The 72,089-nt window shown below is 41.4% G+C and overlaps 2 protein-coding genes across 3 annotated transcripts; both read left to right on the plus strand.

Annotated features, from left to right (window-relative positions):
- Positions 1 to 31,062: 31,062 nt before the first annotated feature.
- On the plus strand, positions 31,063 to 56,418 carry LOC147610400 (Major facilitator superfamily protein). 2 transcript variants are annotated; one of them, XM_086786269.1, is made up of 10 exons: positions 31,063 to 31,314; positions 31,588 to 31,751; positions 31,935 to 31,998; positions 32,082 to 32,195; positions 54,128 to 54,172; positions 54,374 to 54,615; positions 54,748 to 54,838; positions 55,528 to 55,640; positions 55,767 to 55,893; positions 56,066 to 56,418. In XM_086786269.1, exons 1-10 carry the CDS (start codon positions 31,150 to 31,152, stop codon positions 56,231 to 56,233), a joined length of 1,293 nt encoding a protein of 430 aa, XP_086642395.1. In that variant the 5' UTR covers positions 31,063 to 31,149; the 3' UTR covers positions 56,234 to 56,418. The 2 variants fall into 2 exon arrangements, with proteins under 2 accessions (XP_086642395.1, XP_086642396.1); XM_086786270.1 differs by having other exon boundaries at positions 31,064 to 31,314; positions 55,770 to 55,893.
- A 12,225-nt stretch (positions 56,419 to 68,643) lies between these two features.
- LOC147610401 (uncharacterized) lies at positions 68,644 to 69,864 on the plus strand. The gene is made up of 2 exons (XM_086786509.1): positions 68,644 to 69,413; positions 69,550 to 69,864. The coding sequence occupies exons 1-2, from the start codon at positions 69,113 to 69,115 to the stop codon at positions 69,690 to 69,692; spliced, it is 444 nt and encodes a 147-aa protein (XP_086642635.1). The 5' UTR covers positions 68,644 to 69,112; the 3' UTR covers positions 69,693 to 69,864.
- The last annotated feature ends 2,225 nt before the right edge of the window (positions 69,865 to 72,089 follow it).

Below are 72,089 nucleotides of genomic sequence, written 5' to 3' on the forward strand. Positions count from 1 at the left end.
TTAATTGAGCTTCTATCTTTAAAAGGAGAGTGGATCATGGATCTTTTTGCGGGGACAGGTAATCATGCAACCTTAACTTATTACATATTTTATATTGCTCATTTAAGTGAGCTTTACCATGTTGATTCTTTTTTTCTTAGGAACAACCACTATTAGTGCTCTTAAAAAAGGAAGGAATGTTGTTGCTATTGAGCTAGATCCAGTTCAAGTTCGTTTTATTCAACAACGAGTCACTGCAATGAAAGAATTGCCGAACGAGTTTCAAGAGGTTGGAATGAAAAACATGGCAACAAACCCAAGAGTGGTGGATGCGTCTGGAGAACCTCAGCCTCCCTTTGGACCTGATGATGAAATGCAGTTTGCAGATCTTGAGCCTTATGAAGATCCACATACTGTGGATATTGATATTCCTCTTACGGAGTCAACACCACTCATTGTAGGACGCGAGCAAACTGATGAAGAAGTTAGTCATGAAGAGGAGGAATTTCCTATGCTAGAATAGATTTAGACACTTGTAGTTTCAAACAATTTTTGGTATTTAAATCCTCATTGGGGGTGTTCAAGGATTTCTAGGTTTTGAGAGTGTTTTGAACAACATTTGTTTGTATTCAAAACTAGCATTACAAATCTTTTTGAGGAGCTTGCGTTTTGAGATTGGTTCAAAAAATTGGTCAAATGTTGTCTCTATTGAAGCATTTATAGGAATTGTCTCATAATAAGACTTGTTTTTTTAATCAATGAAGATTAATTTAATCATGACATTGAAGTTGTGCGATAAAAGTAGTTATATTTTGCTTTCTAGTAATGATAGCAATAATTTTGTATTCAAAGTGAAGCTCTTTGTTGTGAGTCTCTAATGCAACTTTTGTGTCATGTTTTTTTGTTTGAAATATTCTAAGATTTTGTAGGGATAGGCTTGTACTTAGACATCAAATAGTGGAAAATTTGGCAAATTTTTAATTTAGCGAATGAATCACTTGCAAGTATGTTTTAAGTTAAGCAAAAAAGTCTCTTTTTAAAGTTCTACTTTATTGGGCACGTCAAAGATTCTTTTGGTGCTAGATTTGGATTGTTTTTAAAGGATTTTTTTGGTCTCTCAAAACTACAACTCACGATCGGTTGTATTTTCAAATGGCTGGGTGTTTTAAGGTATAGGTACAACTTCTCCCTGCCTTGATGCTGCCCCATTCTTGTGTTTGTGTAGCCAGATGGCGGAGATGTTAGTAAGTCTCAGAGTCGGTCCATGGTATCCCTCATACCATTGGGAGAATGAGGTTCACCGATTGAGGTGAGTGATTGTGATGCTGTCTAGTTCTGAGGGTCTAACACCTAGTGCGGTGAAATAAGCCCACCCTAGTGCATAGACATCCCTTTAAAAGGGGCGGGAGGATTGAGTGACAGAGACTGAGGGGGTGACAGGCCGGCTTGAGTCCTCTTTGCTCGCGAGTGGCCAACGATGAGGTGTATGGTCCCGTAGGATTTTGCCCAGCATGTAGAGGCTGGAAGGCCGAATTCTAGATCATCGACAATATAAAGGAAAAGAATAAGAGAGCCGATTTGGCTTGTATGGAATTGATTCATGTAAAAACTTTTTTTATAAATCTTATCTTTGGCATTATTGTACTGTGGAAAAAGGCTGTTTTAACAAACCTTGTAACAAACCTTGTGAAAAAAGCCTTAATTAAGGAACATGTTTATTTATGTCAAACAATGTGGTAGGATTAATTAGAAAATAAATTGATGCGTGAGTAGGGTGGAAAGTGGGAGGATGGAATGCCCTGACCGCACCATCCTACGGACGGGTGGACCCGATTAGTCAGGTAGCTTTCCAACAGATTAAGTGAAAGTCCTACGCTAGATAAATAGGTTCTCGAGTAACTCTATTCTAGGAGTCTAGGCCAGTTGGCTGTGCCTTGCATGGATGAGAAAAAAAGCGGTCTCTAGGAATCAAGATTAGTAGTTGCCCAAATTATGATGAATTACCCTATGGGTAATTTGACTTTTAAAAGACCACGCTCCCCCTGCAGGATAGGACTAGCTCTCACTACCTACAAATCGTATCCTTGAATCTTTACATGGTCAAGGTTTTGACGAGTAGGAAATTTTGTCCAAGCTAAGACTTAGTAGACTATCTTAAGTGTTTTCCCTATTTTGGAAGGGGGGAACCTTACAAATGGTATCAGAGCCGATCTTAGTTCCTAGGATTTATTTTTCAAAGGTTAACTGTCAAGGGATTAAAACAAGTGATTGTTTATCATATGAGGACAAATCAATCATCTCCACTGGCCATAGAAGTGATTTGAATATCCTAATATGTTGAGACAATCATTCTATGAAATTGTGCTTGTATCTTGGGGGTGCACACGCAAGATATTTATATAATAAATTTGAGAAATAAGATTGGGGAGGAAACCTTTTGAGAAAAAACATAGGGTGATCAAATTAAGAAACTAGTGACAGACTAAATGATAGAAGGAAACCTTTTGAGAAAAAACATAGGGTAATCAAATTAAGAAACTAGTGAGAGACTGAATAACTAGAAGGATAGACCGAAACTTTGTTTAGAGAAATTTTTTGGATATATCTCATTAATTTGCATATTATAAATTATTAAGATTATAACTCCATTAAGGTTTAATAGTTGACGTCGTATGAATGCCATCAATTGGATGCTTTACACTAGGACGATCATCCAAGATCTTGAACTCATCTCAGACAAACATGGGTCTAACTTCGGATGTGTAATTCCCATAGGATCATGCTCTTAGATGTGTTGATCCCAAGATACTAGATGTGTAATTTTTAGAAAACTAATCATCTCAGACATGTTAATCCTGATAATCTTTGGATGTGTCAATCTGAAGGCACCAAATGTGTAATTCTCAAAAAATGAAGATCTCAGATGTATTAATCCTGAGTGCCTTCAGATGTGGTGCTATGATAAGTATTTGATAATTTTGAACTTTTCATGGATACAATGAAAGAAGCTAGTTCGCCCTTGCTCGTCTAAAAATCGTAAGAAATGTCGAATTAGTTGGAAGCACTGTTGTCAATCCAACCACTCAAACCAGAATCAGTTATGGGATGCCATGAAAGTACACCTTCGTGTGGAAGCTAAATAATAAAGGATTGAGGAGGTTGGCTAACTATTCGGATTGGTCTTAGGTGGGATAGAAGGAGTTAGGACAGTTGAAGGAAGAGTTTAAGCTCCAAGAAAGGAATTGCAATCAGTGATACATGTATTGGTGGAAGTGGAGAGGGGATGGGTATCCACTGCATTTGATAAGACTTGTTGGCTGAAAGATTGGGCATGGTTTAATGGAGTCAAGCTAGATAAGGGGGTAGCCAATGTTTTGTATAAAGAGATGAGCTGGACTGAAGTGATGTGTGGTATTGCCATAAAATCTGGAGGGTTAGTTGGAATTCTAGCATCTGAAAGCAGAGATGGAGGATGCTATGGGAAGTGGGTATGCCTATGAAGGCTTAGATTTTCTTGTGGAGAGTCTGTATGTGGGCTATGTCTATTGGGTATAAAATTTTACAAAAGAATTTCACCTCTGGATATTTTCTAGGTGTAGGTCAGCATTAGAGGATGGGAGACATGCTTTTTGGGACTGTCCAGCTATTAGAGGGGCTTGGGGCAAGATTGGGAAATGGATCTCAAGTAGTATAAGGCTATAAGGGTATTGGGAGGATTGGGTGTTGGGAAGATTGTCTGAAGCTGATGGGGCTTCTAATTTGGTTTTTAGTATTATTAGATATTGTTGTCTATGGGAGATATGTATTTCTAGGAATAGTATAATATTTCAAAAAGAGGCAAGCCAAGGGGAAGATGTGATAGAGTTGATGCATAGATGTGTATATAAGTGTTAGTCTGTATATTATGTTAATAAAATGAATGATGGTGTTGTGGTGCAGCTGATCTAGGCCCTACAGTCTGGGATTAGATGACCTGATCTCTGGCTGAGGAGATTCTTGTACATACTAGGTTTTTCTAACATATAATGTCATGCGGCAAGGTTGTACGTGGCTAGATTTGAAGGCAAAACTTCCCAAGTTTGGGCTAAAGACCAAGAGATGGTTTTTGAAGGAGAAGCAAGCATTTTACACATTTGTTGCCTTCATTGAGAACCCCTTATGTAGAAGACCAGTGGTAAAGATATGGACTAAAGGAGAGTATATGGAGAAGTGATCTATAGCTTCTCATCGAGGAGCTAAAAGAGATACAACCCCTCCCCTTTCTCCAAAGTCTACCTTTTCTTTTCCCTACTTAGGGTATCATAAAGAGATAAGGGAGATAGAGAGGTGGCTTACTACACAGTTCCACCTGAGAGAGAGAGAGAGAGAGAGAGAGAGAGAGAGAGAGAGAGAGAGAGAGCTCTTTGTGTTTGTGCAAGAGAGATATAGAGGCTCATAGCATTTTTGCATGGTTAATTTAAAGGTGCAGATGATGGTTTTACTTTGAGTGTGAAGAGAAGCTTTGAAGAGTTTTATGGACCCTTCAATTAAAGCTAAAGAGCACCATGATACCACACACTTAGTTTGGGAGATACGACCTCCCTCCAAACATGCCATTTTTGTGGAGTTATATAATAATTTAAATAAAAAAAGAGATGCAAATTTGACATATGGTTTTACCTACCTGACCTACCGTAAGAAGGTGCTTGTACCATCTTTTGTAAAATGATGCTAGAACATATTAAGTAGCCTTACCACCATGAGCTTAATGTCCAAAAAGGTGTTAAAATAGGTAATGCTAAGGACTTCATGTATATACTTACTTAAGACTAGTAATATTGGCCTAGTGTGAATATTAGTATAAGTTAATTTTGACAGTAAGCAATAGTCATTCATTCCCTTGGAATATAATAATTGTGAGATTCCCTTCTTATCTACTCTTTCTTACATGTGTTCTATTAGATTCTGATGTGCTAGGATGGTTTGCGTGCTTGAAGATGTCCCCCTTCCTAATGGGTGACCGCTTCCTTGCCTCACCCACATTGATGGTGGTGAAGTTGTTATCAAAAATGAAATGTACATCCAAGGTAATTCCATGAAGTTGGCATCCCGAGGTTAAGTGGTTGGAGAGGTGCTACGCCGTGAAGTTGGCATCTTGAGGTTAAGTGGTTGGATAGGTGCATCTAGGTTACGCCATGAAGTTGGACTGCAAGTTTAAGTGGTAGATTCGAGACCAATTTGCAGATGGATTCATGGCATATTTGGTGGTAGACTTTGGCTAACCCCAGTGGTAGTAGGCAGCTTGGGTATATGTGATGTAGAAGTTCTTCATGTGAGGCCTCCTCTTGGTGTCGAAGTTACTTGGGTCCTACCAATTCAAGTGAATTGGTAGAAGTGGCCCATGCCTTGTGATTGGTGGAATGAGCATCAAGACCACCACTGAATGATTTACATGGGTAGATTGTGGTTCGGACCATGCAATAGAATATTATGCCTAATTCTTACAACATAATGTTTAGAGATTAGGTGGGCTTCTCTGTGGCCAAACCTTACAGCATAATGCTTAGAGATTGGCTTCTTTGTGGCAAAATGTTAGCCAAGGCAAGGTGTGGTTATGTTGAACACTGGAGTTAAAGTTGAGGTTGCATTGACTGAATCTCTTTAAAGGTACTTGCAAGGTCAATGATTATCTAGGTGATGGGCAATACCATGGACTAGGCTTGCGTCTACCATGGTACCCCCATCCAGAGATGTTCGTGGAGGGTAGTCATTAATGAGGTTAGTTTTGCAAAAGCATGAGACCGTCTATGAGGTGAAATATGTTATTGAGCATTGGGGGGTATAGGCTATTTAGATCAATGATTGGTGTGGTTAAATCAAAGGCCACGGGAGGTTCCTGTTGATTTGAGGAGGGTTCAGGTGATGAGTTATACCATGGGCTAGGCTTGCACATGCCATGGTCCCCCTATCTAGAGATGTGTGTGGAGGGTAGTTGTTAATGATATTAGTTATATATAAGATATTATCGAGCATTAGGGGTATAGGATATTTAGATCAATGATTGGAGTGGTTGAAGAAGAGGCCATAGGAGGTTCCTAGTGATTTGAGGAGGGTTCAGGGGCGATGGGTCATAACATGGGCTAAGCATGCACCCACCCACCACGATTGTCGATGTGATAAGGCGGTGCCTATTCTTGCTAAACTTGTTTAATAAATGCAAAGCCCATGATGTGACATTTACACGTATTGTGCATGGGCATGGGATTAAGTGCATATTCTTGGGATCTTCAGTGCCTATTCTTGCTAAAAGTGTCAACTAAATACAAATCCTATGAGGTTTTGTTTATAGATATTGTGCATGGCGCATGGGACCAAAGTTGTGCCCATGTGGTGTAAGGTCCTCTTGGTGAGATCTCTAACACTCTACTTTCTTTGACACTTGTTTTTCTACTTTCTCTTACCATCTTGTATCCGATTTTTTGTGGCACCCCTTTGACTATTACTATGTATTCTATTGTTTTGTGGCACTCCTTCTACTCTTACTATGTATCCTGTTGTTTTATGGCACCCCTTCAACTCTTAGTATGTATCTGGTTGTTTTGTGGCACCCCTTTGACTCTTACTATGTGTTATATTGTTTTGTGGCACCCCTTCCACTCTTGCTATGTATCATATTGCTTTGCGGCACTCCTTCCACTCTTGCTATGTATCATATTGCTTTGCGGCACTCCTTCCACTCTGATTATGTATCATGTTGTTTTGAGACACCCCTAGATGAGGGTTTTGTATCAACTTTGGGCCCATAAAGTATTGGAAAGTAGTAGCGGGCTTGACATGCAGGTACTGTAGAATCAGCCAGACAATTTGTGAGCTTGAGAACATCAGACAGAAATAACTGGAGGGCAACTAAGATCAGGTTACAAATTACAAGGCTAAATCATTATGGAGTTTAAATGTTTATGAATATCAGAGGACTAAAAAATGGAAAGGCCTAATTCAGCTATGTCAGTTGAGTCAGCACAGTCAAGACTAAGTCAGATAGGAGTCAGCAGTATCAATTAAGTTAGCATAGTCATGACCGAGTCAGATAGGAGTCAGCTTGCAGTAACAGAATAGTGTTCACATGACTAGTAAGATTTTGGAGCAAGGGATTTGAGGATTGTAAGTTATGGAGGAAAATTTGAATCTGGAGGACAAGAATCTAACAGAGTTCAGTAACAATTAGCTGAATTAGATAATAGTCAACCCAGCAGATCAGTTGGGGGGTCAGCTAAATCTGGAGGACAAGAATCTGACAAAGTTAGTTGAATAAAATAACATTCAGCCAATAGATTAGAGGAGGTCAGCTGGGGTTAGATGTAGTTAACAGCATCAGATCAGAGGAGGTCAGCTAAGGAGTTAGGATTAAAGATCAAACTTATTTAGAATCGGATCTAACCTAGAAGGATATTTAGGTCGGTTAGCTGATTTAGATTGAGAGGGTTCAAGTGTGCAAATCAAGAGCTGGTAGGATCAAAAGGTGTCCAGAGCTGCATTAAAGCAAAGTCCATTGAGCTTAAGAGAGGCAAGACAAGACCTTTAGTTTGTGTGTTTGATTGTTTGGTGTTTGGGGGTGCCTTGTATACCTGATCTCATTCTGCCTTCCTATAGTGCTAACTAGTTGTAGCTAGTGTGAGAGCTGAAAAAGCTCTCATAGACTAGTGCCCCGATTGAGGAAGGCTCTGAATCAGCATTTGTAAAGGAGGAGGTATATGGATCACATATATATGCTTATGTATTTGGGGATACCCCACTAAGAAAGGCTTTGAAAATCAAGCATAGGTTTTGTGAAGAAGTAGGTATATGCCTACCTATTTGGGGATTCCTTTGTTCTTTGGAGAGGAAGGGGAAGATGGAAAAACATTTTTTAGAAAATGTGGCTACTTCATGCATTTTGAACAATAAGGAGACACCAACAGATAGGAGGACTACCTTGTTCTCGAGATTGACGATAGAAGCTAAGGAATGGTTTAATAGTTTGGATAGACAGGATCAGTAAGATCCTGACCAATTAGAAGCAACTTTCAAAACTCAATTTTACAGAGGAAGAGATGCAGCAACATTATGGCAAAAGATTCTTGGTCTGAAACAAAAGAAATTAGATAAATATGCTGACTAATAAAGCTAAATTTCTGAGGTTATGGGGAAGGTGGATTAGAGACTTAACCAATCCTAGTGGAGAGGTGGCATATTTTTTGAAAAAGAACAGATTCATTGTAGGATTTCATCCTCTGCTAAAAGCTAAAGTGGAAGAGGTTGAACCTGCTCACTTTTGTTTTTCTTCAAGAAAGGAACCTATTGACTTTGAAGAAGCAGAAGCCAAAGCCTTGTATAAGGAAAAGAAGTACAAGCACAAAAAATGTATGCAAGGAGAAAAGGAAGATGAAATATCATCACAATAGAGCAAAAGGAGGGGAAACAAAAATAGAGGGCAAGGAGGAGAAGACTATAACAAGGAGGATGATCTAAGGCATAAGATGAGATAAGCTGAGCATAGAGAAGTAGCTGGAGCAGATAGAGGTAGAGAAATGGAAGAAGCAAGAGGAAGGATCCCTAACTTTCAGTGCTCGAATTATGGGGAGTTTAGTCACGGTATGAATAATTGCCTGTGGTTTAGAATGGAGCTTGCTCAAAAGCCCCGGCATGTTAAGACTTTTTGCTTGTTTTCAATGAAGAATATAGTGTTTTGAGCTTGGGTTCTTTGTGAGTTAATGAGATTTTGTGTCATGGTGCCTTTTTTGAGTAGTTTGATTGAGATGATGGAGAAGGACTCCTTATGAGGACAAATTTGTGATGTACTGTGTCAGAATTTGAGTCAGCCAGAATCATATGATAGGCCAGAGTCAAAGACTGGGGCAGATAAGCATCAGGTCTTGTCAGCTGTGTTTAGAGAGGATAAATATTGGTCTATCTAAGTTTATTGGAGACTATTTGGAGCCTGGTCTAATAGTTAGAGTTGTCTGCTCTACAGCAGTCAGAAGGCTTTGTGGTCTGATGGGGTTTCTGTGTGGCATGTTTGGTTTGAGTGTCTGGAGGGTATAGAAGTGCTAGCTGACACAGAGGGGAGAGAACTTGCATCAACTGAGTCAATTTAGTAAGCTTTGAGAAGTCATTGATCAATTGTAGTCAGCAATGGGCTTGTAATGTGATATCCCTTCAAGTTAAGAGCTGCCTTAGGTCATGTGTGTGTCAAAGGACACTTGAGAAAAGGTTCTATTTCAATTGAGTGTTCTGAGAGAGTCAACAGATTTTGCATCAGATTGCTGAGGCAAAACTCAGATTATTTCAATCAGAGAGGGATCAGAAGAGGGTTGGCAGGGCATCCAAGGAGATCCTGGGGTTGTGGCAGTAAGGTCAGCTGATGCTAGAGGACAACATGAGGATTCGTAAGGCATAATTTGTCATATCTATGTCAACTGGAATGGCTTCTAGTCAGTTAGATGTCTAGAGAGCTGACTCAAGAGAGGCTTATACTCGGAAGATCAAAGCTTGTGGAGGTGAGAGCTGACTAAGAAGGATAGCTGGAGGAGGGAGTTGCATCAGATAGGGAGGTTGGGAGGCTTTTGAGGTGTCCCATTAAGTCATTTGAAGGGCTGGGGACAGCAGCTGAGTTGGTTGGTGCCCTTGGAGCTGGGATTCCAGTGTCCCCCAGTTTTGATCCCATAGTGTTTTCTTCTTGTGTGCCTGCTAGTGGTGTATAGAGGCCATCATCCAACTACCACACACCATTACAAAAAGACTTGTATAAGATGTTTGGACTCCAACAAGAGTTCCAACAAATTATTTCTAACATTGGGCGAGGAACCCCTAGCATCTTTAGAAACATCAACTTTGATGAAAGTAGTTAAGGATCATCCCGTAATGATGTACTTGCTCTTTGTACTCTCAAACTTAATGGAGCAACACTATTTGTGCTTTTATATTGTCATAGTAGGTTTTAAAATCAATATGAACATATATTAAACTCATATGTCTGGAGTTTTATGTTCTGATGTAAAGTGATTCCTTCTTTTTTGTAGGCATTGTTCAATTTCTTTATTATCTACCTCCAAATTCTCATATACTTCTTCTTGCATACTCATCATAAAAGAGGAACTGACATTTTCTAAATCCTCTTCTTTAACATCTCCATTTTCATCATCTGTGCATTCATTTATCCAAATATCTTGGAACATCTTCTTTGTAATCTTCACACTTCCATTGGCCGAGCTCGTAACCCTTGAGGTCTCCAAGCTCCACAACTCCTTGAGTAGCAATTCCACCCTACCTCTCGCCCCACGAGTGTTGTCACACGACCGCGTTGCACTACGTGTACTCATCCGTCCTCTCACCTTACTTCACTCACACACACTTATTAGCATGGATTAGAGAGAGATTGGCAAGAGGATTAGCAAGAGCAAGACTCTATTGCACAATGGGAGAGTTCTTTGTATTATGAGATATTTTCACTTATATACATGGCCATAATTGTTCACATTCACTTAAACTATGGCCGGTTGGGCACTTTAGGCTCATAAAAGACCTAATGCTAATACAATGACTACTCTCATAATATATCCACCATGAATTACATCACTTGGGACTTCATCCTAACTTGAAGTGGAAATTGCCATAAGTATTCCGTTGGACCATTACGGGCGCTCGTCCAAGTTGTGGATTTGGACACCATTGCTTCATATCTTGAATGTACGACCTTTGTTTGGTGTGTCTACCTTGACTCCTTGATGTAAGATAATAGCATTAGCTCTTGTTAACCCTAGAAATGGGTTAACATTCCCCCCTTCCTGATGCCAATCACGTCCTCGTGATCACGTTGAGACCTTTGTGTAGGGAGAATTGATAAGGTTTGTTGATAGCTTTTGATTTTGAGTGACGTTCAATGGTCCTTGTTCCTCTGGTAGGAATAAGAAAGGCTACTTAGTAAATGAAAAGATTAGTGGGAATTCCTAACGAGGTGGGGGTGGTGGGGATTTTTCGAGTGATTACATTTTTATATTTTTGTGAGAATTTTTTAAAGTATATTTTTTGCTCACTTTGTTTTTGGCAATCTCAAACGAAGCTACATGTTATTGATGTTAGTGTGGAATCTAAGAGATTTTGATAATGGGGGAGAAGAGAAGGAAGGATCCAGAGGAACGTAGAAAAAATCATCAGAGATTGTGATTCTCGGTTCCTCATCTGATTCATTGAAGCGACGTTCATCACTTGAAGAAAATGGCCTTCGATGATGTCCCTTTTGTGGCAAGATTCTTGTCGAATGTTGTTGAGTAGGACCTGTTCTTGCATGCTTCTTCCCTTGTGCTTTTTATTCCTTTATGTATATTTAAGTACTCTTTGAAGCAGATAAACATGTACATTAAATGAGTCAAATAGACTCTTATTGGTGGCGAGGCATGAAAGAATTACATCAACTTACAAGGCTAATGTTGAAGTAACTACTTATTGGTGGCAAGGCATGAAAGAATTACATCAACTTGCGAGGGTAGCATAGACATCTTCACTAAGGATTAGAGATCAATTTGTTGTGAAGATTCTAGATTCGTTTGGAGAGGTTTGCAATTTGAAGGAAAATTCCAGGCGATGGGTTGTACCATTGATTAGGCTTGTGCCCACCATGGCCCCCCCATCCAAAGATATACCTGGAAAATTGTCAATGATGAGGCTTTGGTGCTAATGTCCTCCACCCAGTGCATGAGTATGGATATGTACTCATGGAGCAGCTGCTACATTAATTTAGTTCCTTTTTAGAGATAGATGGTTACACTTGGGGGACTTCTTCAGGAATAGCTGTTGATTGCAAGGTTTTGGCATTGGACTTTTTTGGGTGAGGATGGAGTTGAAGGGTTAGATGCTTTATATCAAAGTTGGTCATTGACACACAAATGGTAGGTCTTTGTGTAGAGGGGCCTTCGAGGAAGAGGCTTGTATCTTTTTGCGTTCAGCATTATAAAAATCCTTAAGGGTTGGATCCTCTTCCTTGTACTACTACGGTATTGTCAACTTTGTGTTGTTGACCATCACAATGACGCTATTGGTAGCAAAGCATAGTGGTGCTTGGGCAGTAATAGTCCATTTATGCCCCAAAATCAAATATGCTTCCAACACATACTCAACCACAAAAAACTTACACGTAAGGGGGTTCGATTCTATATACATTGTTTGCTCAAAGTACCCCAAACATGGCATGTTGATGTCTTTTGTGAATGGAATTTTCTCAAGATGAGCATTGAGTGTTGATTGACCTAACAAATCCCATAACTCAAGGGTCATGAGATTGTGTTCTCAATGGATAAAGATGTGCTTGGAGTGTGTTGATTTTATTATAAAGTTCAAATCCAACTATAACTCTTGAGATATTCTAAGTAAGATATGTTAGAAGTTCTAGCTCCTCCAAGGTCTCTTCCTCCTATAAGAGCAATTTCACAATGCCTGCAGGAGTGTTCAAGGTGACTATTTTCATGGATTTGTCAATTGAATACCACGAGTCATTTACCCAAATGCCACCCAAGATGACATCATACTCAAGGGAATCTGGGGTAACATTGTTAAAACCCTAAGATCTCTCTGTTAATTGTTATGCATAAACATGCATAAATCAGGCATAAACTCAACCACCGAACCACCCCCGAGCCCAAGGGATGCACACATGAATTATAAATGAAATACATCATACCTCTACCTTGATGTCCCATACCATCAAGAGGTATAACTCCAATCCAATAGCATGTAGCTATAGTGTGAAATGGTAGATGAGTAGATATGGACCTCTACACAAGAGACCATAGCATAAGCCTCCAAGCCCCCAAGCCCCCTTGATGAGTGTGCCCCATGCCCCTATTATATAGGAGGGCCCTCAAGTGACTCTTGACTTTCCATTCCCCATGTGTGACCCTTGGATGCCTGACCCTAACCTTAATCCTTAAGGTTAGTCCTAACCCATGCTCCACTAGAGCTTGTTCCCATGCTCCCATGCTCACAAGCCTAATGTGGGTTAGCCTCCTAGTATATGCACACATAATGTGCATATAACATAGCACACATAATGTAAATATAACATACTTCCCCTCTCTCAAAACATTGCACTCTTGCAATGAAAAGAAGGAGAACTGCGCTGAACAATCTCAACCGACTCCCAAGTCGAATCCTCTATTTCCCTATCTTTCCACCTAATTTTAACCTCAGGGATAAGTCAACTAAAAAGTTTCCTTTCCCTGAATTCATGAACCTTATTAAGTTCATGTGGAACATAGGATAAATCTTCAACTTCAACGAGTTCTTGAGGAGTAACTGTGTTATCCTCACCTCCCAGTTTCCCTTTCAATCTATTGATATGAAAGACTGGATGAACTTTAACATGTGGAGGTAGTTTTAAGTTCAAACATAACCGTGCCAATCCGATGTATAACTCAAAAATGGACTACAATATCTAGGAGATAAATTCGAGCATTTTTCTATTGACAAAGTCTGAGAATCTTTAGGAACATTAAAATAAACCAACGCTCCTGGTTCAAAAGACCGAGATGAGCATCCCCTATCAGCATAAAACCATGCCCTATCTTGAGCACTCCTCCTGATGAAATCTCAAGCTTCGGTCAGCATTTCCTACATATCACGCAAGAAATCCATCGATGCATCAAGCTCGATGTCCTTATTAAGACCAACATCAATAGGTGCCCTGGGTTGATACCCATACATAAGTATGCACGGACCAAAAACCAATAGCCGTATATTTAAAACTGTTATAGGCAAATTCCATCATTGGAAGATATTTTTTCCAATATGATGATTTTCTAGAGACATATGCACGAAGCATATACACTATAATCTGATTCATACACTCTATTTGCCCATCAGACTGCGGATGATCAGAGCAATTCACATTCAAAGTAACTTCCTCGCTGTAAAACATTTGGAATAAAGTAGGAAAACATGGCATCATAACAGCAAAAACCAGGGATTCATCGGCGCCCCGACATACCCACATCTGCATATGGAATAATCGACGTCCCGAGTTACCCATATCAACATAGAGAGTCATCAGCGTCTCGATGAGTCACATATGTCCAGCCGTAAACAATCAGGTTGATTATATAAATCACCTAAAGTACGAAACTAGAGAAAGAAATGCCAACAAAGGAAGAATCCAAATTTCCTTATCCGAACACAACAAGATAAACTTGTTTGAACTCTAAAGAAAGAGATTTCAACAAGTGAAAATGCCGACGAGATTACCCTCATCAAAACATGCAGGCTATAGATAAAAGTAGTTTATCTAGAGAATGCCCACACTATAACTTCTAGTGAATTTAGAAAATAAGATTGTCTTTAAATGTTGAGGTCAACATGCTAAGTGATGTAAGCAAAGCAACAATCTTGAGCCCAAATTATCCTATAAGATAATATATGTGAGGGATCACTAGCATCCCATACCACCATGATACCACCCATACTACATACCTTAACAATTTGAAAACTCCCTAGTATGCTGTCTAAGAAATATGAATAAAATCCTGTATAAAAGGAATAAGATAGCCTTATCCAGACTTTCACATACTAAAACCTGTTTCTATATACTTGAGACTACATCAAGGAATAACACCTTCTGAGTACATCATTAGAAAAGAAATTGAGTTATTGGTACCTTTCTAATGATAACTATCCAAAACACAATAAAGTTAGGGTAGAAAAATAACTCACCTAGATATATAAGCAACTAGGTATCCGAGTTGGAATACGAACAGTCAAAAAATTTTCAAATTTTAACTGTTTTCCCAGAATACGAAAAGCCAAAAGTTTTGGGAAAATGAAAAGACAAAAAAAATCGGAATGTGAAAGGTCAAAAGTTTCCGGAATACGGAAAGTCAAAAGATTTTCCGGAATTCGGAAAGCCAAAAGGTTTCAGGAAAACGAAAAGCCAAAGTTTTTCCGGAAGATGAAAAGCCAAAAAAAGTTTCAAGAAGAAATTTTTAGAAATTTTTCAGAGATTTTTTCCTCAAATCCCATAATTTCTCACTATTTTTCAGGCTTTTTTCAAGCTTTTTTTGAAATATTATCAAAAACTTTTTTTTAATAATAAAAAACTCATTTTAAAAAAAATAAAAAAATAAAATAAGCTTTTATTAGCTTATAAAGGAATTTGATTTTTAAGGAGGGGGCGATTTTTCGCCGTGTGCAGCCCCCCGTCTACGCGCAGATGAGTCGCGCAGATGAGTGAGAGAGGGAGGGAGTAAGAAAACTCCCTCCTCCCCTTCTTCTCCCCTCTTTCCTCTCCTTCTTCTTCCTTCCATTCTCTTTCCTCCCCTCTCTGTTAATCAGAGAGATTAACTCTAATCTTTAATTAAAGTTTTTAATTAAATAATACTTAATCCTAATCATCAATTATGATTAATGTTTAAAAAATCATTTTTAAGAGAATTTCTCACGGAAAAAAGAAGAAAAAAATTAGATTTGAGAGGCAGAGAGAGTCCCACGCACACAGGAGAGCATTTCATGCATCAACACGCTGTCCCCTATACTGAATTTCAGTAGACACAAATTTGATCGCATACCCGCGGAAAAAACCCGCAAAAATGTATTAAAAATATATTTTTAATCATATAAATTCTCAAAAAAATTTCTAAAAATTCTAGAAATTCAGGGAATCCATTCTACTAAAAAATATCCACCATAAAATATGTGGAATTTTTGTAAAAAATCTCATTAATGCTTGATTTAAACCATAAAAATAGAGAAAAATAGCATTAAACTCACGAAATTCCCCCGCAACGTTGATTCGTCCATTGAATTGTAGTAACACGCATTCCAATCACCATATCAACGATCCACGTACAATTCACCAACACAAATCAATAAAATAATATTTTTATTAGTAAATATTAAAATTTACTTAAAAAAATTCAACAATAATTAAATAGAGATTGCTCTGATACCACTGTTAAGACCCTAAGATCTCTCTGTTAATTGTTATGCATAAATCTGCATAAAGTAGGCATAAAGTCAACCACCCAACCACCCCCGAGCCCAAGGGATGCACACATGAATTATAAATGAAATACATCATACCTCTACCTTGATGTCCCATACCATCAAGAGATATAACTCCAATCCAATAGCATGTAGCTATAGTGTGAAATGGTAGATGAGTAGATATGGACCTCTACACAAGAGACCATAGCATAAGCCTCCAAGCCCCTAAGCCCCATTGAGTGTGTCCCATGCCCCTATTATATAGGAGGGCCCTCCATTCCCCATGTGTGACCCTTGGATGCCTGACCCTAACCTTAATCCTTAAGGTTAGTCCTAACCCATGCTCCACTAGAGCTTGTTCCCATGCTCCCATGCTCACAAGCCTAATGTGGGTTAGCCTCCTAGTATATGCACACATAATGTGCATATAACATAGCACACATAATGTACATATAACAAACATGGAATCTAAATCCCACATTTCCACCGATTGTTTGAGTAGCATAGCTAAAGCAACCTGGAACTTCAATGTTTTGTCCATTCGCACCACTTGCAAGACCATTGTCTTTAGGGATGATTTAGGCTGACCTAATGACACCCAAGTGTTTATTGTCATGATGTAATTAATGACTAGCTCGAGGGCTAAGCAATGCACATTTGTGCTTAACATCATTGCCCATAGGGAAATCTAACCATACCATGATAGAATCCTCAAGCGAAACCATGGAAGTTTTAGTTTTTATTTCAACTTTAGTTCCCGTTTCGGTTTCATATTCCCATTCACTTTCATCCTCTTCTTGGCTCTCATCTTTTTCAAGAGTGCCCAATGTGTACAATGGTATTGTGGTTCTCTAATCACTTTAACTGAGGTCTGTTTGGAAACTTACGAATCCTTACAAGCCTGTTCTATGTAGCTCTTGAGATCGTGGTACAACTCATGGTGGTGAGCCTTTAAAGGTGCAAGGGCTGAAGCTATGCTAGCCTCACCACCATGAGAGAAGAGCACTCCTCACCACACAGGCTCCTTTCTCTTGTCCTTTATTTCAACCTTGGTTTTAACAATTTGTTGGCCCTTGTTTTTCTTGGTGTTTAGAAGGTCTTGCATCCTCTTTGGGTTTCTATTGTAAAACATGCTTTTCTACCCATTTCAAAGTGTGTTCTTTGTTGGAATTCATCTTCATACGCTGGCTGCCTGTGTCGTTGACCTCTCGTTGAATATCCCATAAGCGAATGCGGCCTCCTCCAAGCACAATATAAATAGAAATAAGGGGGCTCCTTCCCATTATCCCTCCACCTTTATGGTGGGTATAGGGATGAAGGGAGGGGGAGCCCCCGACCGGTTGGGCCTTACGCGTCATCGTGTGTTTATTGGGTTGCGCCTCTTTCAACATGGTATCAGAGCCTGTCGCCATCCTCTTCGCCGTCTGCTACTGTTTGCTGCCCCGTGTGTACAAGCCTGGCCATGGACAAGCCAAAAAGTGTGCACCTCTGAGCCTAAGCCCGCCGCCAGTAGAACCTCTGAGCCAAGCCGTGTGTAGTCATGGATCAAGCCGAAAAATTGTGAGCCTCTGAACCCTAAACTCCTCATGCCTCTGAGCCAAGTCCTGGTGTAGAGCCTCTGTCGTGATGGATGAGTGTCACCAGCATTCGATGACGGGAGGGTGTTGGAATTCATCTTCATACGCTAGCTGCCATGTGTCGTGTGAATATCCCATAAGCGAATGCGGCCTCCTCCAAGCACAATATAAATAGAAATAAGGGGGCTCCTTCCCATTATCCCTCCACCTTTATGGTGGGTATAGGGATGAAGGGAGGGGGAGCCCCCGGCCGGTTGGGCCTTACGTGTCATCGTGTGTTTATTGGGTTGCGCCTCTTTCAACATTCTTTTCCATTCTTTTTTATTGTTTCTTGTGCCTTGGCTTGTAAGCGTGTAAGCACATTCAAGGGTACGGTGGACAATCTCCCATTTTGCACACTCAAGATGTTAAGAGTTGTATTTTGCGAGACAGGTTGCATTGAAGTAACTTGCCCTGGGCAATCTTGGAATATGTGATCAATACCACACCATTCACATATGGGTTGCAAAGTGTTAGTGACTGTGGGCATGGAAGTATTCCAAACTGTGCAGTCTGCCACTTTGTGCTATCAACGACAATAGAAACAATGAAATGTTTTCTTAATTGCTTCTTGAGTAGTTTCTACCCTTTGGACTGTTTTTGTTTTGGGCACGAAAGATTGAGGTTTTTAGGTAATTGTAGGTGAATATAGACAGTGGGGTGTGTCATGACCAAATGCTTTACAATGTATGTAGTACAAAAAGATAGGCCTAGGGTACATGCATTGGGGATTGGGATGGACGTAGTGATGGCAATGAACATAAGGCATTTTGCACATCACTTTGAGAGGCATTAAGGATGTTTGGTTTTAAGGGAGCTCATCCTCTCTCTAACAATTTAGTTCAAGGCTTTGAAGCAAGGCTATGTAGAATTCAGGGAATGATAATTCTGAGATCAATTTCTCCTTAGCCATTGCTTCACTTGGTTTAGATGGGCAACATCTCATATCTGATCATCCTCCATCATGTTGTCATCTAAATGAATTACTTCTTTACAACATTGATTGAATGTTTTCGGATTGGATACAATGATCAAGTTGTAAGCTATTTTTCTTTATACCTATCATGAAACATCTCTTCATTTGAGCATCGTTTAGTTTCTCCCATGGCTCACATTGATAGTCCAAGATTTTTATTCGAAGGATAAAATCTCTAATGGTTTTCTTTTGTTTTTTCTCATTCGAATAGAGTTCTCTTGTTGCACTCCACCGATCACCTTGTCTTGAAAAGCCATGATGAAGGTTTTTTTTAAGGTCCTAAAGTTTGTCTTAATCGCAGGCATTAATGTGATGAACCATCCCCTAGCCTTTCCCCAATAAGCAACAGTTCAACGCATGTACCTTGGTGGGGAAATTTGGATTGCCAAAGGCTTCACATCTCTGTTCAAAAATTTGCATGAATTAAATAGGATCAAGCATTCCATCGTATTTGCCCATGATTTGGAAATCTGTACGGTCGTGTTTTTGGATAAGTCATTGAGGCCATGTGTGGGTGTTTTCATGGACCTCATTTAGTCCTTGAGCAACCCCCCAACCTAGATTAGTCAATATGTCCAAGGTTTGGGCATTTGTGGGTTACAAAAGGATTGGTACGTAGCCCTTTTAAAGGTTTACGACTTGGGGGTAGTGCTAGGTAAGGGACCAAATCCCAGAGGGATTGATGTGACACGGGATGTAAATCCCAATGACATGCTTGTTGTCGACAGTCAGAGAGAAGGTCTTGGCAGGAGAGACGACCTTGTTTATGTCAGCACACAGTATCAGGTAGCTGACATCTTTACCAAAGCATTGGGTATAGAGAAGCTCCGCAGATTTAGGGCTTCGCTTGGTGTACATGAGATGGATTTGAGCTCGAGGGGGAGTGTTGAGATATCGAGCTCATCTAGTGAGGCGGTGGACACTGATGACCCGCCTGGGGGATAGGCCCCACACTTACACCACTGGCATGGTTGGTGAGATCATGGGTGATATGCGGCCAGTGGGATGACAGGCTGTGTGACAGTCATTCTAGAGACTGGCATAGTTATAGCGCCAGCTCATTTAGTTGGGTTCACACTATAGAGAACCCTAGTATGTATTTAGTTGAGTACCTTTTCATATGTGTGTACTCTTATCTTTGTATATGGTGTGTTGAGTGTTGAGTGAAGAAGAAGAAGATTTTTAGCCTCTCACCTTGTGTGTTCTCTTTTAGGGTTTTGTGAGTGTGTGTGTGCTTGCAAGAGCTCAAGCTCTCTTCTCCCTTGTATCTTTTCATGTGTGCATGCCTAAATTAAAAGATACGGATGGAGGTAAGGGTGGGGTTGGTGAGGGAGGTGGGACAGGGTGGGACAGGGTGGGAAAATGAAGTAGTGGAGAAGATTGGGAGGGGAAGAGGGGGAGGGTTGAGGTGCGAGATGGGGGTGGGGGTGGGGGTGGGAGTGGGGGTGGCGGTGCTTGGGTGGGGGTGCTTGGGTGAGAGGGACTGGGGGGTGGAGGTTGATGTGGGGGAGATGAGGGTGGTGGGGGTGGAGGTGGTGGAGGTGGTTGTGCTCCTTGGTCATCGTCTCCTGTTGTCTCCTCCAAGATTTCTTGGTAGTGTTGGAAATTGAGTTGTGTCTTTCTAAGGTCCTCCTACATGGAAGTAGCTTGATGTTGGGATTCTCAAGCGACAGTTTAGGCTGAGGAGAGGTCATAGCGGGCCCTTTGTGCGGCTTCCTCTGCTTGTCGAACCTAGTGCTAAAGCTCTATGATGGTGGAGATTGCCTGCACAAGTTGCTACTCCTTCTGATCGATCATGTTCTGGAGTTGGAGGTTGTTGAGATTAGTGGTGTAAAAATATTCGGCGGTTTGCCTCTCCTAAGCTTTTACCAGCAACATTTCTCGTTGGACCATGGCTATCACCTCCTGTTGGTGGTAAATACAATCTATCATTTGTGTGATGAGCTCACGTGCCATGTGAGAAAAGTCGAGGGAAAAGTTCAGAACTACCCCTTGTGCCGCATGTACACTCTCTGCATAGGCTTGACTTGACATGAAGCTACCTGTTCTTGCCTAGCAAAGGGTCTCCAGCATGTTGAAATGAGAAGAGTGAGGAGAAGAGGGGCCTGCTTCAGTGTAGTGAGGAGGGAAATTGGTTGAGATGTCCGAGGGCAGGGTTTCAAAAAGATTATGATCAAAGGAGGCATGTTTGGCCTCTCCTCCCCTCAACAGCCTTGCATCTTGCATCTTCAACTTCCTGCTCCTCTACTGTGGAGTCTTGGCTAGGCGGTGGGGGAACGGGCTCCTTGCTCTTGGGTTCGGGTTGATGGCGCTTTGCTGGTGGTGGTGGTTAGGGAGAGGATGGCGGTGGAGGCATGGAAATTGGCATGGCATCTAGCCCACTAAGCTGGATGGCCTTGGGAAGCTCCTTCCACCCGGTAGCATAGTAGAGGACTTTAGTTTAGGAGTGTGGCTAGTGCAAGCCTTCCTTGAGGGTTTGAGAAAACTACATGTAGCTCCTTGTGTAGATATTCTGCCCAATTCACGGGCATCCCTTGTTGGTGTACTCTAGCTGAAGTGGACATGCTACAACGGGGGTGAACCTATTTGTCGATCTGGTGGTCAAAAGAAATTGTAGTGCCCTTGCTAGCATCACCAACTCCTCCTAGGTGATATTAGCCCATTTGACTCCGTCTTTGTTTGTTGTGCATCTGTTAAGTGCTTTTGGTCAACTTTGGGGCGTTGGTTAGCCGCACGTAAGGCTAGTCAAGTCGGGGAAGCTGGAGGCATCACGGATGAGTTCCACGCTCAATTGCACTCTTTGCATTTGCCTCTCATTGTCGAGAACCTCACCTATGTGCAAGTTGGCATCATAGGTTTCTGTAAAATATAGGTAGTTTATAAAGATCCGGCCCCCACGGCTCCATATTCGGTAGGCCTCCGAGCCCCACCGACTCGAGGCGGGTTACGACTTCAGGGTCAGCAACAACGGCCCTATAGCATGGCCCTGTGAAATAAAGTAGTTTGTGCTCTACTTTATGATTGTTCTTCATTACGTAGTAGTGCACGGTATGGCATTGACCTGCTTCATCAGAGCGGCTTCCCAAAATGTGAAAAGTTGTGTGGGGTGGCAGGCGTATTCCTCGAAGTGTCCCCCCGTCACGCACTTCTTCCTAAGGGTAGGGTGGTGGAGGACCTCCATGGATGAATTCGAGGTGTCGTCCATGGGTGAAAGAGGATGGAAGAAAATGAAAGCTTGAGGAAAAAATTTGCAAGAGTTTTGTTAAGCTAAGAGCTAAAAGTGTCCTAGGAAATGAGGGCCCATATATATAGTTTTCCAGAAGGACACGGCCGTGGCAACCTGAATGGTATGGGCATGGCATCCCCAGCGAATGGGCATGGCAGCTGGGTTTGTGTTTGGGATGGCTGTGGTGGCAACTCAGAAGGGGAATGGTACGGCCGTGGCATCTAGGGTAAAAGTTGGAACAACCATGGCACTTTCGAAACAACTGTGGCAACTCAGTTGGATTTTGGTACGGTCGTTACATTTGGAATGTTGAATGGGATGGGCGTGGAAAATTGGGTACGATCGTGGGGCAAAGCTGAAGTTTTGAATGGTCCGGCCATGGGGCAAAGGGGGATGTGAAGGGTACGGCCATGGCAAATTTGGTATGGTTCGGCCCCGTGGCATTGGGGCGGCTAAGTACATGGGTACATTTGGTCACCCTCCATTATGTAGTGGCTTAGAATTTGAGAGGGTGGACTCCTTGGCTCAAGGGGTTCGTAGGTAGGACCTTCGAGAGTTCCCTCCTTGTCTTCTTCTTCAAAGATTTTCATCAGGGTTAGATGACAAACTGGTGTGATTCACAGCAATGGGGGTTGAGGTGGGAGAAATGGGCTTGGTAAGGGCATTTTGGGTACCCTAAGAATTCCTCCTTGTACCACTTCTTGGCCTGGTTGAGGTGCATTGTGGAGAGCAAGTGCTGGTAAAGCTAGCATTTGCCTTGGGTTTATAAGAAGGGCTTGAGGTAGAGTGCGGGCTTGAGCAACCCCTTGTTGATAGCAGTTTGTGACTTTGTGATGGCCCCATCTTTTGTAAAATGTGCAATAGAGGGTGGGACGGGGTCACAAATGTGGACACTCCGTGCTAACATAATTAGCTTGATAGATCGAGCACCATACAAGCTCCCTCTTTGAATAGAGGTGGGGTTGGCCAACCCGATCTCGGCCTTGGCCGGTTCTCCAATAATGGGTCATGTGCTGCATTAATGCAGTGGCCAATTGCTCAACTTGCTATCTAGATGTGGACTCTTTGCTCTTTCCGTTAGATTTTTGTGCTGGTGGTGTTGGAATGAGGCTTCTAATGTACCCTCATAAAGTTCTCGAGAATGTGTTCCCTTTAAGTTTTCCTCAAAGTCCATAGCAATCCTGCAACATTGCTCAAATGAGGTATGGGCCAAGGCATACAATGAATTGTGTAAGGGTACCTCATCCATAACTTGTCTCTGGCGCTACAGTGGGAGTGGAGATATCTGACTCTGTTGATATAGTCTCGGATGGTTTCACCATCCCTTTGTCTAACATTGTGCAGTTGCTCCACCGGACTCCACCTGGTACCTTGGAGAGAATATCCCACCTTGAAAGCCTCTTTCAAGGCTTCAAAGGTGGCCTTGTCCTCAGCTTTCAAGGACCTAAACCATTGACCTACTTTACCGTTTAGGGTGAGGCCAAAGGCACTCACTTTAACTTGATCTTCCACATGGCCAAAGGCTTCACAAATTTGGTTGAATTTTGTGATTATCTTTGAGATGTTTGTGGATTTATTCCGTTCCACTCTGGATCCTGGTGTAGGCTACCCTCTGGATTTATTCCGTTCCACTCTGGATCCTGGTGTAGGCTACACTTGGTGGAGCTGGGGGTGTGATGCCTGCAGCCACCCTCTCCCTATTTCCATGGCTAATCTTAACATTTTTGGTATTAGCCTTGCCATGGCCGGAGGTGTTGGTTGAGGAATGATTGGAGGATAGGCCCTTGTCTTATGGGTGGGTAAGGTTGTGGTCCCACGTGGTACCCTGGGTATGCACCCTGTGGGTACTGTTGATATACGAGTGGGCTAGGCTAGTGAGACTAGGCTAAGTAGGCCCTTTCTGTCTATTATGATGTTTTCAGTCCTTGGGAAGATGGACTTGGCCTTAGGTTTTGTATGGGTCTTTGGGCCCTGTATGAATCAGCCACTCCTGAGAGACAGGCATGGCTCTCAGAATTGGTGGTTGGGTCTAGGTCTGATGGCTTTTGCTCTGCCCTATTTTCTCTCTAGGATCTAGAGAGACGATGTGGGCTCACTTTCTTGTTGGTGTTCCATACCTCTCGCCCTGGGCTGTGGCTCTTCTGACTATGTGTTTCCTAGGATAAAGTTGTGGAGCCTCGAAGCAAGGCTTCTTTGTGAATGTGTGGGAGAGGTAAGATATTGCTTTTGGATAGGTGGTCTATCCTTACACTGAGCTTTGGGTTCACCTATCTCGAGGTCAAGAGTTTCTCGTCCCATGCTGGGATGGTCTTAGCTCTCACCTGGCTCCACGCAATAATGACCGATGGGTCTGATCTTATGAGAAAGGGAGCTTTGGGAGAGTTTTCGTCGTCAAAAAGAGGGTTGTTTCACACCAATTTACGTGAACGTAGGTGCATGGAAGTGTGGAACTATTGTGCAAACCCCCTATGAACAATCATTTTTTTTATCGTACGACCATATGCTTTAAGATGGTATGAGCGTACACTTCAAAAGGGAACAATCATACACTTCTCATGGACCAAATGGCATGGGCGTATACTTCTTGAAAGACACGGGCGTGGATTCAAGAAGGAATGGGTGTGCACTTTTGGCAAGCAGAAAGTATGGGCATGGCAAGCAGAAGGTACGGGTGTGGCAAGTTTGCCACACCCCCAAGCGTACGCTTTAGATTGGACAACTAGTATGGGCGTGGCACAAGTGGAATGACCATACGCTTTTTGGAGTTGGGGCACAAGAGAATGACAGCGGCATGGCAAAACTGACATGGACATGGCAAACGAGAGGAATAGTTTGGAATGGGCATACACTTTGGGAAGGAACTGTCATGGCACAAATGGAATGGCCATGGCACAAATGGAATGGCAGTGGCACTTTCAGATTTTAGAGAATTTAAGGTTGCACGTCTGACTGCCACCTACTATATTCCCTGACAATGCAATTGTACCCCCTTAGTTAAATGCAATTCAATGTAGCTTATGCCCACTTAATGCAAATATTCTATTTTTAATGCTAGTTGCCACATTCAAGGCTGGAGATTTCTGGGATGTAGATCCGGTCAACATTTGTGTAGGGGATGCACATTTTATTTATACCATTTTCCAAGATTAATATGTTTAATCAGCTATGCGCGCTAGTATGATATAGTCAGGATTAATGTGTTTAATTGATTGTGTGTGTTGACTAATATTATTTTGGTGTAGGCAATGATTGAGTGGCAGATTATGTGTTAGTCGTGGGTGGAACATGTGTTGGACCACAATCTCGGAAGACATGTGATCACCTTTTAGGTTTTCATATTTGGAAAAAAAAAATTGAAGGCCTTTGCCTCAAATCTTTGTATATACCAATTAGTATTTTATGCTTTTGGTAGGCCCAAGACTCTATAATTAGGCTTGCTATATTTTTGGAAGGAGCTTGTACGCTCAAAAACTCAAAAGCTATTAGACTTTATTTTTAGATGATCTTTTTGTAGAAAGGAAGTATCAATATATTTAAATATGGGTGAGCGGTATGATGGGCCACACTCATCCACCCACGAGAGATTGAAGCCAATTTTATGTCACTAGTGACCTCTTCTCTATTTTTAAGCTTTCCTGGTTTTTTGTTGAATTGTTTACGTAAGGTTTTGGTGTTCAATTAGTGCAAAGCCTATGTTGTATTAATTTTTGTGTTTGAGTTTGAGTAATTATTCTCCAAGTGTCATAAAGATCCTAACACAACATTATTCATTCATTGTCAACTCTAAGCCTTCTTAAGAAGAATCTATTAATTACACTAGGGTACCGAGTCCTTACCGGCTCTGTTCAAGCTCTAGTAGCTTCCTACAATCTCTTGGGCCTCTCTGTCTCAATAGCAGGCTTAAGAAGAATCTATTAATTACACTAGGGGACCGAGTCCTTACAGGCTCTGTTCAAGCTCTAGTAGCTTCCTGCAATCTCTTGGGCCTCTCTGTCTCAATAGTAGCAGGCTATAGGTCCAAACCTCTTGATGTCTCTTGTTGGAATATACATTGTGATGTCAGAGTCTTGATAGAACTCTTAGTTTCCACTAGCCAAAAATACTACTCTTGCGGGTTGTCTGAGAGGTCTGGCTCAATTCTGTGCAAGGACGGCATTGGCCATATCTCCAAGAGTATCCCATTTACGTCAATGAAGACTCAGACTTGGTTAGTTGTGTGGAAGCCATAGTATTGTAAAATGTAAGCTTCACTAATTTTTTTGTTTGTTAGCTTGGTCTCTAATTTGTTCGCTCATGGCCCTTCTCTCACCCATAGGTCTTCCAACTTTAGGCCTTTGAGCTCCTTTTGATGACTCTCCTATGAACACTCCACGGCCTTGTTCGGCCATTTCTGTGTTTAGATGCTGAATTGGCCTAATGCCTCACAATCCTCACAATCCTGATCTAGTATCCTCCATTGTGGATTCCTGATCTGCTTCTGAACTGGAATCTGGAGTTACTAGGGTGGTTAGATCGACTCTTGGTGCTATTCCACTCCCTAGGGTGGTTAGATCGACTCTTGGTGCTATTCCACTCCCTAGGGTGGTTAGATAGACTCTTGGTCCTATTCCACTCCCTAGCATTGGTGCATACGAAAATGTTTCGTGCTCAAATGTTAGGTTTGAGTATAAAGTTGTAATGTTTTTTTGGCCAGAATGTAAATGCATAAGCACTTAGTCCAATGCCAGAATCACTTTTGTTGGGGTTCTTTTTATGATTTTTTGCGTTTTTTTAAATTTTTTTAAAAGGTTTTCTATGCCTTTTTATTATTTTTTATGGTTTTCTTTTGGTAATATTTTTCTTGATTTTTAAATGTTTTGTAATTTTCAAATGGGTTTTCTCTAAGGTTTAGCAGGTCTACATCTTAGTAGAGGGATCAGCGATCCTACTTGGGCGATTCACCTCTTATGATCCTTCTTGAAAACAATTCCTGTCGAGCAATTCAAGAAATGGGCGATCCTATTTCTTGGATTGATACGATCAGGACTTGGACAATTCTAGATTTGGGCGATTTAACTCTTGGATCATAACGATTCTAACTACTCATAATCTGAGACTTAGATTAGGCAATTGCACTTCTAGGATTAAAACGATCCGTCTATCTGCCAAGTGTCAGTGTTAGGCCCACGCCTCGATTGCGGTGCAGTTAATGGGATGTTAACAAATATTTCCTATAGATTTGACAGGTATAGTGGCATTGATTTCCTTATTCACGCGACTGTTATGGGGCTAATTAAATGCTCATTAATGTGCGTGCTAGCCTGGCAAGGTGATCTGAATCCCAAGGATTGGATCAGATGATTTTACCTGATTCTACCCCAAATGATCCTACTAGTACAATCAAAATTATTCAACTAGGAAACAATTCCACATTACAAATGAGTTTGTTTTCCCCTCTTTTTTATGGTTTTTTCTTGGTACCTAGCTTAGCAATGGTTCCAAGATGATGATTCTACCATACAAAAATCCAATTGAATAAATATTTTGAATCAATTGGAAAAATGGGCCAATTTTGCTCTCTGAACATAATGGGAAATTTTTTACTTTAGCCTATTTAACCTAATCTAATGCTTATGCTATTAATGGAAAAGCCTTACAAGAGAGATTCTTAACCTCAACCTTACAAGGGGGAGCTTAGCTTGACCTTCCATCTCCACCAATAAGCAAAAACAACAAAAAACACTAATTTGTTTATTCTCGTCGGTTAGCTAACTAAACAGGGTTGACACCAAGATGTCACTAGACATGGGGATGTCTTAATCATTGTGGTGGGAAATTGATTAGTTATAAGTGAATGAGAAACACTTTACCACTATTTTTATTTATAGAGGGTTAGAGTCTAAAACTTGTCTTAAATAGGTGTATTCTCTAGAGAAAATTTTGTTCTTGGGTTGATCAAAATTTAGCATCACAAATAGGGTCATGGAGTTTCACATGAGGAATCAATGTGGAAATGGTACCTACCCCAATACATTTAGATAGGGTCATGGGGTTTCACATGAGGAATTGATGTGGAAGTTGTACCCTACGACGCAAATACATTTAGGCACAATTATGAATCTAAGGGCAGTGAGGATGCCACATGTGTGCGGAACCATAGTAATGGTCAAAGTTTTGAAGGCATGACTTGGATGCTCATGATCATTGCAAAGTACTACCTTGATTATTCTTATGGGAACTAGACACTTCAACTTGGCTACAAGACTCTAAAGATCTAGGTAACAAGTCAAAAGTTTACAAGTAGACACTTACAAATTATTTTGTTTTACACATGCATGCACGTATGCACACTCATGCACAATTTTCTTTCTTTATTTTGTCTACCATAGACAATTAACACATAAGTTTGACATAGAATGGAAGAGCTAAATATGATATGGCCGTTAAAACTTATATAAGGTTTGTTTTATATGCTATTATTATTTACAATATTTTGATATATATATTTACAACATATTTATGGTTGTTATATATTGATGGTTATTATATATTTTCATATATTGTTCATTAATGTATTCTTATTTTATTATAGGAATGTGCATATGTGTGTGTGTAGAGAGAGAGAGAGAGAGAGAGAGAGAGAGAGAGAGAGAGAGAGAGAGAGAAGGTTATATTAACGTCTATGTGGAAGACCCTAAGGGCCTATGAGACCAAAAGTAATACAATGGTAGCATGGATATACTGAGCCATGAAAAACTAAAAGAAAAAGTAAATAAAAACAACTAACAGTACATGTGATCTTAACAGATGATCCTGTGTAGAGTGAGATATGCTGTGATCAAGAGATGATCCTGTGTAGAGTGAGATATCCTGTGATCAACTAATGATGATATCTGCCTCGGCCAGAACCAATCTGATGGTGGAGTGAATGTTAGGCCTCTATGATGGGAGCGTGCTATGTCGGCCGGAGAACCTCACGAATCTATCTTTGTGTGGTGGAGGGACCTGATACTATGGGTTGGGGATGTTTGGCTCGCAGAATGGATTGAGCACTCTTGCTAAGAACTCCTCTAGGGTATGGAGCTAGAGCGTGGGTATGAGTGGTGGGGGCTCTGATGTCATAGTAGAGGAACTATTGTGGGTAGTGGATTCTGATGTGGATGTGTGTACCACAAAGAAATTTGTGATGGTTCTCTGTGAGGTGTCCTGTCAAAGCCGCGACTGTCTCTCAGCACATCCCTGTGTTGTTTGAGAGAGAGAGAGAGAGAGAGAGAGAGAGAGAGAGAGAGAGAGAGAGAGAGAGAGAGAATTATTGTTATAAAAATTTATATAAAAATTTATTATATATATAAAAACATAAATGAATAAAGAAATACATAATCAAAATATAAATAAATATAATGTATTACAATATGTTAAAATATATGAAGTTTGATTCAACATATTTAAGTTCTTTTCAAATCTATGGTATATACAATGTAAAATATTATCAATACACATTCATATATTTTATTTAAAATATTATGATGATTCAATATATTCAAAATAAAATTTTATCTAAGCTATATATAATGTAAAATATTATAAATATATATTCATATATTTTATTTAAAATATTGAGCATAATATCTATGTCTGTAATAAAATATATTATATTCTTGTTGGCTTGCCTTTGTAAAAGGCATGTTATAATGACCGTTCTCATTTTTACCCTAGCTATCATTAAAAAAGAATTAGGATGAAAATGTATTCCTCTCTCTCTCTCTCTCTCTCTCTCCTTGATCCCCTTTTCTCTTTTTCCCCTTCTTCCCTCTATTTCTCTCCAGTCAAGAAGATGGGCACTTATACAAACACTTTTTAAAGTTTGTTGGCTTACCTTTGTAAGACTCGGTCTAATTGAAGCATTTTTTATCTTCCTTTTCCTTTAACCTTTTTTCTCACATTTATTCTCTTTTTTGGATAAAAATTCATATGATAAATTTATAACTCTTCTTCTCTCTCTCTCTCTCTCTCTCTCTCTCTCTCTCTCTCTCACACACACACACACACACACACACACACACACACACACACACACACAAAGGAGAGAGAAAGGCAAGGATCTCACGCTCTTAAAGAGAATTTAAAAATATGGGTAATGAAAAAACAAGCGAACAATCTCTCCGTCTCCCACTCCCTCTCCCTCCTCGTCCCTCCTCATCCCCCCCCCCCCCTCTCTCTCTCTCTCTCTCGATTTAAAGGCAAAGAAAAGACTATAATTATGCATTTTTACTATTTCCTTTAGTGTTGTTTAATATTTGTTCAGACACTTATGTTAGAAGTGGGCGATTGTTCCATTCCCAACATCTTTAATAGTTCATAAATATATAATATAATTATAACAAATTAACAAGGTATGTGTTCATAAATAGATAATATAATTATAAAAAAACAAAAGGGTTTGTGCAACAGATAGGCTTTAGTCAAGTGTTAATATGGCAACCTTTCTACCAGTGGACCCATGCCCATGCAATGTTTTGAAAGCATTTAACCCATTATGGGTGGTATGATAAAATACATTTCTTAATCTAATTAATTTAAAGAAATATTCCCATTAGTATGGGTGGTATGATGAAATACAAATTTTAATCTAGTTAATTTAAATGAGTATTCCCACTAAGAAGGTATTTTTAGCAAACAAACCTAATCTTGATCGAGAAGCCATTGTTAGTAATAGATATTGCTTCAAATATAGCTCCTAAGCTTTTTATATAAATGCTACTTCCCAACACTCTCAACATCGTGGTGGTCATAAGCGCCCAATCACATGGCTACATCCATGGACATCTCTTGCACCTCCCATGCAACCAATTCACTCTCCAAGCTCTCTTTCCATCATCTGTAGCACCTAGGTTCACCAAGCTCTCACTCGAGCATAGTGCAATTGATCTCTTACGATAGGGGCTTCACAAAACTCCCAACACTATAGCCTACATGTTGCCTGCACATATCATATACCTTATTGCCCTGATCATGCCTTGGGTTCAATACCCGCCCCCTCCTCCCGCATGCCTAAATGGCATGTGGTCTGTTCCTTTCCTCACTAAAAAATTAAAAATTAAAATATTCCTCTCGCAAGACAAAAAAAATCGCATATTTTTCAAAATTGAGAATATATATATTTTAAAGTGCAAATGGTAGGTTTTCTTGCAGCCCTCCGTCCGGCCTAAAAGGCTTGTGGACCCATGCGTAAGATTCCACATGTGATGCTTGTAAACAAATATTAGAGGATCTCTCAGGCCAATAAAAATTGCGTATTTAGTCTCGTCCAAGGGCCAACATCTTTCAGACACCCTCAAGACACGCAACATATATAGAGTCGCGTGCGCTCGCAATGGTGGAGTCTTGACATGGATCATCAGTCGGACGCCGATGAAGAGCCTCTGCTCGCCCTCGCCACCACTCCCACTGCCAGAAGCAGACACCTCAGGGACCTCCATCTGCTCAGCCTCAGTTTCCTCTTCGTCTTTCTGGCCTACGGAGCCACGCAGAATCTAGAGAGCAGTCTCAACTCGGTAATTAATCTTTCTTTCTGATCTCCCAGAAAAACCCTAATCAGCATTTGTAATCCTTAACCCTCCTTGGTAACCTTTTTTGTAAATTGGCACGTGACTGGCGCGCCCACACTCATATACAATACGCACGTGACACGTGACACACACACGCACACATAAACATTATACTTACATACATAACACCCACACAGGCTCCTCCTCCAACCATGTACATACTATACTTTGCCAAAAAAATCATTACCTATTGATCTCACATTACTCATTCATTTCCAGGACGACGATCTCGGCTCTGTATCCTTGGGCGTCTTGTACCTTTCACTCACCCTCTTTTCTATTGGAGCTCCTTTTCCTGTCAAATGGATGGGCTCAAAGTATGGGATCCTCTTAGGGCTTTCTGGTTACTGGATTTTCATGCTTGCAAATCTCTTTCCAAGCTGGTAAGTTCCACCCTTTAACTCTTCAAACAATTATATAATGGCAACAAATGAGGAAAATCTGTTTGCATCACTCAAAACGTTACCCCCTCCTCCCCCTCCCCCTCCCCCTCCCCTCCCACCTCCCTCCTGTGCTCTGCCGTGGAGTTAGGGTATGCTACACGTTTTGACAACTTGTGTATGTAGGTACACCATGATTCCAGCCTCGTTATTTCTTGGATTTACAGCTGCTTTGCTATGGGTAGCAGAGGTAATCTTTACCCTTAAATGATCATAAACAACTTCAGCATAATCTCAAGATTGAAATTCTCAGAAGTGCTTTTTGACATGCAGGGCACATACATAACTTGTGCAGCCAAAAACCACGCAGCTGAAACAAAAATGGATGAAGAAAGTGCCATTGGCAAATTCAACGGAGAGTTCTGGGGTGTCTTTGCCTCACATCAGGTATACTCATGCCTCTTATCTCTTCACAAAAAATTGTTGATGTCATCGTTGAGAAGAATATTTAATTTTGTGTAGATACCATCCATGGTTGATATCAGGACCACATACTGGAGAACCCCTTTGAGAGTTACGATAGTCTAAATCGAGCTCGAGATCAATGGCTGCAATAGAATCTGACAGGGTATGCACATAGGTTCCCTTGCAGTGGGTCAGGTCAGCAGTAAGCCTTGGTGTCGCATACCACTTGCCCATCTAGAGCTACTCTTGCCCTAAGGCCCAACTTGCTTGGTAGACATCTCTATCGTGAGGTTTCCTCATAACAATCATTAGTGAGCCCAAGGTGCGTCTAGTCTTGGCTATTATTAGCACCCAGCCCCATGAGCCTCTTGGGCGGGTCTTAACAGTTTCTAAGCCTGGCTAAGTCCTAAACCTAATCTTGGGTTGGCTTTACAAAAGGGCAGCAGAAAGGTAAAGAAAAGGGTAACCAGTCCCAAGGACGATAAGGACAAGCAAGGCAAGCAGGGGAGCCTTGGTGACTCACCTCACCTCTGAAGAGCGTTGCACCAAGATGGCTGTTGGGTTAGTGCTTTTATTGTGATTCCATCGAGCATGTTGGAAGGGATTGTTCAAAGAACATGAGCAAGCAGAATGGTAAGGGCAAGGAGAAATCATATGCTGTAGTAGTATCTACCACACCGGTACGAAATCATATGCCGTAGCAGTAACTACCACACTGGTACCATCTACTCCCCCTCCTGCTTCCACCAGTACCACAATTGCTCTTCACTTGACCCGGTCTGGGAGGATCATAGTGGTTCTCGGTCAGCATGATATGGTGATGTGTTGAGGGATGCTTCATGGACATCCGGTGTCCGTACTCTTTGATGCAGGAGCCTTAGAGGACATCATTAGAGACTGTGTGGTTGAGTAGTTAAAGTTGCTACGGTGGTGGACACCAATGGCGTAGTCCTAGCCACCGCCATGAGAGGCAAGCATAGTTGTTGTATGCCGTACGGCACAGTCGTATGGTACGGTACCATGTGGACTGTTTTTGTTGGTGGGTTTTTCTCTCTCTCTCTCTCTCTCTCCCCCCCCCCCCCCCGGGTGGCGTTTTTGACCCCTTTTTTTGTGTGAAAAAAATGGTGGTTTTTGGCTGTTTATGGCTGTTACGGGGCTTGCTTGCTTTGGGCCTTGGCCTTGGGTGGGTGCCTTGGACTCTTTGGCCTTCCTTTAAAAAGCTCTCCTCCAACCTTCTCTCCATCACAAGTTTCAAGCTCTCAAGCTCAAGCTCTCGTAGCTCTAGCCTCTCAAACTCAAGCTCTCATTGCTCTCAAGCTCTCCTCTCTTGGGCCTTGGCACTTGCAAGGTGCCCAACTCCAAGTCTCCAAGCATTGTCTCTCCCTCTCTCCTCTCTCTCTTCCCAAGCCATAGCCATTCTCTCTCTCTCTCTCTCTCTCTCTCTCTCTCTCTCTCTCTCTCTCCCCCCCCCCTGCCCCGAGTCCCCTTCTCACTCCCTCTATCTCCCTTGGGCCTTAAGGCTTAGCCTCTCTCGAGTCTCCCTCGGGCCTCTCCCTCTCTCTCTCAAGCTGCAAGCCCATCTTTTCTCTTCTTCTTATCACAATGGTGAAGGAGGTGAATGAAGCCTTCAAGTTGCACAATATCCATTTTTCGAGAAAGCCACCAAGTCCAAGTCGTGTAAGTGGACTTGTAGGTATTTTGGCAAAAACTATTCAAGCGGAGTCACCAGGCGTCTCCAACATCTCATCTCCATCTGCCTATCCATTTTTTTGTACTTGCGTCTAGCGCGCATTGCATTGATTTTATGGTCTAGCCGCCCTTAGTACTATGCTTTGTACTTTTGCTTGTAACTTATTTTTAATGGAATTTCGGCTTGTAACATGTTACCTCTAAGCTCTCTATCCTTTCAAATTGATCTGTAAATTTAAAACCCGTACTTTACGATATTGTATTCCAAAATTTCATACGGTGTGGTAAATTTCTGTACCGTACGGTATCATATGACCATACGCCAACAACTATGGAGACAAGCAGAATAAATCGAACGAGTTTGGGTTGTGGGCAGTGTTGCAATGAAACGCGTTTCATTCCATCTGAATGAAACGAAACGTTTCATTGGAATGGAACACGTTTCTTTCATGTTGCCTCTGAAAACCTACGTTTTTCAACGTTTTCTATCTAGAGAGCACGTTTTTCGAAAAAACGTCTACAGGCGATTGGAAAATTGATTGAAGGAGCTCCTGCCTTCCACAAATCAGCTCCTACCAGCTCCTCCCGCACTTGCGAGGTTCTGTGTCCGCCAACTCTCAGGTTGGTTGTGCTGATTTGTGTCTTTTTTTTTTTCGATTTTGTAAAAAACACAGATTTTGAAATTTGGGGGTTTTCATGCTAGGGTGCCAATCCAGCCCTGCTTTTGTTAAGATGCCTCGCACTAAGGATGCCATGTGGGCCCATGTCACTCCCGTATCTAATATGGTGGTTCAAGCACACAAAAGTGGAAATGCAATTTTTGCAGGGTTTGCTCAGGAGGGTCCATAATCCGTGTTAAGGCCCATTTCACAGGTTTAACCAGGGAAGGCATTGGTGCATGCAAACTTGTGCCTGCAAACATCAAAGCCGAGCTACAAGAATGGAAAAGACAGCAACTAACTGGCAGGATGCGGTTATGGGCCTGTGCTTGAGGATATTGGGGTTAGTGAGGATACATGTGAGGCATCAAAGAGAACACGGTTGGGTTCAGCGGAAGATGCACAGAGCCAAGCAGGATTTGGGGGTGCTGGTAGTTCCACTCCCACGGCAACACGAACCCCTTTGCCCGCAACACCCAAAGCCTCTCTAAAGAGAGCAAGCATTCAAGCAAGCATGCAAAAGCATGCAATTAAAGATGCAACTAGGGAACTCACTAGGCTTTTCATCCAATGTGCTTTGTCTTTTCACATTGTGCACACACCACGATGGAAAAAGGCCACGAGGGCAATCAGCCGCCTTGGATGTGAGTGGGAGGGACCCTCCTATGAGACCTTGCGCACTAAAGAGCTCAAAAGAGAGCAACAAGCAGTGGAGGTGGAGATGGAGCCATTAAAAGCCACTTGGAGCAAGTATGGTTGCACATTGTTATGTGACGGGTGGTCCGATATACACAAGAGGAATGTGTACAATATTTTGGTGTCCTCTTGCAAGGGCACTATGTTTTTGCGTGCCATTGATGCATCTATGCCTGGGACAGTGGTGACAGGAGCATTTATATGGTCACACCTCCGCGAGGCTATCGTGGAGATAGGCCCACAAAACATAGTGCAAGTGGTCACTGATAATGGTAGCAACTGTCTCTCTATGGGATGGATGCTAGAGGATGAGTTCCCGCAGATTGTATGGACTCCATGTGCATCCCATGATGTGGGAGAAGGAATAATTAGGGTTAGGTCATGTGGGAGACATACCCAGAGAAACAAGGGAGAGAGAGAGAGAGAGAGTTGTGGGGATAAGTCAACTCACTAAGTATGAGTGTGTGACTCCCCTATCACACATGTATATTGCACTAGTACACATAGTGCACTTAGTACATTAAAAGTACTAAGTGTACTATGTACTATAACTTATGGGCTTGTACACACTATAAGGGTGGGCATAACGCCTTTACCCCAACAACCTCCCACTTAAAGGCAAAGTGCCCTTAAGTAAAGGAAAAGAAAAAATCAGCCACCCTCCTCTCCTCAATGGACCGAATCTTCGTGCGGGCGGTAGCGATCTAACCCTCAAACCACGGGCTGTCTACTCCACCCTCCTCTCCTCAATGGACTGAATCTCTGTGGGAGATGGCTCTCACATGCGGGGGATCAGAAACAATAGCTCCATCCTGGCCACGCAGCCTGCGAATACTGTCTCTCCTCCTGTGTGGGCCAGCTATCTCTAAGAAGTCTCTAGTAACTCTGTCACCGGCCTGAGTCCAGAATGAAGCCCTGGCATGGTATCTATACTCCACCCTCCTCTCCTCAATGGACCGAATCTCCGTGCGGGCGGTAGCGATCTGACTCTCAATCCACGGGCTGTCTGGGGAACTCTCCTGAAGATGCTGTAAAAAAGCTAGGCCCCTCCTCAGACTCCTCTCCTGCTCCCGAAATCCCTCCAATCTACTCTAGGCTGCCTCCTATAATAAAATATTGATCTCCCCAAGGCCATCATCCAAAGTGCACGCTGTAGAGCCTAAGGAAAAGTCCAGTCCCGCCCATATCTGCTCAATCCGGCTGCAGATCTCTGGGTCCCGAATGAGGCTGTCTGGAATCCTAGAGCTCGCATGTCTGTCATGCCTCCATGGGTCCTCTAGGGAAAGAATACCTGGGGCATGATCTTAAAATGTAGTGCCTGCCAGAATACCAACCATGCCTCCACGGCTGCAAGCCCACTCATCAACATAAAACCTGTCCAACCGAGAGAGGTTGGGGCCAGTGCTCCGCCTATCCGATCGAGAAAGCTAAGACTCCCAAGGCTACGCCCAAACTCTGGAAGATGCCAAGGGTCATGTCCCCCTAAGAATCAGTACATGATAATATACAAGGCCATATCAAGGCTGAAACTGGCCTCATCCAATGCCCATCAAGTGTCTGCAATGAGCAAACCGCTCCGGAGGCAAACTCTTTGTCAACAGATCAGCCGGGTTGTCATCCGTGTGAATCTTAACAAGCTGAATTTGCTTGTTCTCTATCACCTCTCTGATGAAGTGATACTTCACATCCACATGCTTCGTCTTTGCATGAAAAACAGGGTTCTTTGCCAACTGAATGGCACTCTGACTGTCACAATGCAACAATGGAATATCCCCTGTATAACCCAAATCAACCACTAACCGAGATAGCCATAATGCCTCCTTGCAAGCCTCTGTGGCTGCAATATACTCAGCCTCTGTAGTAGATAAGGCAGTGCACTTCTGCATCCTGGATATCCATGACACAGCACCTCCTGTGAATGTAAACACATAACCGGTAGTAGACTTCCGGTTATCTGGATGACCGGCATAATCCGAATCCGTGTAACCATGCACTAATGCATCCTGTTTGCCAAAACAAATGCACAAATCCTGTGTGCCCTTCAGGTATCTCATGACACCTTTCACTGCTTCCCAATGCTTCTTGCCAGGGTTGGCCATGTATCTAGAAACCACTCCCACTGCAAATGCAATGTCCGGCCTAGTAGCAACCATGGCATACATGAGACTGCCACAAGCTGAAGCATACGGAATCTTGGCCATATCAGCCCTGTCTCTATCTGACTGTGGGCTGTCCATAGTACTGAGTTTCACATATGGAGGCAAAGGAGTACTAGTCTTCTTCCCCCCGTCCATATTGAACCTCTGCAAAACTTTGCCAATGTATTCCTTCTGAGACAAATACAACACATGCTGATTTCTGTCCCGAAGTATCCGCATACCCAAGATGTGATTTGCATCACCCAAATCCTTCATATCAAAGGTTTCATGCAGCCTCTGCTTCAAGGCATCCATCTCTTTACGAGATTTCCCGGCAATCAACATATCATCAACATACAAAATGAGAATCAATAGACTGCCATCCAAAGCTTTCTTGGTGTACAAGCAGTGATCTATGTCACTTCTCCTGAATTTCTGAGATTTCATGAATGTATCAAATTTATGATACCATTCCCTTGGTGCCTGTTTGAGCCCATAAAGACTCTTTTTCAGCTTGCATACAAGCTTCTCCTTTCCACTTACTGCATAACCCTCTGGCTGCTGCATATATATCTCCTCATGGAGATCACCGTGAAGAAAAGCAGTCTTCACATCCATCTGGATCAAGTCCAGATCATCATGCGCAACCAAAGCCAACACAGCTCTAAGTGTGGTCATTTTGACCACTGGAGAGAAGATCTCATCAAAGTCCACACCATATTCCTGCTTGAAGCCCTTAGCCACTAACCTGGCTTTGTATCTTGGCTTTGCATCTGGTGCAACTTTGAGCCTGTAAACCCATTTGCATGGCAAAACCTTCTTGCCTGCAGGTAAATGCACCAACTTCCAAGTTCCATTTTTATGCAGAGAATCCATCTCTGACTTCATGGCACGCTCCCATAGAGCCTTGTCTGCCCTTTGTAAAGCCTCTTTATAACATGAGGGCTCCCCACAGTCAGTGAGCATCAAGTAGTCAACCCCTGGAACAAACCTGTCAGGGGCTCTGGAGGGTCTTGTGGACCTCCGTACCCAATGACCATCATTTGCAGGTTGCTGTCCAGCCTGCATATCACCCATTGGTGGCTCCTGTTCCATGCCATAAGGCTGAAATATCATGCCCGGTATCTCCTCCAACTGTGGTATATCCATAGGGATATCTTCTGCCATATCTGGCTGTCCATTTGGACCATTTTCAGCACCATTTAAGGGCTGGTTTTCCTGCTGTAATGGCTGATTTACAGCCCTTTGTTGTTGTCCATGATGTCCATCATCATCAAAGATGACTCTGCCAGGCTCCTGTTGCCTTGCAGGCTCCTTATACATGCATGTTTCATCAAAAATGACATCATTGCTGCGTATGATCTTTCTATTCATGGGATCCCAAAGTCTATACCCCATTTCACCTCTGTCACCATATCCTAGGAATATGCATTTGTGAGACTTAGGATCAAGTTTGGTGCGCATTTCCCTGTGTATGTGCACGTACGCAACGCAACCAAACACTCTCAAGTGCTTGTATGACGGAGGCTTCCCTGTCCATACTTCTTCTGGCACTTTCCCACCAAGCCTCGTGTTAGGTGACCTGTTTATAAGGTGAACGGCTGTCATAATAGCTTCAGCCCAAAAACCATGAGGTAATGCAGCATGTGACAACATAGAACGGACCTTCTCCTGAATGGTCCTGTTCATCCTCTCTGCTGTCCCGTTTTGTGGAGGATCATAAGGAGTAGAGAGCTCCCTCTTGATGCCTTTAGCATCACAAAAGTCCTGAAACTGTTTGGACATATACTCTCCCCCATTGTCGGAACGCAAAGCCTTCAGTGTTTTGCCAGTTTGATTCTCAACAAGAGCAACAAACTTCTCAAACACTGAGAATGTATCACTCTTCAAACGAAGAGGATAAACCCACACCTTGCGTGTGGCATCATCTATAAAAGACACAAAATATTTTGCCCCTCCCAAAGAAAGCTGAGGCATCTCACATACATCTGTATGCACAAGCTCTAACTGAGCATCTTTCTGTCCAAGAGCTTTCTTGTGGGGGCACTGTAGTTGCCTACCATATATACAATGCTCACAAAACTGAAAACTTGAAAACTTTAGAGAAGGCAAGTAACCCAAACGAGACAATTGCTCCATTCCTTTGACACTCATGTGTCCCAACCGGCTATGCCACATAGAAATTTCCGGCAGCTCGGTTGCATTTACATTAGCATGGTGACAAACACCTGCATGCATAAAGTAAAGAGCGTCCACCTTAGAGCCTCTGGCAACAACCAGTGAGCCCTTACTAATTTTCCACTTTCCACTACTAAATGTGGTAACATAATCAGCATCATCAAGCTGTCCAGTAGAAAGCAGATTCTTCTTGATCTCAGGCACATGCCTGACATCATGGAGCATAAGCTGTGAGTCATCTGAAAACACAAGCCTCACATCACCTCTGCCAAGAATCTTGCATGCATGGTTATCACCCAAATAAACCACTCCTTCATTGCCAGCAGTATACCTGACAAACAAGTCTCTGCAACCTGTGACATGAAAGGAGGCACCTGAATCAATGATCCATGAGTGCATACCATGACCACCTGTAAGAAGTGAATGGGCATCAAGTGAAGACGTAAAGAGGACCTCATCCTCACTGCCACCTGCATGTGACACATTGATTTCTTCAATCTTGACTCCACTTTTGCCCTTTGGCTTTACATCTTTGGCTTCATCTTTCTCTTTGTCCTTGCCTTTTCCCTTTTCCTTTTGATCATTTTTCCATTTGTAGCATTGCTTTTTAATGTGTCCCTTCTTGCCACAATAATGGCATTCCAAATCCTTTTTGGAGCGAGACTTGCTCCTTCCCCTTTCTTGGCTTTTCCCCCTTTGCTGGGATCTCCCACGTGCATTCATTGCATTGGACTTGCCAACAGAGTTGTTTTTCCTGTTCATCTCTTCTTGAAGAAGAGCACCCTCAACATCTGCATATGACAGCATAGCATGCGAATTGCTAGTGGCTGTCCTGAATGTATCCCAACTCTCTGGCAAAGTGCATAACAGAAAAGTGGCTTTGAACTCATCGTCCATTGCCAACTTTTGATTAATGACCTGGCTGACAATACCATTAAACTCATTTAAATGGGCTATCATAGACGCCCCTTCCTTCATCTGAAGACCTATGAGTTTCTTCAACCAATACACTTTGCTTGAGGCACTTTGTTGGGCATACAAGTCCTGCAATCTCTGCCACATTCCCCAAGCTGTCTTCTCTTCACGAATGCTGAAAAGTAATGAGTCTGCACAGACAACATGATAGTAGATCTTGCCAGCTCATCCATATCTTCCCACTCTTCAGCAGTAAGAGAAGCGGGCATCACGCCCCTTTCTTTGATAGGCTTGTGCTGCTTTTTTTGGAGCAACACATTGTAGCACTGGGTTTGCCAAATATCATAATTATGCGAGCCTTCAAGCTTCTTGATGTGAAGCAATGAAGAGCTCTCACCTGTGGTTGCCATAGCAAAATGCAACCTCTCAATGCCTGACTCCCTGCAAAATGTGCAAACACTGCACCAAAAGCACACAAAGTGCTCACAGTTGTTCTCCCAAGCTTTATCTCCCACTGCGGAAGCACAAATGCAACTTTTCTCCCACTTTATGTGATGAAAACACCAAAATCTGGTTGCTGCAGATTTTGGACAGCACCTCAAATGTGCTCTTTTGCCCTTCCAAAGTACTGTACAGCAGTACCAAGTGCTCACCAATGATGTACCAAACCTGTACCGGCAAGTACAGCAGCTGAAATTGAACCTTTTGGTCACTCAAAACAGTGTACAGCCATGCCAAAACTTGCACAAAGCTGTGCCAAATCTGTACCAGCAGGTATAGTAGCAATAAATGCTCTCCTGGCTGTCCAAATGAGTAAAAATCAGACTTTTACAGTCCCGAACTCTGCATAAAACAGTCCCGAACAGAAATTGGGCAAAAGCCCCTTGACTTCAAGCTGATTTTTTGAGGATTCAAGGCATAAATGTCTTGCCTGCTGCTTTGCCAAGCTCAACAAGCATACGAACTTGAAAAGCCCCTTGATTTAAGATCAATTGCTGATCATACATGGTACATTGACGCACATGAAGGCATCCAGAGTGTTCACGATGCTTCCCCCTGGCCACATATACATCAAATACATGAAAGCCCCTGGATTTACAGCCACATTGAGTGCTTGTAAGGCATCAACACATTATCCACAGCATCAAATGCGATTGCCTGCATGCAAATCAACTCAATCGGCACAAAAGCCCCTTGATTTGCACTGCAATTTGCTGCAATTTTGCCCAAATGTGCGATTTTTCACATCATACAGCATGTATGAGTGCTTAATTGCACAATTACATCAAAAGCCCCAAATTTCGACATTCAATTTCCTGCAAATTGATCCTGATTGTGACCAATGTCACCCAATTTTGCCAATTTTGCTCAAAATTGAGCAATTCGACACCTGTATCTGCTCAATTGTTGATTGTACTTGCTCAATTGCAAATCCCCAAAAAAAAAAATTGAGGAAAATACCTTGTAATTTCTGATTTTTCTTCAATTTGCAGGCTGTTGCAGGAAAAGAGGGTTGATGATTGCTGCTTCTGTTCTGTGCAGGTGAGGGGGCACTTCTAATGCAGGTGAGGGAGCACTTCTGTGCCGGCCTAGCTGCTGCAGAAAGCTATTGCTTTTTATTATGTTTCCAGACGAGTAGGTGCTGCTGCTGCTGCTGCTACTCTTCCTCTGACCTAAAGATGGATGCAGGCAAGATCGCGCAGCTGAAGGCTTTCATTCAGCTCTGCGACTCCAGCCCAGCGGTCTTGAAGGACCCTTCTCTGCGTTTCTTTTGGAATTACCGGCCACGACAGAGTTCAACGAGCGAACACGTACGGTGGTGCACGTCAGTGGGGGCAACAGATGGCTGAAGCGAGGGCGGCTTTGGGCAACTAGTATGGGCCACGCGCTGATGATTAACACGCCTTCGCCAATGGCTCAACGCCCGCCAGTGCTCCACGCTCGACGCCTGGCTTTTACGCTTTCGCTTCAGTTTCGCCTAGCGCCACTCGCCTAGGTGGCCAGCGTTTTTGCACACCTCGGCTTACGTATCCGCCTAGTTGCAGTAGGCGCCTGACACGCCTGCCCTTGTACGTGCACGAGCTGCCACCTCTCGCCTGATTGCTGCCTTGCGTTCGCTTCTGGCCTCTTCACCGAGTAGCAGCGCTACATACGACCAGTAGTTGATGATTGGGTAGCCTGGGCAGCCACGTGGGCTGGCTGCGTGGGCAGCTGGTTGGCCAGCCCCTTTTGTGCTGCAAGGAGCAGGGCGACCAGGAATCAGCAGGGCGACCAGGAATCAAAAGGCCCAAGAGCAGGCGACCAGCACAAAAGGGGGGGGCGGCCAGTAGAGCAGAAGAGGGAGGAGAACCTGGTGACCAAAGCTCTGATACCAGTTGATGTGGGAGAAGGAATAATTAGGGTTAGGTCATGTGGGAGACATACACAGAGAAACAAGGGAGAGAGAGAGAGAGAGAGAGTTGTGGGGATAAGTCAACTCACTAAGTATGAGTGTGTGACTCCCCTATCACACATGTATATTGCACTAGTACACATAGTGCACTTAGTACATTAAAAGTACTAAGTGTACTATGTACTATAACTTATGGGCTTGTACACACTATAAGGGTGGGCATAACGCCTTTACCCCAACATCCCATTGCCTAGACTTGCTCATTGAAGATCTTGCCAAGATTAGGTGGATTGCTGACATCTTTGACATTGCGCGTAGCTTGGTGAAGTTTGTTACCAAGAGGCCCAAGGTCTTGGCAAGGTTTCGTGCCAATAGTGACCTTGAGCTTTTGAAGCCCTTACAAACCAGGTTTGCATATATGTTCATTGTGGTTGAGAGGGTAGTGAGAGTCCGACAGGGACTCATGCGCACAGTGGTTAGTCGAGAGTGCATGAGCTGGGAGGACCATGAGCACCCGAAGGCAATTGCTTTTGCACGCAGAGTGATGCAAGAAGATTGGTGGAAGGAGGCAGAGGCTTTATTGAGAGCTCTTCAACCAATCTATAGTGTTCTTCGCATCACTGACATGGAGGGTAGCACTCTTGGACCCTTGTATGAGCTCATGGACCGGATTGGAGAGGCTCTTAACCGATGCACTCTCTTGACAGATGAGAGGTACTAAACCTCCAACTGGTTGCCTTCTTGTTGTAACTTGTAAGTTGTATCGTACTATGATCTATCATAGCATGTAGGAGTGAGCTAATAGCTTTGATCATTCATGGCTAATTTTCAGGGTTGAGGACATTCAACGCGTTTGGAATGACCGGTGGGATTGGTTCCATAGACCAATCCATGAGGTTGCCCACATATTGCACCCTCTCTGGCATAGTGATGCCCAATATATTAATGAAAAGTTGGAAGATGGATGGCAAGATTACATTTAGAAATGGACAAGAGGAGACGTGGAGCTCATGAGACGCTTGGAGGATGAGCGGCTAGTGTATCAGAATGCCAGCCACGCATTTGGTAGACAGACTGCATGCATGCGAGAGAGAGAGCTTCAGCCAGTCTCATGGTGGGAGAAGTATGGGATCAGTAGCCCTCACTTGGTGAATACAACTCTAAAAGACAAGTCTGTTATTTACATAATACATTGATCAATGATGATTATACTTAGACTTTAGTACCCTGTACTTACAAAGTTTCTGTATTTTAATGGCAGAAACGCCTTGCCATTGGAGTGCTCTCAAAGGGTTGCAGTTCGGGTCCTACTGAGAGGAACTGGAGCACATGGGCCCTCTTCCATACAAAGAAGAGGAACAGGTTCTACTGCTCAGTTGGAGCGGTTGGTGTATTGCCATTGCAATCTCCGCCTAATTGAGCAGTCGGGCAATCCAATAGAGCCTCGTTAGGTCAATGCTGATAAAATCAACATTGAGAAGATGAAAGATGTCCCAGAGATTCCTCACGAAGGAGCGCGACATATATGCCATGTTGTATGAGGAGTTGATGGCACTTGCTCATGGCACACGAGCATCTACAATAGCATTATCTAGCATTGAAAACTTTTATCATGTTCCTTTTGAAGTACAAGGTGATGATTTAAAAGCTCTTTATCAATTATTGAAAGCAAGCCACACTAAGAAGCCCGCACGTCTCTGACCCTGGCTTGAAAAACAAAAAGCCACACTAAGAAGCTAGGCATTAAGCTCGAGAATATTATAATGGTCTCACCGGAATTGTCAAACTTTGGAATAAAGGCTTCATAAGATGAATCTCTATTTTGATGCCGTGGAACTCTCGGAGTCAAAGAAAGTTGCCACAGCTACATCCTTGCTTAAAGACAGTGCCTTCGTTTGGTGGCATATACGGATTCGTGATAGGCAAAGATGTTGCAACGTGGGTTAAATTTGAACGCGCTATACTTGCCAATGCGGATTTTCTCAATGAAGAGCTTCATGCTTTCATCTCGGGATCCTTCCACCTTAGCCTTGGCTATCCGCTATGCAGAGCGAGTTATGGATCTTAGTTCTCCGAATCAGAGATCCTTCAATAAAGGGAAATCTTTCTATACTAACAACTCCTCTTTGGTCCACAAGAGTTTTTGAAGTCTTAATATTTTCAGCATCAAAATTTTCGTCGATCTTCTTCTATAAATCGAAATCAGGATCGTTGAATCAACAATTTGGTAACAATGACGAGTGATCGTGTCCTTGATCATGATAGCAGTCGTCACATGGTGTTTAGATACCATGCCAGGGCTTCATTCTAGACTCAGGCCGGTAACAGAGTTACTAGAGACTTCTTAGAGATAGCTGGCCCACATAGGAGGAGAGAGTATTCGTAGGCTGCGTGGCTAGGATGGAGCTATTGTTTCTGATCCCCCGCATGTGAGAGCCATTGCCCGCGGATTTCTTCCGATCTTTTCTCACTGGGGCCCCATTATCCCCCCAGGTGATGGATGCGCGTGAGAGAGTCTGGAGGCACACGAGAGAGGTGGTTCCCCCCTCCCTTCGGTCTTTCTTATTGACCCCTTTCACTTCAGAGGAGCTGGTGGAGACGGTGAAGGCATTACCCAGGGGCAAACGCCCGAGGGCGGATGGGCTTCCTGTTTCTTTCTTTCTTTGCCATTGGGACCTCATGGAAGGTGGCCTTTGCACTGCCTTCAATGAGATTATGCTCACAAGTGCCATGCCAGAGAGGCTCACAGAGGGCTTGATACATTTGATTTCCAAGGAGGGTGGTGAGCATCTTTGCTATGGACAAGGCATCGATCCGGATCATCACTTGGGGTACTGTCGCTTGGCCCGCCGAGGACTAGCCCTTCAAGTCTCCCACCATCGTATTGTAGAAGTACTAGTGAGCCCCACCGGTAGGTGTCTGGCGACCAGGCTCATGCCAACGATGGGAGATTTGTAGTAGCATAGAAGCTTGGCACATCTGGCGTGCTAGATGTAGCGAGGTCATCCACACTCCGCCGGTTGGTTCGTACTACAAAGTAAGTTTTGACGGAATAGACTGGGTGAATGAAGCGCTAAAGCCGAATGTGTATCCGTAGCCACGGTTGCTGAGACCATCAGGAGCATATGGCTCGATATCATTTACACCCTCCACGGTCAGTGCTGTAGGGAGGTTCTAACCGCATGCGGAAGCGGCGGAAGCCTTCTTGAGACTTTGGAGGCCTGGCCCTTTCCTCACAGATAGAGGCAGTGACCCCATTTGGCATTACAGACCACCTGTATGGTTGTTCCCCCCCTCCTCCCCCTATATGAGATAGCCTTCTCCTCAAAGTGAGGCCAGCCGGAGGAGAAGCATATCTTTCCCTTTGATCATTTGTCTCCCCCCTTATATGAGGTGAGGCTGTATTTAACCTGTCGTGGCTGTACTTAGCCCTTTGCAACTGTTTTTTCTTTAACTAATTGAAGGATCTTTTTCCCAGAGAAAATGGGAAGTTTTGAGAATGCCATCTCTAAGCAGTTGGCCAACAAGATGAGCTGTACCTTGGTTCCTTATCATCTAGATGTGGACGGGTTTACCCCTTGTCTACGTACACACATTACTCATAAAGCTCAATAGTTTGAGTTTCAAGTTCAGAGGGCCACATTCCAGCGGGATTTTATCGTCTCCTTTCTTTTAGGGTGTGGCATGATCCTTGGGATCCAGTGGTTTAGATAGTACACATCCATTCCTGATTGGAGGTAGGACACTTTCACTATCGTTGAAGCTTTTCTTGAGTCCCTCATGATTCGTGGGGATCGGAGCATTCGTGGAATTCCACTCATTTTCCACATTTAGGCCCAATGAGCCATCAGAAAAGGAGCAGAGTGTGCGTTACTATATGTCCGCTCTCAGTCTTATGCATTTCAAATAGCACCCGTAGGGGAGTTGTGGATGGTTGGTCTTTTGTCTCAATACAGCAACATCATGCTATGAGACGACCTCTTACCCAATCTCCCACCGAGTAGACCTGAGGACCATCGCATAGAGTTGGTTCCTGGTTCAGAATCTCCAAGCAAGTTCCCCTACCGCCTTTCTCGGCTTTTGCCGCTCCCATTCTGTTTGTCCAAAAGAAGGGTAAGTCCACACGTTTATGTGTGGATTACATGACAATCAATAAGCTAACAGTTAAGAATAGATTTTCCATGCCCAGAATAGAGTACATCCTAGAACAACTCAATGGCGCAAATTTTTTCTCTAAGATAGATCTTAAGAGTGGCTACCATTAGGTTCGGATCTTTGAGGCCGACATTCCAAAAACCGCCTTTAGGACCGAGCGCGGCCACTACAAATTTGTGGTAATACCCTTTGGCTTCACCAACGCACCAGCGATGTTCAACAAAATGATGTCTTGGGTTTTTCGGGATCTCATTGACAATTGTGTCTTCGTCTTCTTAGATGACATTCTTATCTTCTTAGGGACTGCAGAGCAGATAAGCGAAATGTGGCACAGGTTTTAGAACTCTTGTAGGACAATATCAGTTCATTAGGTATTAGCCTCGATCCTGAAAAGGTACATGCCATTCTCAGTTGGGATGTTCCCACTACAGTCCAGGAAATTTGTTCATTTGTGGGTCTTTGTCAAGCCTATAGCACCCACATGGACAAGTTTTTTGACCTTGCAGCACCTCTCATTGACTTGCTCAAGGGCGTGAAGACTTGTTGTCAAAAAGTGTCCGTCATGGGCAAGGCTCTAGAGGCATTCCAGGCAATGAAGAAAGTTGCCCAATGAGTCACCAGTTTTGAAGTTGGCATCATGGGACGATCCTTTCGAGGTGATTATCGATGTCGTAACCTTGCCATTGCAACTGTTTTACAGCAAGATGAAAGGCTAGTGGCTTATTATAGTCGTAAATTGAATAACGCCGAAAAGAATTATTCAGTGTATGACAAAGAGCTCTTAGGGGTGATGACCGCTCTTGAGCATTGGAAGCACTTCCTTTACGGGAGAGACTTCACAATTAAGACAGATCACCAGGCACTTAAATGGTTGCAAACCATGCCCAGTGAGTGCCCAATGGAGTGAAAGACAGTCCAGGCAGAGTCAATTGTTCCAACAATTTGGGGGAATGATTGAATACGTCCCAGGCAAAAATAACCCCGTTGTCGATGCTCTTAGTCAAAAGGGCACTATTCAGACATTGCAGGAGTCCACTGTGCTGGAAATTCAAGGCAAAGACTTGGACAGTATGAAAGTACCTTCTTCACGATGCCCCCATGATTCTCTTGTTGGGGGTCATAGGGGTATCAACAGGACCTTGGAGAAGTTAGAGAGGCCATTCTATTGGCCTAAGATGCGACGGATGTCTACCAACACGTCCAATCATGTCAGATATGTTAAAAGGTGAAAGTTCCTCATACAAAACAGGCAAGGTTACTTAAGTCTTTGCCTATTCCTGAGGGACCCTTTCATGACATTAGTATCGACTTTGTAGGCACTCTTCCTGCCCTAGCTGGATCTCGAAACATGGTGTATGACAATCGTTGACAGATTGAGTAAGTTTTACATGCTCATTCCATGCAAGAAGACAGCCACAGCTGAGGACATAGCTCGCTTATTCATTCGGTTTTGGTATCCCATTGGTGGTTTGCCATGGATATCACATCAGATAGAGATCCAAAATTTGTTAGCACTTTCATCCCCAATTTCTGCTCTTTTATGGTGCCCATTTGGTCCCCTTTTGTATGGCCCTTGCTTGTGGGCTGGCCACCCCTTTTTACTATTTTTCTGGGATTTTTCCAGTCGGCCATGTCCAACAGCTCCAGTCGGCCTGTTTATGAGCTCCAGTCGGCTAGCACTTCCCCACTATATATAGTGGGTGCTGGCCTCTCTTTTCTCATTCAGTCTTGTACATATTTTGCTCCCTCACTTGTGAGACTAACAGTGTCTCTTGCTTGGGACTGTTTTGGTTCAGTATATTCAGCATAGTTTGCTCCATATCTCTCTCTCTCTTGCACTCTCTGTTCAGCACATTCTAGTGCCACTCGGCTTCCGCTCTGTGCACTCTTTCATGGTATCGTCGCTCCCGGTTTAGCAACCTTTCTGCTGCCCCAGATTCAGCCCTGTTTTCTGCACCTTCTCCTCTGCGTTTTCTTGCAGATCCATAGCTTTTGCTGCTGCGTTTTTTGGACAGCACTCTGCTGGTCGTTTTTTCTTCAGATTGGCTTCACCAATTCAGCCATCTGGCTCTTGTTGATCAAGGGCCTGTTTTCTACAGGACAGCACTTGTTCACTGCTACGTTTTCCTCTCCAGTGGCCCTTTCCCTTTGCAGAGGGGGCTTGTGGTGTTGCAGGCTTTGGTGGCACTCTTGGTACCTGTGGAGGACACCTTTTCTTCAGAGTTTGTGCATTTCTTGAGATTGAGCCCAAGCTTTTGTGATGGCTGCTCCCACTTCTCTTCATATGTTTGTTGAGTCTGCCAAGTTGGATGGCTCCAACTACACCCTATGGAAGGTGAAGGTGAAATTGGCCTTGCGTGGCGTGGATCTCTGGGATTGGCTTGTTACACCGGCCAATGCCACCCCTCCCACTTCTGAAGACCAAGGATGAGACTGTTCATCACTTCTGTGATTGGAAAGCCGAGGTGGAAAAAGAGACCGGTCACTCGGTCAAGGCTCTCAGGACCGATGGAGGGGGTGAGTTCGCATCCCAGGAGTTTCAGCAATATTGCAAGACACATGGCATTCAGAGACAGCTTACTACAGCATATACTCCATCACAGAATGGAGTTGCCGGGAGGAAGAATAGGACCATTATGGAGATGGCCCGTGCTATGCTTGAGCATTCTTCATTACCTCGACGTTTCTGGGCTGAGGCGGCTTCCACTGTTGTCTACATTCAGAATAGGTCTCCTACTGCTGCTCTTCCCGACAAAACTCTATATGAGGCTTTCCATGGTGAGAAGCCCTCCATTGTTCATTTCCGGATATTTGGATGTACGGCATATGTTCATGTGCCTAAGGAGCACCGCTCCAAGTTGGACTCGAAGTCTCAGCGCATGACTTTTCTCGGATACAGCAGTGTGTCCAAGGCATATCATCTTTATGATCCTCAGGCCGGTAAAGTTGTTGTGAGCCGTGATGTGGTGTTCGACGAGACTCCTACATCTTCAGAGGGGGGTGGTGAGCTTCTTCTTCCTGCACCTCCTCCTCCTCCTCCTCCTCCTCCTCCTGCTCCCGCTGTTACTGTTACACCTCCAGCTGAGGATACTCAGTCAGATGATGATGACCCTGCTCCTCCTCCGGCGAGTTCGAGCAGATCTGTACCTGGTTGGTATTATCAGACAGTTCGTGACTCTGGATTACGTGAGCTTTCTTCTGCTCCTCCGCCTGGTTCTCTTCGGCGTGCACCTTGTCACAATGACTCCAGTGGATACAAATGAAGATTCTTCTAGCATGACTTCAAAAGAACAAATGGTTGAAATTGAGAAGTTCTTGGATTTGTTATCTCAAGAAGATGATTCACTAATGATTGAATCCTCTGGAGAAACAAATACTGACCTATCACCTGTGTGTGTAGTATTTGTGTATGCATATGTGTATGTACCAAATATAGTGACGCTTAAATAGCCGTCAAGAGAAACATGTATGTCACGTGCACCCTGCACTGGGGTACACAATGACACACTGGCATGATCATTAGATCATCAGTGCAACATTTGTCAAGAAGTAGCACCTTTTTATAGGAATATTTGTTGTATGCCGTGACCCCCTTGTGTGCCCTTAGTCCAGGGACAGTCAGGCACGAGCTATGTAGGTCAGTCTCCGAGCCTTAGAGGTCAGTCCAGAGTCAATCCTCTTAACCCACTTGGAGAATTCATCATATAGTGCATATAGACAGCCTTAGCAATAGGTCTTGCATTAGACAACATCTAAGGCATGTTGGCATGTCCTTGGGCTAGCCAAAGGCCAGCCCATGGCTGGTGAGTCTGTCAGGGGCTTGATCAAAGGCTATTGACAGCCCTGACCCTCTAGATGAGGCAGCCGACAGCATGTAGGGACAGCAGATCCCTATCGGCCAGCAGCAGGGCAGCCAATCAGAACATGCACAGCAATTTTCAGTATTAAATACTACTTTTTTAGGATAAATATTGATGGGCAGCAATCGGCCAACTCAGCAGGCAGCAAAGATAATTGAATATAACCAGTCGGCCAGCATTAAATGTTAAGCCTGACTTTTAATGTTAGCGTTGGCATTGAATGCAAGGTTTGGCATTTTTTTGTCCAATATGATCTGGCCGACAGCTGTTTGACTGGCCGACCAGCAGTCAAGTCTCATATAAAATCTTGCGCTTCAGTCCCTTTCAGTCATTCAGGTATTCAGCAAATACAAGCAGCAGTTAGACATCCTCCTCATCTCCAGGCAGACAGTGAAGGACCTCTTCAACATTCAGCCAGCATAGGTGCAGTCCTTCAGCTATCTGGACTTGCATCAGTGGCCCGAAGAGTCATCAGCAGAGCTTGGAATGGTGGATACTCAGCCGACATACGGTCTTTCTCGTACTTGTGGTGGGCATTCATATCGCTTGTTTACTGAAGCATTGTACAACATTATCCAAAGAATAATATAAGCAAATACTCCTCCTTGCAGGAGGGGCCTTTCAGTGGGTATTTGGGACCCAATACCATGTCATCTTCTTCATTCTCATTCTCCTCTCTCTCTCTCTCTCTACTCTCTGAATTGGATGCTAAAGATTCTCACCACATAAAGTTATAAAGAAGGCCCTGTTGTGCATTATCATGGTTTGCCGCTTTATTCGCCCATCGTATTCAGTTGTGCACGTCAAAGTATTTGAGAGGAAGCTCTGTAAAAAAAACTCGCAAAGCACCACCAGCATGTTCATGTATCCAAGGCACAGTGCCCCTCTCCCCCCCCCCCCCCCCCCCCCCCCCCCCCGCGGGGCCCAATTAGGAACTAGCAAAAAAAAAAAACAATTTTCTATTCAGAAAATCTTCTGATGTTAACAAGTGTGGTTAACATTGGGTGATGCAATGCACCCGCTACATTTCAAGTGTTGATGAGCTTGCAAACCCATCCTCGTGACCATAGTGTGCATCCGGCATCCAAGGTATCCCGATATGGCAGATCTCCCTTGACAGGTCAACCTCCATAATCACTGGATCTAAGAAAATACCTAAATCAAATACAAAGCTTTCAAGATCCATGTGCATAATCTTGCCTCTCCTTTGAGGCCTCACCTCAACAAATTCATCACTACTCTCATGTACAATGCTTGACTACTCAAACACATGAACTATATCCACACGATCGCTACCAGGAAATCTATGAGAACTAGGAGTAACGTCGAATCATGAACATCTTTCACATGTGAACACCCTAGAAGAGTAGCCTAACACATCGAACACAAGAAACTTAGGCCTATGCTCCTCATGGTCCAACATATGCTCATAGGTATCCCATGAACCCACATGTGAAGTATCACGAATGGATGCATCACTAATCACATGCTGATGGGCATCCAATGCATCATCAATCGAATGTTCACAGTCCTCTAGTAGATCCTCATGATTAACTAATGCATCCAAATGATCCCTGGGAAGATAGGTAGGTACAATAGGGTATCCTCATGCACAATGCGGTGCCATGCCTGCCTCAGAGATCATGCCCACACGATCCAACTCACACATCAATACCACATACATCATCATCATGTGCATGTGTCAATATCATCACCATGTGCATGTGTATCAATATCATCATGTGCATGTGTGTGATACATCATCATCATCTGAGTCTATATGGCATACCTCCGTTGGAGCATAAACATAGCGACTCAAGAGTGTAAGACACTCGTACAAGTAACCAAAAGAGTTCTAGCCCTTCACCAAAGACCTCTTATACCTTGGTTTCAACTTTCCTTTTCACTCTCATAACCCTAGCCTAAGTGGATCGTCGGATGGTTGGAAAGCTAGGATCATCTGCGATCTGAGAGTGCAAACGGATTGTTGGATCGTTGGAAGGCTGGGATCATCTGCGATCTGAGAGCCTGAATCATGTGGATGACAGTATATGCTTAGCGATGGCTGGGGCTTCCTCTACACTAGTAATCACATTGATTAGCACTAACCATTTCTTGATCAAGAAACTGTTTAGGTAACTCTCAATCTTTAAACTGCTGCATATTTTCTCACTAATCACCTTGATTAAGTCCCAAACTTACTTAATCTCTGCATAAATTGCTTGCTGTCCAACAATTTTGTCATTTGTTCAACCTTTCTGTGCTTCTTTAAGAAAATCAGCAAGAACTGCAGAAAGGATGAAAGATTGAACAATAACTTAAATACTTGCACTCCAATCTCTTGCTGTGTGCTGATTTTGCACAAGAACTTCAACTTTGCACACTTTCTTGATCAAGATTTGCAATTAGCACTTAAAAGACTTCCACAACAATTAGTTTTCTTGGTCTCTCCATCAAGATTTGACAAATCCCTTATTAGAACAAGAAATCCCTAAAGATTTTCAAGAAAATGTTGGTTCTAGGGTTTGTTGTAATACTGTGCATAAATTAGGGTCTATAAAGTGACAAAATTAAGGTTTAATCAAAGATTATGGTAAAAGAAACTCTAATCAAAAAGATAATCAAGAAACTGTGCAGATTAGAGTTTTGAAAACTGTGATTAGCATATACTTGGAAATGATTAACATTAATCTCATTGCTAATCCATTGTAAACAAAGATCAAAGCAAATCTAAAAACTGTGTAAAACCTAATCTGAAAATGATTAAGCACTAATCACTCCCTAAGCAAGGATCTAAGCAAAGCTCTGATATCAATGCAAGAAAGGGATCTATTCAAAGATTAAGAAATTGCACTTATTTTACATGGAACACACATGTATCTACTCATCATTGAGAGTAGCCACCTAAATATGGGAAGTTTGTGAATCAGCCATGAAAGCTTGGGCCATAAGCTCCAAGAAAGGAAACAATGTATAATATGCTGAAAAGGTCATACAATGCCAAATACATAAGACTTGTGCCTTTTATAGTCCCAAACATGTGTAAATATCCCTATGCTTCATGTGCCTAGGCCCATGCCCAATGTGCAAGTGCATCCTAAAATTACTTTATCATGCCCATACTTCATCTTGCACTCCTCTCAGCAATGGTTGGTTGGGTTCTCTCATCTCATCATTTTTTAATCAAGAAACTTGTAGCAATCTAGCTAATCTATTTTGCTATTTGTTTCAGGTGCTTGGGAACTTGCTATCTTTGATTGTTCTACAATCTGGAAAGGTAGGTAGACATTGAAGGTGTTTTTTCTCCACCATTGCAAACACAGAAGGGCACTGTTAATCTCTCTGTGATAGCTTCTAAGCATCTACAGCTGCTGTCAGTTTGTCTCCTTTAAAAAAAATTGAAGTTCTTTGTCAGGGTGCTAGTGCCACAGCTGCTGTCAGTTTGTCTCCTTTTAAAAAAATTGAAGTTCTTTGTCAGGGTGCTAGTGCCACTTCCAAAGAATCGTCATCAACGACTTGGCCTCTGCTTCTTACATTTTTAGGTTGCATGTCAGTTGGTACGAGTCTGGCCTTCTTCTTGAGACCACAGGCCCATGCCTCAAAAAAAGCACCCTCCTTTGGTGATTTCATGTATGCAACCTTTGGTTTGCTCTTGGACAAGAAGATGCTCTTGCTGTTACCTCTGCTTGTGTACAGCGGCTTGCAGCAGGCTTTTATATGGTATGTGCATTATTGGTAAACTGGATATAAGGGGATGATTGCCCATGTAAATCTTTCTACATACTCTGCAAGGATTTAAAAAAACTGTGTTACTATGTGAGATTGCTGACTTGAGACTAGTGAGTGATGCAGGGGAGATTTTACAGAGTACATTGTCACACCGGCGCTTGGCATATCTTTAATTGGTGGTGTAATGGCTGCATTTGGTGTCGCAGATGCTGGAGTAAGGGAGTTTTCTTTTCTACTCTAAAGCTTTTACTGTTTTTAAGCTTTGTTGGCTCACTATAGAAATGCCTATTTGGGGTTAATAACATTGTAAACTAGCCACCTTGATCAAGGTGATTCGGATCCTTCCAGAAAGTGGTGAGAAACATGTTGATCTCATGCCAGCACTCTGTTCAATCATATAGGTCATAAAAAATAAGTAACGCAATCAATTGCTGAGTTTTGCAGCTGCCTTAATTGCGTCCACGTCCACACCCACACCCCTGGGGATCCCCTTCATATCAAGAGCCTTTGGGATATTAAATTAAGAGCCCTTTTGGAATAAAAGGGCTAAATAATTGAATTTTGGGATATTGGAATAAGAGCCCTTTTGGAATAAAAGGGTGATACATTTCTAGTGAATGTGTAATATGTAACCATTGGTGGTAGCTCCCAACTCCTTAAAAGTGATTAGGTGCATTGTTCCTAGTAAAACGAAACAAGTCTTAGCAGGGGCGAACTTTATGTTTTGAATCTAGATTCGCTCTCTTTTCAAGAAATCAGTGTGTGCTGAACTTCTGTGGGTTCTTATTGAAGGCTAGAGCAGTTCATGTGCTGCAAAAGATGTTTGAAAGAAGTTCCACCCCAGATTCTACTTGAAGCTTTTTGGCTGACCTTCATCATGATTTGGGCCCTAATGGTACGCAGTGCTCATTGGTAGCTGGTCGGCTTTCGGCTGGAATATCATCAATTTCGGCCTGGATCTTTTTTGGAGCAGTGGCACAGCTTCTGGTCCTTGTTTGGTTGGTTTTGAAACAAAGGTATTGAATTCGTTTCCTTTCTTGCTTGCTAAAGTCTACAGTTCAGGGCTTCATAAGCCGAGACCAAGATGTAAGTGGCATAATCCTGCAGCAATTATGTTAATTTTGGTTTTACTTTTCTTTCAGCAGCTATGAAAGCAATCTGGAAGGTTATGTAAGCCTCTTTGGTTTGGCTGTTATATGGGGGCTAGGGGATGCTTCTTTCAACACCCAGATCAGTGCTTTACTGGGCATACTTTATCCCAATGATACCGTAAGTTGTAGAAATGATTAATCTTCAAAATATTCATGATTATCAAAGTGCTAGCAAAGAATGCTCAGACAATGCTTAGTGCTCGCCAAAGGGCCAACTCTATTATTGTCTGCAACTTGCTTAGTGCTCCTGCTAGTGTGGCTAAAAGGCTAACCCTCTTGTCTACCATCAGGAGGCAGCATTTGCTCAATGGAAGATTTGGCAGAGTGCGGCAACATCAGTTGTTTTCTTCATCACTTCCTCCACTGTCCTTTCGCTAAGACTCATGGTATTATTGATTGCATTGCCCATTTCTCTAGCTTTTTTTTCAATCCTAAGCTTCATTTTTCTTAGGAAATAGTTTCTTGAAGCAATGCCATCAGCAAGTGTGTTTGCTCAATAAATTAATTTGTATATTGGACCCTTTCTTGGATTGATATTGGGGTATGCTTTTTCATGGTTTCCTTTAAAGATGGGTGCATGTATAAGGAATTGATAATTATTGTATACAGTTTTTCTTAATAACCCTATATCTGTTTTCCCCTATCTACACATGCTTTTTGTGAAGCATCGAAAGCTTGTTAGAGGGAAGCAAGGAATTAGACTTCGCAGTCTCTTATTTGCATTTTACAGAAAAAAGAGAGGATAAAATTGCAATGCTTCTGATAAGGATTTGAGTTCATTTTAAATTTAATGACATGCTGTGGGGTTAATAGAATTTTTTGTTACACACACACACACACACACACACACACACACACACATGTATATATCATGTAGATTGAATGAGATCATGTCTTAGAAAATTACAAAACATGTTGAACAATGCACATGCCTTTTGCAACTTGCAAAATCCAAGTACATGTAGATAATGTTAGCGTAAATTCTGCAGAATGTGGATGAATGATGTAGCATGTAACATCATGGCAAGAAAACCACTCCCTTTGATCATGCATAATTAACACTTAATTCCATTGAAAGAAGTGACAAAAATCTTCTGCTCACATTACCATTTTGTCTTTTTATATACTTAGAGATAGTATCATAATTACTCCCAAAACTCTTATGCAATGAAATTGTGCATGGCAATCTACTGAAAAGAAAATGTTTCACCTTGAAGTTCTGCCTCTGTCTCTGTCTCTCTCTCTTTCAAAAGGTTTTAAAGAACTTCACGAAGAAAGGTTGACTAGTCTCCTTGGTATTACACCTAACAGGTAAAAAACTTGAAAATCTTTCTTCTTGAGTTGAGGAACAAGTTTAAGAGGAAGGCTTTTGCTCTCATGGCACAGTGTGTATAATACTCTAGCAGAAGCATTGCAATAGCGAGCATACTCTTCAAAGGTGTAGCACACATAGGTAGCTTGTGGAATCTTTATGAGGTGTATCATCATTTTCCAAATATAATCCTTACCCACTCACCCTCCCATCTTAACACCGTGACTGACGGGGTACCTTATTGATAATACACGGTCATTAATTAATGTGCTATGTACATATTTTCTATAAATAGAAGTAGGCGCCCCAAGTGTTCTCTCACCTCATCGTCTTCTTCTCGCGTGGAGGTTGCGTGCTCCCTCTCTCTCCGTCTCTCCTTTGTAGCTTCCTAAGGACGACTCTCTCTCTCTACGGAAGGGCGTTTGGGTGAAAAGGGGGGGGGGGGGGGGGGCGCTTCTTTGCTGCTGTTGGAGAAGGGCGGAAAGAGGACCTACGTCAAGGGAGGAGGCTGCAAGGACGTGCTAGCTGCCGGATGATGATGTTCTCAGTAGGAAGGGGGCTGAGGTTGGTGCACAGAAAGCCTGTGCAGTGGCCAACGAATAGGAAGGGGGACAGGGTGGCTGCGCGCTCGGGGGGGCCAAGATTAGACTGAGATGGCGGATGCTGTTCCGGCAAAAGCTATCATTCGGCCGTTGGCAACGGCTGGTCTTTGGGACGTCTGAAAGTAGTGGTAGCAGGTGAGGCGAAGGTAGGCAAGGAGGCATGTAGGCGGGCGGCGAGTCCGGCGAAAGGAGCAAGAGCCGAGGTGGCGAAGTACGGGTGTAAGCGGGCGGCGAGTTCGGCGAGAGAGAGAGAGAGATTAAAGTTGATGGTTTATTAATTAATGCCCTCGAATAGCATGCATTAATTAATACACTATCAAAAATCGAGTGAATATAGGTAGCTTATGAGGTATAACACTAGATTACATAATGTGGGGGTGGCGTCTCTAATATACTTTACTTCCTTAGGTCTTTTCTTTTATTCCCCTCTCTCTCTCTCTCTCTCTCTCTCTCTCTCTCTCTCTCTCTATATATATATATATATATATATATATATATATATATATATATGCTTCTTGCCTTAATGGCTTGTAGAGTCCTTGTTTACTCCTTAGTGCGTGAAATCATACCTTAAACAAGTCCTCTTTTCACATATATATATATGTATGTATGTATGTATGTGTACATACATACATGTGTGTATACATGTATATACATACATACATACATATATATATATGTATGTATGTATGTATATATATATATGTATGTATGTATGTATGTGGATATATATACACACATAAATATGTCTATATATATCTCGATGTATATATACACAATTCTTTGTATGTCCCTTGGCATTCATTTGTCCATTAGAAGATAATCAACAGCTTATACAAAGATATAGCAAATATACATACATACATACATGTATGCATGTACATATGTATCTATATATGTGTGCGTGTGCACACACACACACACATATATATATATACATATATATGTACATACACATACATATATATGTGTGTATACACATGTATATATATACACATACACATATATATGTATGTATGTAACCACACTCACATATATGTATGTGGTCACATACATATATAAATACATACATACATATACATATATATGTATGTATGTATGTATGTATCATACATATATATGTATGTATCACACATATATGTATGTATATATGACACGTGTATGTATACACATATATGTATGTATGTAACCATACATATGTATGTGGTTACATACATATACACATACATACATACATACATATGTAACCATACATATGTATGTGGTTACATACATATGTATGTGGTTACATACATATACACATACATACATACATACATACATGTATGTATATATGTATCACATACACATATGCACATATATAAAATACACACATATACATATATAGTATGATATATATATATATATATATATATATATATATATATATATATATATATATATATATATGTATGTATGTATGTATGTATGTATGCCTTAGCCACTCTGGTTCACTCGCCTTACATTCTTGGCTTGTTAGATTAAGTTTTACCATATAGATACCTTGCTTTTTCCTAAGTCATTTTAGCAGCTTGGAGGCTTTTACTACCTCCAATTTTGAAGTTCCAATTCCTTGAACCTTATTTCCATGGAGGTCTAGTTAAGAGATTGTACCCTTATAGAAATGGATATCAACTGCATTAATTCATGCCAATAATGCCATCATAAATCTTTAAAGGTAGCACGTTACACTGAGTCTCATTTCTATCAAGCAATAATGCCATCATAAATCTTTAAAGACAGCACGTTACACTGAGTCTCATTTCTATCAAGAAAGAATTGAATGATTTTTCTTTCGTGGTGCATGATAAGCATCTTTCCGCTAGCCAATTTAACCTTCATTGGTTTGCCCATTTTTTGATTCAACACTAGTTTATGGTGGAAACCAGGCGATATGAATGAATGAGTGCTTCTTGAATCAATAAGAAACTCAAAATCCTTACCTTAAAAAGTAGCTAGCATTTGAATGATCGTTATGGCCTTGATGCTTAAGTAGACCGACATCTGAATGACCATCATGGCCCTGATGTTGCTTAACAATGGCATGGATCTAACCCTTTTCCACATCTTCAACTTCTTCTGCTATTGTGATAGCTTTGGAAGCAACAATTTGGGATTCTTCCGCATACACCTTCTTCCCACACTTTGCCCTTACATTCTAGAGGTCACTTATGTTTTTTGAGAAAGGAAAGGTTGGGAGTTCAGCTTCTTGTTTCTAGGGTCCTACGGTGGTGGAGAGAGTGGAGACTCTTCACTAAGACAGACTTTGAGAAGTCCTTGGCCATTGTCAGCCTCAGAGATAGAAGATGGTTTAGCATTTTTCAGTAGCTTATCCAAGGGTGACTCCAATTTATGGATGAAGGGGTGAAGAAGAGCCTTCTCATCCACTGAAGGTGCATAATTCATCATTGAGGCGAATTCCTTGTGATATTTATAAATCATTTACCCTTATGAGGTATCTCCCAAAATTTAAAAGTTTTATACTTCACATAACTAGGAGGACACTACCATTCCTATAAATGAGTACTCATCTCGTCCTAGGTTACTTGATCTTGTTTAAATGTTGAGTGTTGTAGATATTTCTCCATCAAACCTTAGCAGAAACCTTTAGCTTAAGTCAGGTGAGAGCCATCTTTCTTCTCGCGTTGAATCTATCAATGTTAAAATAATCATCCATTGCTTCGAACCAAGAATTTAACTTATCACCCAAGTATGCTCCCTTACCCATGAAATCTCCAGCTTGAGCCTTGCAAAGGATATCCTTGAGATCATCATCGAGAGGCTCTTGAAAAGAGCTGGTCCCAATTTAACATTCACAGATGGGCTCATGTTTTCTTGAGAAGATAAGTCCAATCAAGATACCTTTTGTAGAGTCCACAGTACAAAAATTTTCTTGGAGTCATTTAAAAATTAGACATTTGTAACTCTTCAAGAAATTTTAAAACAAGTTTCTTTAGATCCAGACACAAGGTGCCTTTATTTATTCCGAGCCTTATTACATCGGTTGGAACCTAATTCTAAAGATAAAGGTTGAGATAATTAAATCTTGATATGTATTCTTCTAATGGATAGAAACTATACCCCTAGTATTCAAATTTCTTATATGGGAGATAAAGGCTAAGATGATTAAGCCTTGATATGTATAATTCTAATGGATAAAAACTATACCGATAAATTCTATTCTCGTTTACCAAATCTAATTACTCCCCCTGAGCATTGCCAACATAAGGTTTGAAGCATAAGTATAATTCTAATGGATAAAAACTGTACCGATAAATTCTATTCTCGTTTACCAAATCTAATTACTCCCCATGAGCATTGCCAACATAAGGTTTGAAGCATAAGTAGGCTAGAAAATCTAAATCAAATTTTAGAACAAATTTCCTTTTTTTAGCAACCCATTGTTGACGATGCCACACAAAAAGACACTGATAAAGGGTGGTCAAAGCAATACTCTATGTATTGGATGTACCACTTTGCAGCCTCATGCTTATCATAGCTTAAATGTTGGAAAGCTTTTGCCACAACTTCTTGCTCATGAGTAAGATGTTGGTTTTGGGCCGTGGTCTTTTACATGATTTTCTTTTGGACTTTATAAGCCCAAATGAGGAATTTAATAGAAGAGTATTGCTTTGGGGCTACACTCTTATCACAAACTAGGAAGTTGGTGTATCTTTCTACAATCATAATAGTGATAAAATAATGGTCGATAAAGTACATATTTTTCAATCATCCCAAGATGCTTAAGGATCATGACAAGAAGAATATTATCCTTAATATGATTAGAGGATCTCATATAAATGTGGACTTTGTTATAGGTCCACCACTTTACTTTCTTAACTTTTGGAGTTAGAAGAAAATGTTCTCAAAATGCATGGTCCATTTGACTTGCTCCTCAAATTCCGTCAAAGTGAAATGATATAAGGTAGAAGCCATCATGTCTTCCTCCCTGGAAAGTCCTAGAATCCTAGTCAAACAAGGTTCCTACCTCTTGTCCATCTAGCAAAAGATAAGAAAATTTTAGGCATTCGTAATTCTATGTCCAAGTCACTCCATTCAACTAGGCTCTGCTACCAACTGTGACCTAATTGAGCAAACAAAAAGGTTTTGTTTGGGGAATCTATATTTTGGGTCTTTTGGACAGCACCTGCATCACTCGGTTCCACCCTACCGCACACTTTTTGATTTTGTGTTTAGATATCTAGTTTTAAGTACTCACCCACCCATCAATTTTTGTGTTTAGATATCTAGTTTTAAGTACTCACCCACCCATCAATTTTTCTCACTCACACATGCCTCTCGTGCGCGCGCGCACGCACACACACACACACACACACACACACACACACACACACACCTACCACTTGAAACCATCATTTTCACATAACACTTTCATATAAATTTATATGGACAAATCATTATGGTAAAGTTCTTACTACTTATTCCATGCCTAGATCCACCTAATCGATTTTTTATTTATCCTTAAGAAAAGTTTTTGGCTAACCACAACTACCCTATCCCCATAGTTTTGTCCTCAAAAGCCGTTTGTGGGTTCCTCACCTTACATATAGGGTCGCTTTTGGCCTTGTTGGCCAACCACACAACAACAAGCCCAACATCCTTCAGGTTACATCCATATGGTTAGTCTTATATAATTTAGACATCTCATTTGTCACTACGTCTTGCTTGGCCCAAGATTAATTAAATATTTTATATGAGATTTAATCCAAGAGTAATCTTAGTTATTCTAAACAGATTCCAATTAAGTATTTATGTTGCTAAATCGTCTTTTAAAAAAATCTTAATAATCACTAAGAGTGTGATAAGTGAGATGTATGCATAAGATTAACTCAAAATGAAGTCTATAACATCCTTCATTTAAGTGGCTAGATCAGCTACATGTGTGCTTAAAATTTCATATTTGTTTGCTAAAACCTTAATATTTTCTAATCTTATCTACTATGAGATTAGTATTTTTTAAAGTAAACTAAACACTTCTAAAGTATGAACCATTTGGAGTTAAACCCTTAATACTCTATGTTTGGTCCATACTCTTAAAACCCTTAATCTATTGCTTTGTTTTCTTAAATCATGCTTGAATAAATATTGAATTGCCTTAATGATTTTTAATGGGATTTAACCTAAGATTTTTCTTACTACACATAAGAGGATCCTAACCATTCTCCTTAAATAAAGATTTAGTCATGCTTGAATAAAGATTAAGCTGTGTCAATCATTTAATGATTTTTAATGGGATTTGACCTAAGAATTTTCTTACTACACCTAAGAGGATCCTAACCATTCTACTTGAATAAAAATTTAGTCATGCTTGAATAAAGATTAAACCATATCAATCACGTAATGATTTTTAATGGGATTGACCTAAGATTTCTCTTACTACACTTAAGAGGATCCTATAAAATACCATTCACATCCTTAGAATTTCGTAATATCTTCTTATATTCACTAATCCCTTCCTAGAGTATGATCAATGCATATTAAATACAAGATTAACTAAAGGTAAAATTTGACCTTATAGATATCTTAGCATTACTCCCTAGATCAGCCTTAAATGGTCAATTTGGATTAATGGTTATAGAAAGGTTAATTTTTACTAATCTTTCCTAAATTAGAGTTTCATGTGATTAAGAGATTCCTTAATATTTTTTCAAGTTTAAAAGCATGGTTAGCTTAGCTTTTAGGGCTGCTTTAATTTCTAACATCGTTTTCTCAATACAATAAATTAACTAAGAGGTTAAGCCTAAACAAGCACACTAATCTCGTTGTTTCTTAATAGTGCTTAAATATGAGATTTTAGATTATTTTAATACTTGTAAATCATCTAGGCTCCTTAGCAATTTACTAAAATAGGCCCACACATGATTAATTTATACTAAATCCACTATTTTATACTAATTAAATCTAATCCTTTTTCAATAAAGCCATTAAATATGTTTTTAGTGATTAGTGTAATCCCAACTAAAATCTAACAAATGGGGCCATGAGTAACATAGCTTTAGAAATTTTTTCTTTTATCCATAAATTAAATTATATTTTCTCTCCCATGATTAGCCCTTTTACCTTGCTATACAAAATACTTGTGGGTATTAATAATTACCTTTAATCACTTCTTTTAATTTATTACTCGACCCACATTGGTCAAACTTAATTCCATTATTTGCTAAAGAACTATAAGCACAAAGCAAAAAGAATTATGGATAAGTAAAGGATATAACATGAAGCTCAATTAAAGTTTTACATTCAAAGTGATGAGATGCACTAGTAGAAGGTCCTAGTAGAGAGAGATGTAGAGATTAAGAAACAATATAAAGAGCTAGCCCCACCTCTATAATAAGGGATCTTTTAGGAACCTAGGACTTGAAGAACATAATCAAACTTAGGTGCTAGCACAAGTAAAAGACATTAGTGAATACCCAAGCTCTTTAAGATTGTTGCCCAAGTAGAAGAGATTGGTGAGTACCCAAGCTCTTTAAGATTGTCTTCTTAATTTTTTAACCTTTCAGTTTCAACGCTAACCCTCTCGTTTCTTCAACAAAATATTAACTGCACTAGGGCCTCTCCGATTCCATCACTTTACAGAGTCATTGAGCACACCACCATATGCACATATGCCTTGGTGGGTGATGCCATCAAGTTAGAGTGCCCAAGAACATATTTGAGCTACCACTCCAGCCTATGATGTTAGCTCATGGTGTTGCATACTACAAGATACAATAGTGCTAGATGATCAAGAAGCAAAAATGATTGAGCTTGATTACAATGATGAATCCAAAATTGGTTTTAGAAGACCTGCTCAACGTAAAGTTACATGCCACATCATCACTCTTGAAACTAGTTTTTGGGGAGCTTCACTATCCTATGTTAGAACCCCATCATGTTATATACAATTGGAAAGATCTTGAAGAGTACATTCTATATCTACCAACTCTGAAAAAATTGGGAATGATGTGCACAAATTTCACTATGGCCCCATTTTTAGAGAGAAAAACGGCATGAAACTCCATAGAGGGCCCCAAAATGAGCTCATGATTTCCTAATGCAATTTTTTAAAGCCAATCTTTTTGAGTTCATGTAACGGTGAAGGTTGATTCTATAAAGCCTTAACCTTCTAAAGTACTTTATGAGACGTTCAATAAAGTGTGTGTAAGAAGTGACGCTTGGTGTGTCATGTGTATGAGAGAGTCTTGCCTATTGTGTGTCGTGCTTCTTTCTTTATTGTTGCTTGTGTGAAAGAGAGGACATGAGAGAATGGACCATCTTGTGTGATGGAGAAACCATGGTGACACACTAGCCAATTGAAAGAGAAAAGTGAGCAACCAAAAGAAACAACACCTTGAAGTATTACTTTCTGTGGGTACCCAAGGATAGTTATACTTGGAGTCTAGCTTAGAAATAACATTTATAGAGTGAAAAGGTAAGAAATAATCATGTGGCATTCATGTGAGGAGAGCCTAAGGATATATTATATTGAACATTATGGTGGTGGTGTAGTCTTCAAAAAAACATGAATGTCTTCTCCATCATGCAACTCGCAAGCACCACCCAATAAATGGTAGCACTCGGTTTGCCATTATTTTGGTAGAAAAGAAGTATTCTTGATCTTTACTATTATATAAATCCATTGCCATCCACTTGTTTGAACAGTTGGAAACCCATCACAAAATCTCATGGACATCCATCATTTGCCAAGTTCTTACCAGACAAATAAAATGATTACTTTCTCATTGCTTGAGGTTGGGAAGTAAAAAAGGTACACAAACTCTCTCTCTCTCTCTCTCTCTCTCTCTCTCTCTCTCTCTCTCTCTCTCTCTCTCTCTCTCTCTCTCTCTCCATGCATAGTGTTATGTGTTCTTAAGAGTAGGTATAACATATTGCAAGACCTTACCATTGGCATTCAATTTTGTGGCTCCCTTTGGTGTGTCTCATGTATTTAGTTCCTTGGGCATTCTTTCTTGTGCTTGTTGCAAGTGACTTTGTATACCACCCCACTTGTGGATGGGATGGTACATGAGGTGGAGGAGGAGTGGGTTTGACAAGGAGGAGATAACCATAAAGAGGTGTAGAGTAGAGCTTTGTGTCTTTTCACTTTTTATAAATAGATGTACCTAGATTTTGTAAAAGTAGTTGTACCTAGATTTTGCTAAAGTCAAAAGTAACACACTAGAGGCCTTGGTTTAATAATTGAGGATATGAAGGTGTATGGGGGCCATAAGGATGAGGGGTGTCCATGAAAAAGTTTTATGCCATCATTGCCATGGGCTTTTATTTTGGTTTAATATAAAATGTTAAAAGTGGCCATGTTTCATTGAACACATGAATAAAAAGCCTTCATTTTTTTTAGTACTCTCATTGGGTGTATGGAAGGACCCAAGAAAAGGTAATTTTATTTTTAGGATTTTTAAATAGTGCACTCCAACAAAGGTCTTATTATATTACCAGCAGGCTCCTTATAAGATCAAAGACACTCCCTTCTTACAAGCCCTCATGCATCCATACATATCAAGAATTAGGGTTGGGTTTCATCATATGAAGTCTAGGTTAAGTCTAGGTTAAGTAAGACGCGTTGCACTACTAAGTACTAAGCCCATATATATCAAGAATTAGGGTTGGGTTTCATCATATGAAGTCTGGGTTAAGTAAGAATAGGGTTAGCACTATTAAGTGTTTGAGGTGTCAATTGTAGGCTTGTAGGTCAATACTAATAATTAGAAATAAAAAACCTTATGACTTTTCATTTTAAATTAATACCATAAAGTTCTAGATAAATTTTACCTTTTTGAAAATAGCCCATAAGATTTTTTAGGACCTCATAGGAATTTAGTAAATATTCAACCCATGTTTCTTCTTGAAGTTATCATCATTTTCCATGATTCTATAAGATTATGATATAAAGTACCCTAATGTTATAATTCAATCCATTCAAGTGACTAATAATAGCTTGAAAGAACTTGTGATATTATTAAAATACTTAGCGAAGTATTTTAACCTTTGCACAATCTATAAGGTAAAATTCTTGAAATAAAAATGGAAGATTAGATAAGATAGCTCACATTTTGCCTTTCCTAGATTTGTAAGCTTTACTTCCCATAACCACATGCTTAGTGTAAGCTCTATGGAATTCTTCTATCCACTCAAAAACTATAAAGAGTCCGTAAAGGGATCTAGCAATATCTTCATGAAAAATAACCACTAAAACATTTAAATAGAGATCTTAGAATATTCTCACCATTAATGCATTTTATTTATCAACAAGAACCTCTTTATACTTACAAAGAATTAATGAATAGAAGTTCAAACATTGTTGACTTTGAGAGCACATGGAAAGACATTTAAGTTTAACGAGAACATGTATACAAAAGTGCATCTTGGTGCACATAATTGGCTTGCAATTGGTACCTTTGAAACTAAGATGTTAGAGAGCAACTTTTATTCATTAGGTTAGAAATCCATTTAATAGCCTTGTTACTTTTGTGACAATTCAATGATATCTATCAACAATATGTCTAATTTTACATATTAAGGTTCTTTGCATTTAATTTTTGTACGTGTAATCTTGTCAAAAGCTTGGAAATAAATTTCTACAAAGTTGTGTAAATTCAAAAGAAAATTAATAAATCTTAAGTTTTAAAATCTTAAAGTGGGCATAAAGACCCTTTGCATGTGCTTTAAAGTGTTTGGATGTACCTTGCAATGATGCTACTTTATAGATAATTCATATTTTCATTTATAAATTTAGCACATCTATGCCTTTTATTTAGCTTCTTCAACAATAGATTCGAGGAAAAAGGACATTAACTTAATCTTACCATGTAGCCTTTTAGCATGGTTTTCCTAAGAGTTTACTTTGGTCATAGCTTTAATAACAAACTAACTTCTTTTGAGACTCCCCTATCTTCACAAACGCACTAGCCTCATAAATTATGGAGATCCTTTACCTTCTTGTACCTTTTCCTTCCTTTTTTATATTATATATGTACTTTTATATTGCAGCCATGCCATTCTATACTTGTGGTATCTTTTGTACTCCTCTTTTGATTCCCTTCCAAAAGCACATGGAGGCTAACAGAGGTGCCTTTAGAACCCAAAAAAAATATTTTCTCATTTTTTAAATATTTGATCTAGCCAATACTTGGAAAGTGTGGAGAGACTTTGTCTTCATGCAAATGCAAAAACCTTGGTGTAGTTGAGGGTCTTTTGTCTCCATGGAAATGGAGTGTCTTGGTGTAGTATGAGGCACTTGTCCCAATGTAATTCCAAATGCCTTGGTGAGGGTCTTGACTCCATGGATGATGGAGCCTCTCATTGTGTGTATGCAATAATGCAACAAAACAAATCCTATAAAGGCCCATGATCTTGCATGTGTGTGTAGTTTTAAGCGTCTTGTCACCATGGAGCCTGCCAAATGGAGTGTTTGGGTGTAGCATGAGGCTCTTGTCTCAATAGCCTTGGTGAGGGTCTTGACTCCATGGATGATGGAGCCTCTCATTGTGTATATGCAACAAAACAAATCCTAGAAAGGCCCATGATCTTGCATGTGTGTAGTTTTGAGCGTCTTGTCGCTCGCGCAATAAAGCCTGCTATCCGTGTGTATATGCATTCAAACAAATGCAAGGTCCATGGTATAGTTTTGAGGGTGATGTGTTCAATGTACAATGTCATAGTGTATATGCATTCAAACAAATGCAAGGCCCATTGGAGGGGGATGTGTGCGATGTACACTAGGGAGAGTTTGTATAATTTGTGGGTGAGTGCTAGTGCATGGAGATATGGGAAAAAAGAGGACTCAAGAGAGAGAGAGAGAGAGAGAGAGAGAGAGAGAGAGAGAGTGGGCTCCTTGCCATTGTTGTCCGGACTCGGAACCACCATGTGACCGGGCGTAGGTGCTAGTACCTACGGAGCGAGTCTTTCTTTGAATCTTTCCTCCCATCCGAGTGCCTGCAAAGCTGCAGTAGCCTAAGTCCGTGGTTCACATTTCACACCCCCATCAGAGCTCTGTCCGCTGCAACGCTCTCGAAGCAACGCCAACTGACGCGGGCTAGGCGTGGCGCTGCAGTAAGCTGGCCACACACCACCACTGCATGCCAGCCCAGTACTGTCCAGTGACACATTCCGTCAGTGCTAAATGCATATACAACGTAACAGCTCACTGTGATTGTGCCAGTGACCTACTGCTTTCTACCAACATAGTTCTTTCTTTCTCTTTCAGAACCAACTTGCATTGGCAGGCATCTTCCAAGATGCGGGCGCTGGCATTCTTCGCAAGGTCATCCATGTCCGGCGAGAGAGATTGTGTAGCTCAACACGGGCAGTAGAAAGTCTGTGTGTGTGTGTGTGTGTGAGAGAGAGAGAGAGAGAGAGAGAGAATGGGCAATTGCCAGGCTATCGACTTGGCAGCAGTAACTGTGGAGTACCCAGGCGGGAGAGTGGAGAGGCTTTTCGACATGGAGGTTCCCGCCCAACGCCTCATGTCCGACTACCCCGGCCACTTCGTGGCCATGATATCCACCTCAATTGTCCACCCATCTACCACAACACCGCCGCCGCCGCCAACATTGTCGGCCGCCCACCACCAATTCAGCCACAAGCCGCCTTCCTTCTTCAAGCTCCTACCGGCCGACGCCCCCCTCCGCGTCGGTCATCGCTACCGCCTTGTCAGCTTCGAAGGTACGCCCTAACCCTCCTCTTATCACTAATTTTTATGTGATTACCTAGGTTATAACTTGGTTTGACTTTCCACACTAGCCTAGGTATCGTCCACAATAGCCTATGTAGATTGATTTCTTTGATGTTGTATGTGCAGAAGTGCTCACTTACTTCTCCCAAGGAGGTGCCCATGGCAACTTCACAAGGCCTATAAATTTGAACTCATTGCACACTACGAGGATCACCAAGGAGCATCTTAGACCCATACGAGCCAGGCATGTAGTGAAAATAGGGTGCTAAAGTGTGGTTGAAGAGCTTGAGAGTATGGTATAGGATTCAATCTGCGCGCAACGTTTGAAGTGTATGTACTTGGAACTTGGTATGTTTCATCAAATCATTTGAAAGCTCACTATACCTCAATGATTTGCTATTATGTAAGACTTGGGAAAATTGATTTTTTTGTTTTGTTATCTTATACACGTGCAAATTCTTAGCATTTCTACATATCAAATGGTCATAAAGCATGTTAAACGCAACACAACTTCATGGGCACTTGCACACGAGAGATGAGAGGAAAATCTAATCATGTGTTATACAGTGGACATGTGCCATAAAGGGGCATGTGTGTGTGCGTGTGTGTGTGTGTGTGTGTGTGAGAGAGAGAGAGAGAGAGAGAGAGAGAGAGAGAGAGAGAGAGAGAGCACGGGCTTCCCAAGAAACTTGAGCACCCTAACCACTCTACTACAATGCTTGTCGTTAGGGGAAGAAATTAAAGGAAACTTGAAGTGTTAAACTAAGGCATTTTCTTGTATTAATCTTCAAGGGTGCTTATTTGATAAACATCAATTTTGCTTATAGGTGAATATAAAGCATCAGTTTCTTAGTAATACCATTGATTAAAGTCCAAAATCATATTAGAAGGCTTGAATTTTCTTATCATAGGCATCACTCATTGGAGATATAATATACAAGACTAATTTTTGTCTTATTGCATATTTGATAGTCCCCCCCCCCACCCCCCACTAAGGATGAACCTTGGGACACAACTCAAGTCTCTTTGTATTAATGAAATCCACAAGAATTAAACATTCTCTATCCATTGGCACTTCTTTGGTACCAAGGTGTTGTAGCACATAATTATGCATGAATGGACCCAATCCAGAGGAACACATGGGGTGTAATGGTGGCCATTGAGGCCACAAGTCTCTCTCTTAGACTCTTAGGTGAGATTTATGTTTTCTATTGGTCAAGTGTACGTAGGATAACCTTTTTATTTCCTTTTTTGTTGGTACACATAGCAACAAAAGACAAGGGTCAGAAGATGCTTGGGTGTGTTAATTTCTAGTGAAGTTTTGTTAAATCTCAACACATAGTGAACTCATTTTAGTTATTACTTTTGCATCTAAATTACAAAATTGTACAAGAAAGTCTAGAGTTTAATTTGGATTAAAAAAGCTAGTACATTTTACACACATTTGTGAGCACCACATCTTATGGTCGACCTTTTTGCTCTACATATGCTCCCTGATATACACATGAAATTTACAAAAAACTTATTTATTGTCGAGAAGTATATTCTTGTGTATACAATATGGAAGATAACTAGTTGACCTATTCATAGGCTAAAGAAATAATGAAATTGACGATTATTTATTTGGGTTTCTTTTTTGTAATTATCTCCACATTGTGCTTTAATCTATGTGTGGATTAGAATGACATATGGCATGATAGTTTTGGTTTATAAAACTTTTTTAATTTGTGTAATATGGATTTGGATCCTATGTTGATTCATGCAATTGAGACATGGTCATTGTTCATTAAATTGTTTCACACCATATAGATTTTCCAATGGTTCTTACTTTAAAGATGCATTTTGATATCAAATTAGAGAGAACATGATAAAATTTTAAAGTGTTCCATTTTGCCTTGCCCAAATTTCTCTAATTTTCATGCATTTAGCTATCACTTTGGGTCTCAAAAAAGGTGACTTGGTACAATAATTTAGAAGTCTATCTTGAAATTATAATAATGTGGTGGTGGTGGCGTCAAGTAGCAAAACATCTAATTTTCATGCATTTAGCTATCACTTTGGGTCTCAAAAAAGGTGACTTGGTATAATAATTTAGAAGTCTATCTTGAAATTGGAATAATGTGGTGGTGTCAAGTAGCAAAACATCCTGCATGAAAATTAAACGCTAGTGTTTCACTTTTCCATGCTTCAAAGTACTTCGTAAATTTTGTTCATCGCACCTTTGGGGTTTTTTGCTTAATAAGCGTATTTGAATATCCCATCAACTCAAAATATTTATTAGATGACTATGTTGAAGGTATAAATCTTGCTTGTCAAACTGCTCCGATTTTATTAAGTTTATTTTCTCATATTTGGATGTTCCAATATGTTTAGACAAAACATGTATTTAAGGAGGAGGGTAATCTAACATGGAACCACACTCATAATAGATTAAGAAAAATAATCAATGCTTAACTAAGTAAGATTAAACAAAATGGTGGGCACAAAGCAAGGACATAATCTCATATAAATCTCACACCAAAAGTGAGGCAAATCACATACTTTTATAGATTTTAATGCAAACATGTCTCCTCCTTGATTTTCTTAATCATATCTCCTATTCACATAATCACTCTAGAATCTAGTCATGATATCACCTTGCCTACATCATTGAGAATCTCTCATCT

This window comes from Cibotium barometz, chromosome 49 (genome assembly GCF_041138505.1).
Source record: "Cibotium barometz isolate CiBa-2024 chromosome 49, ASM4113850v1, whole genome shotgun sequence".
In the NCBI taxonomy this organism is placed as follows: Eukaryota; Viridiplantae; Streptophyta; class Polypodiopsida; order Cyatheales; family Cibotiaceae; genus Cibotium; species Cibotium barometz.

Excerpts from the sequence above, each read along its gene's own strand:
- LOC147610401 (XM_086786509.1), top strand. The coding sequence starts at position 69,113 with ATGGGCAATTGCCAGGCTATCGACTTGGCAGCAGTAACTGTGGAGTAC. Across the intron at positions 69,414-69,549 it reads CCGCCTTGTCAGCTTCGAAG|AAGTGCTCACTTACTTCTCC; the intron begins GTACGCCCTAAC and ends TTGTATGTGCAG.
- LOC147610400 (XM_086786269.1), top strand. The coding sequence starts at position 31,150 with ATGGATCATCAGTCGGACGCCGATGAAGAGCCTCTGCTCGCCCTCGCC. Across the intron at positions 54,616-54,747 it reads TTGCAGCAGGCTTTTATATG|GGGAGATTTTACAGAGTACA; the intron begins GTATGTGCATTA and ends TGAGTGATGCAG. Across the intron at positions 54,839-55,527 it reads TTGGTGTCGCAGATGCTGGA|TGCTCATTGGTAGCTGGTCG; the intron begins GTAAGGGAGTTT and ends AATGGTACGCAG.